Raw genomic sequence first — 66,482 nt, 5'->3', positions numbered from 1 at the left:
CGTCTTCAGGGGAGATCCGATGCTGCTTTTCCCAGAAATGCTCTGCCACGGCAGACCTCGCATAGTTAGCAGTCTTGATAGCGGTCGTGTGTTCCCCCAGACGGTCCTTTAAACATCGCCCCGTTTCCCCCACATAACACTCCTCACAATCTGGGCACTTAATCTCGTAGACCACATTGCTAGAATATAGATATGATTATATGAATTTAAAATATAGATATGACTATATTTTAAATTATATTGTAACTATAATTTAATCAGTGTTTTTATTTTTATTTGCATCACATTTCATGTATAGTAAATTTTTAGTTTAATTTCTTGGCTGGTGTTTATCATTAATTATTATAGTAATGATGATGAAGAAGTTGAAGACAGCAAGGCATGCTTTATCAAACCGACTTTACCGATGAGCTCATTTATTTCTTCAATCCGACGGCCAATATTGCACAAACTATTAACAAAGTCAGAAAAATTTGCAAGCTTTTTCGAAAATTGCCTACCAAAAATGACATATTACAATATTTTGTTAAAGCAAAATTTAATGGGAAAGAATATAAACTTATATTAGATTGAAAGACTAGATGGGATAGAACATTCTATATGATTGAGAGATTTTTGAAATTGAAAAATTGCATTCCAGATGCTCTATGTGCAGTACTGTCAACTGAAGCTGTGTCTGACGATGACTGGAAAACACTTGAATTGCTACGTGAAACTTTGCGACCAGTTGAAATGATTCTGAAGGCTATAACCTCAGAAGATACAGACTTACTTAAAGCAGAGTTTTCAATAGAATTTCTGCTTGCTAAGCTTGATACAGCAGAAAACCCATTTGCTTTAAAGTTTCACAAAAGCCTTTTGCAGCGTTACAATGCAAGACGAAATTGCCAAACTGTGGCTTTGCTGAGCTATCTACAGAACCCCAAAAAGTTTAGGAAAGAAGATTCAAGAACTTTTGATTTTCCAAGTAAGCAAGTTTTGAAAAAGCATGCTGAAGCAATTTATCAGAGATTATTTGCAAAACGTTCAGAAGGAGTCTTAGCATTGAATGAAGAAACTGAAAATAAACGAACTGTTCTTTTAGAAGAAAACAAAGACTTGTCTAGTTCCGATGTTGGAGATACACTCATGCTAGAGTATGATAGTTTAATAAAGAGATTAGCTGAAGAGCCTTCAAAATATCCGAGTGAATTGGAAATCAGCATAGAATTTAAAATTTTGTAGGCAACTAGCAGTAGAAGTGAAAAGCTGGAGAAAGTTTATAGAGCACTGCTGACCATTAAACCAACAAGTGTCCAATCTGAGAGAGTGTTTTCGATCACTGGTCTCTTTAACACAAAAATAAGATCAAGTCTATCAGGAAAAATGCTTAATATACTTTCTTTTTTAAAACAACCATTTTCAGAAAAAATCTGAGCAATAAATAGTAAAGTAATTTCCCCAAGCTGTTTTTTTTCACATTTTTTATTTGTTGTTATTATTATTATAGGGCTTATTTTTTTTTACTATAGAAGAAGATAGTTTTTATTCTAAGGATTTGAATACAATTTGTAATTTTGTATGATCTCAACCTGGTTACTTTTTTTGGAACATTTTAATTTTTTTATTTTTTTTTACTATAAGAGGTGATAGATTTTGTTTAAAAGATTTGATTACAATTTGTACAATCTACCCAAGATAAAATAAATACCCGTGTTATAAGCTTTTAATTATTTTCCCTAAGGCTGAGAAAATCGGTTTTAAAACCGGTTTTAAGAGTAAACTTCGGTTCAACTCGGTTTTGAAATTTCTCGGTTTTATGCAAGCCCTACAAAATACACTTACTTTCTACAGAAAGCTTTATTTTTTGTTCCATATACACAGTTTTAGATAAAGCCACTGATGAATAAAGTCCATAAGACATATGAGATTTTATATAATTTTAGCCATTTTCATTCTCTGGGGAAAAGGTTGCCAGAATTTGGAGAGATTCAACACTATTTGCAGTTTAAAGGTTGAAAAATATTAAAGGAATATTCAATCGGCAGAGTGTTTGCAAAACTGAATGATTTTTGGAATACAAATTGAAGACAACGTGTGGTGTACTAAGGCCCTGAGCTTGTGGATGCACAAAAGAAAAAGAGGGCCAGTAAGCAGTGCATTAGTGACCAAGTCATGATAAGCCTCTGTTTACCTATTAGTTGATATGACTCATAATTTGAGGGTTTAGTGTCAGATAAAGTCGTTTATCGTGTAATTATTTCCTATTCAAACACTCCTTTTCCACAATATTTAAATCAGGTACGTGTCTCCCCACTTGTTTCAAGTTCCTCATTATATGACTGAAAAATTTTAAAAAGTATATTCATTACAAATAAACACTAACAAAGGCAAGCAAAACTAGAAAGTAATTCAGCTGTGGTTCAAATGTGTCATCTTTTCAGCAGTGTAGGAGAGCAGCAAAAGAATCCAAATGTTGGAGTAAAGAAATTTAATAATGTATAAATAAAGACTGTTATACCAGCTGTATTGAAAAAACCTACATTGTTATTGGTACTTATGTCATGAACAAGAACAATATGAACACTAAATTGTTATTTGATGTTCAGTGTTAGAATCCTGTGAGTGAAGTCTTCTTACTAAGCCCAATTTACATCTCATGGTAGAATTGGGAAAAATCCTGATAGTATTGTGCTTGTAAACGATACTGATATTTAATATTGTTTTTTTTTTTTCTAATTCACGTAGTATAAAAGTTCCTAATATACACAAGGTGTGATCATATTCTGGGACTGAGTTCATATTTTGAAACTGCAGTACTTTTGCAACTTGACATGTTCAGTTACCTGCCTATCTAGTATGCACAAATTTCTCATTTATCTGAAGTTAGCCTGACCTAACATATGTTGTAGGTCTCACATTTTAAAAAATGGGTTTTACTGGGCAGGAAATTTTACATAAAATTGTTTCAAATTAGAGAAAAGTGCAACAAATTACCAAAATTATAAAAATAGCAAAGAAGATGCTTTGTCATTTGAAGAATTTAATGGCTTGCAAAGCTTAAAGGACACCTATCCATCAAAAATAATCCTCACTCTGGCCACCTTTCAACTTCAAAAACCAATGATTTAACTGATCAGGAGTGATGGATGATTAACCCAGCAATAGCACTCCAACCCTGTAAAGTTCCCTTCAACACTATCTGTTATGCATTAATCAATGATTAAAATTAATTTTGTACCTTCTTAAATATAGCCAAACTTTTATTCATGTTTTGGTCGTGCTTTAATTCAAGTTAAAGTGAAAAATTGTTTCCATGGAACTAAAAAGCTAAGGAACTGAAGATTACATACATATGACCATTTTTGTAATATTTTGTACTATGTAGTCACACAGCATCTCATAGCTTTCACTCCAACTGCTGTTCTAGTCAAGGTTACCCCTATGTAATGCTGTCTTAATTTTTAAAAGAAAGCATTCTCTTAGTTAACATGCTGTTTCTTCTTTTAGCATCTTATACTTGGTCAACAGTTCAAGATGTTCAGTTAGCTGATGTATGTTGTTGTTGGAGGTTTTATGGCAGCTAAAGGCCATTATGCGCCAAACAATGGTATGGTACTTTCAAATTCAACCCTAATTCACAGCTTTTTTTCAACAGTGACCTGTACTTGTTAAGTAATTCTGCAGGTCTCCTACTCTTAATACACATTGGCACTAATGATATTAAGAGTAGGAGACCGGCAGAATTACTTAAGCACAGGTCACTGTTGAAAAAAAAAGCCATGAATTAGGGTTGAATTGAATTTGAAAGTGTCTGCAATTCTGCCCAGACACGATAAGAGGGAGTATATGATGAGATCCTTGCCAATCAGTTTGGCCCTGGAAAGATTGTGCAAGGCTCAAGGGGTAGAATTTTTTTCTGCTTGGCCTATACTTGTTAACAGGAGAGACTGCTTCTACAGGGATGGGATACACTTAAATAGAAAGGGTGCAAGAATATTTGCTGATGCTATCGAGGCAGTGTTAGGTGGGTCGGAAAACTGATAGCTTGGGGGGATACAAGGACTAATAGATTAACAGTAGCCACTGGCAGAGGTGAAAGTGATTCTTGCACTGCTTCTATTGGAATGAGCAGAAGCCTGGAAAACAAGATGCAGGATGTTTCAGAGACTGCCGGGAAGTCGTTGCGGTAAAAGTAAACACATAGGTTGTGTTAGGGTAGCTAAAAATAGGAACAGGTGCATGTATACTTACGTGTACACCAATGCTAGGAGTTTGGTAAATAAATTTGATGAATTTGAGGTATTGCTCAAAGCATCAAAGGTGGATAGTGTTGGGATATTAGAGACATGGTGTCACACAGATATAAGGAATGCAGAACTGGAATTTGGGGGAGTATGTCTACAGAAAGGATAGGATCGGTTATGCTATTAGTTAAGAAACACAAAATCCAAGGAAGTGAAGCCAGTCAACATCGCTGGACAGTGCAGTGTCGAGTCAGTTTGGTGTAACATAAGCATTGGGAGATCAAAATTGAGAGTAGGAGTGTGCTATAGGTCTAATGAGTATAATAAGAAAATGTACAGGGAAATAGAGTGGGCCAGTAAATCAGAGAGTCTTATAATGGAGGATTTTAATTTTCCAGATATTGACTGGAATTTGTGGGTTGGTCACTCACACACTAGCAAGGCTTTTGTGGATTTATTGGATGATTGTTTTCTACATCAGCATGTTCCGGAGGCAACTAGAGGAAGTAATATATTTGGTTTGATTATCAGTAGTGATTCTTCGTGCATTAAGAATCTGCAGATAGATAAAGGATCCACTAGGTGGCAGTGATCACAGTGTGTTGAAGTGGGATTTACTCAAAGAAGTAACTACCATCAGGGGTAAAGGGAAGGGTTACTGCTTTTGTAAAGGTGACTATGGTGGCCTGAGACAGTATTTAAATTCTATACGGTGGGACTAACTGATGATGTTACCAACAGCAAATTCAAAATGGGAAGCATTCAAAGAATTAATCATGAAAGCTACTAGGCTTTTCATACCAACTAAAAAATATTGTTCAAGGTTTAGGCCTAAATAGATGTCAGATGAACTAATGAGACACATGGCAGAGAAAAAAAAAAAAAAAAAATGCATGGGATACATATAAATTAACACGTAACACAGAAGCCTATGATAGATATAAGCTGGTCTGTAACCAAGTCACAAAGGAGGTTAGGCAGATTATGAGAAATCTTTGGCAAAGGATGCAAAGAAAAACAGCAAAGAGTTCTTTACTTATGTAAACTCTAGAAGGAAGGGGATGAATCGGATTGGTCCACTTGATATCAATGGTTCAACTGTTGTTGATCCTGCTCAGGTCACTAACCAACTAAATGAGGCAAATTTCTGCTATGGATAAAGTGGTGGTTGAGGGAGAGAAGACAGAATGGTAATCAATGGACACTGCTCATCATGGAGTCCCTCAGGGTTCAGTGTTGGGTCCATTATTGTTTTCTGTATTTATAAATAATATTGATGATGGTATATCAAGCTTAATGTCCAAGTTTGCAGACGATACAAAGTTGGCAGGGTTGTTAAGTACACTACTGATGCTATGCTGCTGCAATGGGATCTGGAAAGGTTGAGCAGATGAGCTGACAAATGAAGTTTAACATTGACAAATGTAAAGTACTACATATGGAAAACAGCAACCCCAGAGCAACGTATCAACTCTGTGGTACTATACTGACAGTGGTAGAGAATGAAAAGAACTTGGGGATAATTGTGTAGGCAGATATGAAGTTCTCTGAGCAGTGCAGATGGGCTCCAAGAGTAGCTCCTGGTGTCTTTTCAATGATATACAGGAATTTTTTTAGCAGAGATAAGGAGGTGATTATCCCCTTGTATAGAGTAAACATAAGGCAATGGTCAGGCCACACCTTGAATACTGTATACAGGTCTGGAGGCCTCATTTCAAGAAGGATATAGAGCTGCTGGAACGAGTACAGAGAAAGGCAACAAGATTAGTGAATGGAACAAAGGGTTCCTCTTACAAAGAAAGGCTTAAATTTTGCAAATTACAGTGGCTGGAGACTAGGCACCTGAGAGGTGATCTGATTGAGGTGTATAAAGCCTTGAATGGTTTGAGCATGCTCAATGCTAATGGGATTTTTCCTCTTGCGCAGAATAATCACCTGAGGGCATAAATTCAAATTGAGGAGGAAAGATAGATGTGCCAAAGTTTGCCTTTAGCCAGTGGGTGGTTGATTGCTGGAACAAACTTCCATCTGTCATAGAAGTTGATAGCTTAAACAGATTCAGGGCAGAACTAGACAAACATTTGGAGCAAGTGGATGGGTGAAATGAGAAGGGTGTGTGGTTTTTTTTTTTTTTTGGTTGATTTTGAAGTATTAAAGCATTGTTTCTTTGTGCAGATGAAACAAAAGTAGATTTCTATTTAAGGTAAATTCCCTGTGATATTTATTTTAATTTCAGTGGGAATTACCACTAAATGAAGTAGACTTCTGTGTTATGTATAGTGATAACAGTTGGCTATAAAGTGCCATTGAGCAATGTCACTGCCACAGTTATTGATTCAGCAACAGACATTGACAGTGCTATGGTTGAATAAAAAAAAAAAGTACCTTTTTTGTACTTATTACTAATTTAGTATAATCAGGAAATAGTAGTTAATATTCTTTACGATAAAAATGTATGGATATAAAAAATATAAGGCATGATTGAACTAATATTTTGGAAATGGACTTACTGGCTATTAATTATAGCCCACTTCTCTGGCTATATTTTCCAAACAGTATCATACATTTGTTGTAGAACTGTCTGACAATGCAGGACAAATTCATAATGAATAATGCTCAGAGAGTCAAACTACAAGCATGATCTTCACATTTTGTGAGTGTGTCTTGCTTTTTTTGGGGTGTGGCAAAGTCAGTCTTCTAGTGAGAAGGGTGGGACTTTCTTTCCAGGCCATAGCAGTGCACCCATGATTTGTCATTAGTTCTAATGGAAGAAAAAGTGTGGAGTAGCAGCATGTTGATGAAGGTCTTGTCATACAAGAATTTTCTACTTTGCCATCATCAGGCATGAATGTGGCTGAAACACACTGCATTCCCAAATCTAGTATTAAAAGCGGTTATCATATGCTATAAGATAACAGTTTCGCTAGCAATGTTGAGGATAGTTAATCTATCAGTAATGGCGTCCTTATTTATTACAAACATGATTGTCTTGACCCTTATATGTATCCAACTTTGTTTTTGGCTCCTGGAAAAAGTTTCTGGTTTTTTAAAAATTTGCTTATGTTATACCAATATTGCTGATTTTCTGAATAGATTGCAATACTAAAGTGTTTTCCTTGTTTTTAATAATAAACAAAAAAAAATTAATGCTAAATTTTTGTTAAACTGCTGCCAAAAGTTTTCATAAAAACATGAAACTCATTTCCAGTTAAGATCACAAAATTAAAAATTTAGATTTTAAATTAATGTTTTTTTTTTTTTGAAGGAATAAACAGATTAATAATAGGAGGGAATAATTTTATATCAATAATAATTGACAATTTGTTCAAGGAGTTACTTTGTCACATATAGAATGCCTGTTATCTCATTAGCAGAGGCATATGGTGCAAGAAAGCAAGCTTATACAGCATCAGCCAAAAAAAAAAAAAAACATCCACTTCACCCCTCCGTTCATTCAAAATACCTGTCCAGCTGAGCCTTAAATTTATTTAGGCTATCAACCTCCACAACAAGGGATGGAAGTCTGTTCCACCAACCAACCCACTAGCTAAAGGCAAATTTCTGCACATCTACCTACATCTGTCTTTCCTCAATTTGAATTTATGCCCTCTCAGGTGATTATTCTGAACAAGAGGAAGAATCCCATCAGAATTGAGCATGCTCAAACCATTCAAGGCTTTATAAAACTATCGGGTCACCTTGCCAGTTCCTAGTCTCCAGACACTAATTTGCAAAACTTGCAGGTGTGTGGATTTCCAATAGAAAGGAAATCCACACATCTGCCATGTCTAGTTCTTATTTGGTTTATTTTGGTCCAGATCTTCCAAGGTAGGTTAAAACCATCCAGTCTTTCCAAAATCCATTGAGTATTCAAGTCCTGGAGGAGAAAGTTGGCTCCATTCATGTATCCATTCCTTTAAGAGATTAAAATTAATAATCTTAAGTCTCCTTGCTGTTCTAGTAGGAGGATGTCTAGATCTTAATCTATTTGTACCTATATCTGGTAGGTCATTATGAATGAGTAAATGCAGATTTGCCATAATTTTCTGGTATTCCTTTAGCAGTGCTTTACTCCTTCAAAGGTGTGGTGGAGGGACATGACTCAAGATTGGCAGCCATTGAGTTGATCTGATTGAAGCACCTGATTTCAGGCACATACTATTGAGGTGTGTATCGATTAATTTGGTATAAGGACTATTAATCCAGACAGGAGCACAGTACTCAGCCACGGAATAGACAAGACCCATAGCTGAGCATCGAAGAGTTTCTGCCTAAGACCCCAGCTCATTCCACAGTTTCTGCAAAATATTGTTCCAGGATTTTAACTTTTCTACAGCCTTAGTCAAGTGATATTTATATGATAAAGTTCTGTCAACAGTGACACCTGAATATTTTGGGCATCTACTATAATGTAATAAAATACTATCAAAGTACACTTCTATATCATGATTTGCCATTTTGTTATTAAGGTGGAAACATTACTTCTGTTTTATTCTCATTTAATTGAAGTCTCCATATACAGAAATATTCTCCTAAGATCAAAAGATCACTTGCATCTCTTCAGTCTTTCTTAAAGTTTCATGTTTTGTAGCCAGAACCCAGTCATCAGCATAACCAAATTTCCTTGTTCTTGTTTTATACATATCTGCTATATACAAACTGAACATAAGAGGGGCCCAAACAAAGCTTTGTGGTAGGCCATTATTCAGCTTCTATAAACTGTGTACCCCTAACCTTAAATAAATGTATCAGACATTAATTAGATGTGCTATAGCCCTACATGGTATTACCTAAAGGGGTTTATAAATTAATCCCTCTCTCCAAACTATCATATGCAGATATTATTATTAGCCATATGGCACAAGGAAGCCTGAGGCTTATGCTGCAACAGGCAAAAAAAAATCTGAATCACTCTGAGAGAAAGAAATCACCAAGAAAGAGAAGAATGATGATATCCAGCTCAGGACCCCAGCTGTGCAAAGCCCATACTCACCAGAAAGGCAGCAGAGGTTTTTAAACATCGTGGATCTCCAGCCTCTATATAGGTTGTTAGCAAGGACCCAATCAGTGTAGCTGCACCCTGGTCTGAATCCTGCTTGCTCAACAGGAACATGTTCTATAATTTTCTGACTGATTCTATTCATTAATAGTCATTCCAAAAGCTTATAGCAGAGGCTCAGTAAGGCAATTGGGCAATAGCTTTCTGGTTTATCGCTCAATTTACCAAGCTTTAAAATAGCAAATATTTTTGTCTGCTTAATGAAGGCAACTTACCAGTCCTAAGAATATCTGAGAAAAATCTCGAAAGCCACATCTTAAAATGTTTGCTACAGTTTATCAGAAATGCAGGATGGATTCCATCGAATCCTGGCACCTTGCCCAATTTAACACTGCCTGTGGCTGTTGCGATTTCTTCATTTTTAAGTGGTTGAGAATATTCCAATTCAGCAAGACATGTAGTCTCCAGAGTTAAGTTTTTCTTTATGTGAATAGTATGCTTTTTATCTCTTGGTACTCTGGACAGTAACTGTGTGCTCAGCAATCTTATTTGAAGTAATTAAAGAATTCTCATATTAATGGATTTCCACCACTTAATTTCCTTAATAAGGACCATGCCTGCCTGCTTGAATGTTTAAAATCTACGGTATTAATCCATTTCTCTTGACAACCTGTATCAAGGCTACGTGGTAATTCATCAGCTATTTCCTGCTTATTATTCTTCAGTTATTCATTACATACATTTTTCACTGTTTTCATTCTAGCCAGGAATGTATTGTTCCCTATAACCTCTAGGGATATGTTTTTTGGCTATATATTTATAGGAATTAATAATTCCTATAAATCTATCATAATTTTTATAGGTTGGAGGGATCTATCTGAAACATTTGTCTAGCTCATCAGAAAATTCCTTCCATCTGGCTCTCTTAAAGTTCCATTGTGGTAGAAGCACAGATGTGACTGATGGTATCTGGATACCAATTTGAAGGATCACTGGTTGATGCTGACTACGAGGGAAGTTGTCAAGGACTCTGCATGTTACCATCAAAGGTTGGTCCATCTTATCCTTGGATACAAAACAGATCTGGGTTATCTCTTTCCCAGACTGCTGATTTGAAAGTGCCTTTATCTTTTGCATCATAGACAAAGTAGTTATTGTTGCCTTCCTCCCAATTCAGTAATGTTTCTCCATTTAAATCATTCTTTCTATAATTCCATTCACCGTGATTACTACTAAAGTCACCCGCACATACTGCTGGATGATCATGTAGGTGTAAAACGTGTGCTGGCCATAGAATAGTAGGTTTATATACATTTACCACTGATAGTGTAGATGTCATCTTTTATATCCGTTGATATTAACACCACATTCTCAAGAGAATGTCTTGCATAAGTAACTGTACCATATGCATGATGATAGGTTGCCCCAATAATATTGTATCCTGGTACAATTCCTCTTTTCCAAAGTTGATCTTCATCTATATATAATGGCCAACTTTGTTATCTCTTTTTTTTTTTTTTTTTACAGGTACTGACATTTTGCTCTACTACTTCCTTCAATGTTAAGCTGGCAGATCCAGACATTTGCTCCAATCTTTCTAATCATTGTATCCATACCTGTGTAAAAGCCAGGAGATCCTAAGATAGTTTGGCTGCCAAAAATATGCTAGCTGAACCATCCTTTTATCCATAGCAGCAATTTGCCTCCAATGCCACACTGCTCCAATTTGTGCAGCAGTCTGTATCTAATATTCAATGAATTCCTTAGTTTGTCAAAAGCTATTGCATATTCTAAGAAAGATGGATTAATATAATTACAAGTTTGTTGAATCAGAAATTAAAATAACATCACAACCTTGAGTTAGATGAAGGGAACTGTACAGGAGAGTAGCTCATGCTCTGAATTTATTAATATGAATGGTTTTTTCTAGCAAGAAAACTTAAGACTTATTTGTGACTGAAAATTCAGGGAATTATAGTAACTGTTGGGTAAAGCCTTACATTTAAAATTTTAGAAAACCTCCACATTATACATCCCAAGAATTTTCAGAACACAGTCAAATCCCAGAGTTCTGGTTACCCTAACCTCATGTTTGAAATTCTCATCTAAATCTTTTTGTACTAAGATAATAAATACATGTGTTAACAAGTGGTGTTTGCATTCACTCCTTTCACAGTGAAGAGTCCACCAGAAACTTGGCAGAAAAAAAAAAAAAAGTTTCTGGTTTAAACTCTGGTGTTAAGTCAGATATAAAAAAAAAAATTCCCTTGCAAGAAACAAGCACATATATATACAGTATGCCCTATAACTACATGTATGGGTAATTTCAACAAATTTAGTGTGGAAATTTCAGCTGCACAAAATTACCACAGATACCATAAATTAAAGAATTGGATTATATATTGTGACAAATTTTTTTTGGGAAAGCAGATTTCACTTTGAAATCATTCTTTTACAGTGAAAACTGACTAGTGGATTATTGGTTATCTTCTACTTCTAAATATCAATCAAATTGAAGCTTATTGAACATTACAAAGTTATGTTCAATAAGCTATAGTTTTTGTAGTAGAGCACTGCAAGCTTTCATGTTATAAGCCCTTTACTCTACAGCCAAATTTGTCTCCAAAATTTCAGGATTCCCAACATAAATGAGAGAGAAGAAAAAAAAAACTATGATAGGGAGATGAAAGGCATAACTGCTATAATGAATAGCAAGTTGATAAGTTTGTGTTTAGGAGCAGGATAGAATCCCAGAGTGATACTTTGCAAAGAAATCATACCTAATAACCTTAACAGTTCCTACTCTAGATAAACATCTAGAAATACCTCTATTTTTAAAATTTCCTAAAAATAAATTTTATTTAAAATCAAGAATCCAATTTGAGTTTGCTTTTAAAATTCAAAAAACACTTTAGTCTGCTAAAACAGGTTTTAGTAGACCGATTTTTTTAAAGGAGTGCAACATTCAACTTTGGATGATTCAAGAAGTCAAACTTAACTGTTCTTTATATGAAGTTGGATTACAATGCTTAGATGATAAAATGTTTAATTTTGCAGTTATATTGTCAGCTTAAAGCACTTGACATAAAAGGTTCCAGAAAAGCTAATGCAGACAGGCTGCCAGGGCAGGTCATGGGGTTTTGTCAATGATATATAGGAATTTTGCTAGCAGGGAAAAGGAGGTGATTATCCCTCTGTAAAAGGCAATGGTCAGGCCACAACTTGAGTACTGCGTACAGGTCTGGAGGCCTCATTTTAGGAAGGATGTAGATTTACTTGAGTGTGTACAGAGAAGGGCAACAAGATTGGTGAGGGGAATGAAGGGATCCTCTTATCAAGAGAGGCTTAAGTTCTGCAAATTGCAGTGGCTGGAGACTAGGCACCTGTGTTGTGATCTGATTCAGGTGTATAAGGCCTTGAATGGGTTCAACACGATGAATTCTGATGGGATCCTTCCACTTGTTCAGATTACGAACCTAAGTGGGCATAAATTCAAATTACGAAAGGACAGATGTAGAATAGATGTGCAGAAATTTGCCTTTAGCCAGCGGGTGGTTAATTGCTGGAACAAACTTCCATCTGTCGTTGTGGAAGTTGATAGGTTGAATAAATTTAAGGAGGAACTGGACAGGCATTTGGAGGGAATGGTGCAATTTTTTTTGGCTGATGCTGCATAAGCTCATACATTTGATTTCTTGCATCACATGCCACTACTACTACTGTAATATACATTGGAAAGGGCCAAACAACTATCACAACTGAGAATATGGATGCTTGCCTTATACAAATTGGGTACACAATGAATACTATAAATATTTAGTGTGGAGCAAGTGCTTAAATCATTTTTTTAGTACTGGTGGACTTTGGCTTGAACAAGTAACTAGTAGAATACTAGTTATTTTATTATTAGCCAAACAATACACTATTTAACACAGAAAAATCATTCACAACTAAACATTTTTAAATATTTACATAATGATTGTTGTATATGGTTTAATTTTTGAATAGCAAAATAAAATGTAAGCAACTGCCAAAAATTGGCAGAACACTGCTCACATAAATCAGCTATAAAAAAACACCATCTTAGATGTTTATGAACAATTATGGAATTTCAAGATTAGATTATTCAAGATTTTCTCAAACAAAACTAGAGAAACTTCCAGATGAAAAGAAATTAATGACAGAAACTGTAAATGGCCTGAATAGTAACCACTTGGAGCAAGTACATATTCCTTACATAATATGGATCCCATACAGAATAGATTCATTATAACACTACCTGTCTCAAATATTTCTTTAAAAATAATTACAATTCATAATAGTATAAATATTTTATTGAGTGACCAGTCTTCAAATACAGTACTGTATTGCAAGCAGTCTACTGAGCCATCCAGATGATTAACTTTTATTAGCCATTTGTGTATTCTGGCAAACAGTTGGCTCAATGGCTGACAAAAAAAAAAAAGTATTGTTTAAGTGATGGTAGACTTTCCACAAAAAAAAATTACAAAGGCAAGTATTAAACTATATATTGAAATGCAGGTGTCATGGCTTGAGCTGGGCAAGCAGGCCTAACTAGTGTCTACCTGCACATAAGTGCTTTAAGCCTAACAGCATCAAAACAATTCTAAAGAATTGTACAGATCTCTTAGCTAATACAGCAAATCTAACATGTTTGATGAGAAGTGGGGGTGGAACAACTTACTCACATAGTTGGCAGATCAGAATCAGCAATATACCTGTGAGCCAGTTAAATGAGAAGGCAAAGAAACATCTTTAACCACTTCAAAGCACAGGGAAAAAAGACCAGAAGAAAAGATGGAGCCAGTTGTGATGGGTTCAAATATGGTAGTGACCTGCACATCACAAGGAAGTTGAGGCAGCAAGCTAAGCACAAAGCAGTGTTTTTACTCCTTGACATTCAGTTTCCAAATAACTTCCCCAGTTTTAGTTTGATGTAGATGACACTGGCCTTTATTGGAAGCACAAGCCATCATGTAGTTTCATCTACTGAGGAGAGAAACAGTTTAAAAGTTACCAGTGACTGCTTTACACTCTTGCTTGGCACTGTTTTGGGAGATCTTAAGCTGAACTTCATGCTTATCCATCAGGCAATGAAAGGTTGCCTACAATGAATGATTGCCTACCCATCTGGTAGTCAAGACTACCAGCTAACAAGAAACATCTTGCTATTCCAGTTCATCTCTACTTTTGGTCTAGCAACACAGCATTGGGGAAAATGAACCTGGAATCCATGGCCACTGAGAATTGACAGAATGAAATTTGTACTTTACAGAGTACAAGTGTTCCAAACTTCATTCATGGATTCAGCCAGTGAATCAGAATGTCATGTAGTGTCCACTACCTGTGCCACACCTTAAGGACAGATGGTAAAGATAAGCAGTCAATCAATGACTAAAGTTTTAAATTATGAAGGGCATCAGAAACCTTGCTGCAACCTGAAAGTGGTAATCAACTGTACTAACAGTAGCTGGAGTAAACTAGCCAGAGGCATAACATGCCAGTGTATTTGAAGAGAATAAAGCAGCAGCTGCCAGTGACATTGTTGACCTTGCCAACCAACAAGGAATAAACAAAGATTATTACATGCAGGAACTTTGTTTTTACCAGACAAGCCTCACCAATGAACTACAGCAACAGTATTCTAGTGAAACAACATAGCTGATTAAACCTTCATAATAGGTTTCACAGGGGACTTCAATGAGACTATGGATGCCAAGATAGTCTGTAATCAAGTCAAAAAGGAAGTTAAGCAAGCAAAGGCAGATTATGAGAAACCTTTGGCAAAGGATGTAAAGAGAAACAGCAAATATCTGCTTACTTACATAAACTCTAGAAGGAAATGAATCTGGTTGGTCCACTTGATATTTATTGTTCAAATGTTGATGATCCTGCTCACATAGCTAATGAACTAAACACATCTACATCTGTTAATGTAGATGCAAATCTACATTCACACATGAATTCTGTAGGGAAGTGGAGAACAGAAACCAACAGCAAGCTTTAAATGATTTTATAATAACTGAGAGCAAAGTGGAGGAAAAATTGAAGTTAACATAAAGGGCACCTGGGATCTATCCAGTTATATTAAAGGTGGCAAAAAAAGTAAGCAAACCCTTAGCCAAAATTATTAGGGCATCCTTGGAATCAGGAGAAGTCCCACAGACTGGAGATATGCAAATGTATTCCCAATTCACAAAGGGGATCTGAGTAATTACAGACATTTTAGTTTAGCTTCAGGGAAAATAATGGAGTCACTGGAGTCCAAGAAGCACTGCAGGATCATCTGGACAAGACTGCAGTAATAATTCAGACAGCATGGGTTTGCTAAGGGGAAATCTTGTAAGACCAATTTGATTGGACACTGATGTGGTCACAAATGAATTGGATGCAAAAAAATTTGATATCACACACTTCAATTTCAGGAAAGTTTGATACTGTTGCACATGGAAGACTTGTACAAATTAGAGCAACATGGCATTAAGGGCAAGTTGCTATAATGGATAAAAGGGTTGTTGAGTGGGAAAAGAATGAATGCTGCTCTTTGTGGGCCCACTGTTTTTTTATGTTTATCAATGATACTGATCAAGGTATATCAGGCTTAAATGTCCAAGTTTGCAGATGATACAAAGGTTGGCAGGGTTGTTAATGACAGTATGCTACTGCCACAGGAATGGCAATTGAAGTTTAACATTGACAAATTAAAAGTACTGCATATGAATAGAAGTAACCTGAGAGAAACATACCAACTACAATACTACACTCAGGGTGGTAGAGAATGAAAAAGACCTGGGGTAATTGTGCAATCAAATGAAGTTTTCTGATGAGTGTAGACAGGCTGCCAGAACAGGTCATGGGGTCTTGTCAATGATATAGAGGAATTTTGCTAGTAGGCATAAGGAGGAGACTTTCATATAAGGCCACACATTATTGGGGAATGAAGGGGTCCTCTTACCCAGAAAGAGAAATTGCAGTCTGGAGACTAGGCACCTGCAAGGTGATCTGTTTGAGGTGTTAAGGCCTTAAATGGGTTGAGCAGGCTGAATGCTGATGGGATTCTTCCTTAGATTACAAACCTGAAGGGGTATACATTCAAATTGAGGAAAGAGTTGTAAAATAGATGTGTGGAAATTTACCTTTAACTAGCAGGTAGTTGATTGCTGGAACAAAACTTCCATCTGTTGTTGTGGAAGTTGATAGCTTTTTAAATCAAATCAAGGAACTAGACAAACTTTTAGAGCAAATGTGTGTGAGAAATGAGTTTCTTTCTTGGCTTATGCTGCACAAGCTTGCTTGCTTTCTTGCCTCATATGCCTATGCTAATGCCCTGGATTTCTTCATTGAAGAGAAAAAAAAACATGAATTGACTGTAGCAAAGAGTAGTTAGTGACATAATTGTGTACTGACAACAGCTGCTCCAAGCTCACTGGCCAATCCTTTAAACCCACAAAGCTTCAGTGGCTCATCTAGGCCCATCTTTCTGCCATTAACTCTATCTTCTTTCCCAGTGCTGTTAAGTTTGCCATTACATACTAACTTTATATAAATAATGAAAAATCTAAATGTATTTATTAAATGTTTAACATATTTAAGTAACCCATAAGTCTAATCTATAATGTAATTAGTCAGAATGCATCTCTAATAGGACTATGGTATAGTATGTGCTAATTCAGTTAGCATTCCTGTTTCCAAGAATGCATCCTCAGTGTTAAACAGGATGTGTTTATTTGCAAAAGTGCCAGCTTTATAGCAAAAGCTGCTTGGCAACATCAAAAACACCATTAACTTCATAAATAGTTTATTGCAATTTTACGAACTACATCTCATAGGATTTGTGATGTGACAAAGCTTAAATATACAGCTGCTAACAGTGAGGCAACCACAATTTTATACAATACTAACAAAAATGTTCTCTGCTTCAATGGCAAAGTGAAACTTAATGGGCACGTAAACAATGAATGATGTAGAAGCCACTGACACAGAGAACTCTGGCAAAACAAAAGTTGCTTAAACACTTTGTGCCATCCCTGCCCCACAAAGTCTTTGGAAAACAATTTACATTCAACTTAGCACTAAGTTCTTATAGTTCATCTTTCATGTCATCTTCACTTGGTGGTGGAGGGCCACCAGTACCAGCATAAAGTTTCGATATAATTGGTTGAACAATATCTTCCACTTCTTTCTTTTGTTTCTGGAAGTCTTCAATTTCTGCCTCCTGATTACTATCTAACCATTTAATTTTCTCCTCTATGACTTCTTCAATTTTTTCTTTATCTTCTGGGCTGATTTTAGCCCCAAGTTTCTCTTTGTCATTTATTTGATTCTTTAGGGAATATACATAAGATTCCAATTCGTTCCTAGCTTCTACCTTTTCTTTTACACGCTTGTCTTCTTCTGAAAATTGCTCTGCATCTTTTATCATTCTTTCAATTTCATCTGGTGTTAGTCTATTATGATCATTAGTGATTGTTATTTTTTCTTTGTTACCTGTACCTTTGTCTTCTGCAGTAACTTTTAAAATACCATTGACATCAATTTCAAATGTGACTTCAATTTGAGGTACACCTCGAGGAGCAGGTGGTATTCCAGTAAGGTCAAATTTACCAAGTAAATGATTATCTTTAGTGAGAGGTCTTTCTCCTTCATATACCTGCAAAACAATGCAAAAATTCTAGTATTAACTAAATTGAGTTATGCCATCATACAAACAGAAGACATGCTTCAGTTTGAATGCAAGCTTTAATTTAAAAAAAAAAAAAAAGAAAACCCAACAACAAAGTACATAATTCAGCTAAATCTACCTGAATAAGATCTGGAAAATACATCAGAAGTCTGATATTTAGAAGTTTGGCTTGATATCAAGGTGTAATTAGTTATTTATATAATTATTGCATTTTATCAAATAAGAGCACTAAGAAAATTCAATCTTAGAGCATACATAGCACAATTATGTGTTGTGGAAACAACTTTGAGATTCACATTAAGCAAAATGCAAGAGTCAATTTAAACCGTTTTCCAAGTAGGGTCAAATAAGAATATCTACTACAGGTAGAGTGTCTTACAAAGCTTTGACACTCCCCACCTCAGTTAACTTTTACCCAGATGGCAACTGTGTGAAAATATGCTTTACCTTTTTCACTTCAGTGGAAAACACTTTAATGAAAACTGTTAATTTTTTTACCTCCAAAATTGCAAAAAGGAGTCCAAAATATTCATCCAACTTCATAGGATGAGCATGCATACCCTCCCCCTTTCAGCACAAATTTAGACTGAAGTTATTACAAGCAGATAACTCATTCATTATACCCATGCAGCTCTAGTTTTTAGAGCTAGCATAATAGGAACAAAGTGCCAGATAGCTTTCAAATATATGGAGCCCACTTTTCATAACAGGGGGAGTACTTGTGATTAGGCAGGTTTTATTAGGAAGGTTGCCCACAATGGCATACAGCTTGGCTGACGTTACTTGATTGCTACTTTTGTAAGGAAACTAGAAATTTTTCTAAGTAACTATCTTTGCTTTCCTTCTATCCCAATTCACTAATAGCTTGCCATTCTTGTTCTTTTCCAACTATTTGTTATTTCACTACTGTGACATCTGTAACAAAAATGTAAAGCATAGCTGAAGGCTGCAATAACAAACAAACAAACAAAGTGAATAAACATTCAGCATGCATTACTTTTGCTTCACTTTGTAATGCTACATTTCATTTTTCATGCTTATTTACAAGAACTTAATGTTTTCCAACCCTTAACTGAATTCCTATCTACATGTGTTTGCTTTATCTTTCCAAGTTTTATTTTACAAAATATAGAAAACCCTGCCTCTCTTCTTAAAGACCTGTTATTCTTTGGCTTCTTCACTAAAAGTAGAGTAAACTAAAGTTTAGTTTTGCAGAATAAGAAGTCTCATTTTAAAATGGAGGAGGATCTGATGGAACAGGAAGGAAAGCAAGATTAGTCTGGGACACTAGTCCTAGATAATATGCAACAAGATAAATTTAAATGGGAGGGGGAATGGTTACACAATGTTTTCAAGCAGAGCAATTTATTTCAGGAACCAAACTGGCTTTATTCATAACTTTAATCAATATAACAGAACTGAATAAATTATTAGAAGGGCTATAGACAAGTAAAGTGGTTTTTTTGGCTGATGCTTTAAGCTTACATCATTTTGAACAAATTTTTTCATCTTCTACACTTTGCAAATACCTAGCTGCACAATTAGAGACAAATCAAATTATCTAAAAAATTAAAGCCATAATATAACCACATTTCATGTAGAAAGGAAATGTTTAGGGTTTTATTGGCACATCAGCAAATAAGACTATAGTGTGCCAAAACCAGGTCATAAGGAATTAGGTCACTACCATCAAGATGTATAAAAATCTAAGAAAATTAACAACAGTAACTTTTAAATATGTGCAAAAATATTTAAACATTTTAAATAACTAAAAACAGATAAATTAACACTGCCAGATAAAATCTGACTGAACATACAAGACAGTCAGATGGCTAAAAGCAGTAAAACAAACTGTTTGCCTGTAAAGTGGGCACTCAAAAGAGATGTCTTATGGTTTAAAAAGGTGTGGCATTGCTCATGCATAGTCATCTGCCCTCAGTAGGAATGAATGAGTAAGATTACTATGTCCTACGTGGAGGTGAGCTAGAACAATTTCTCACGGCACAGACTACTGCCATGGTTTAATTATATGGCTTTATCTGATGCTTGTTTGTGACCTGCCCATACCAAGATGGTTGCCACTGGGAGAGTAATCTTGTGTATTAATTGCCTGTAGTATGTATAAGTGACTAACAGGCTACAGTTGCAGTGTTGGCAAGTTCATTACCCCTGATCCCAGTGTGGATCCAGCAGAAACAAATGTCAAAAGAATGTAACATCTGCTGGACCTGGGTCAGGAACAGATGAGGATCATACAATGAGTGATCACTGAATTATAACCACCTACCTAATACTTCATAGGTCCTCCTTTTGCCCTCAGTATAGCAGCCATCCAACATGACATTGATTCAACAAAATGTCAAAGCATTCATATGGCCAACCAAGCTGTATGGAGATGATTGGTGTATCCAGACACCTGATGTGCCTTTCCAGTGTCCCACAAGTGCCTCTATGGGATCAATATGCTGGAAGTCAGAACTGTGTTCCACAAACCATTCCTGTACAAGTGCCTGATGGCTTGGCACACTGTCATCTTGGAAGACACCATTGCCATTCAGGAAATGGTGTAACAAAGCAGGGTGTACATAGTCAGCAAGCACCACTGATATGTTGTTCCATATGCACCAGGGATCCAAGTTCCTGCCAGTGAAACATGCCCCACACCATACAACTGCATCCACTTTTGATACAATGCATGATGGATCAAGAACCTCATATTGTTGATGCCAAAAAATGTACAGTGTCAAGTAAATAACGTGACTCATCCAACCAGCACACCTTCCAGTCTTTTAACATCCAACTTGCATGCTCTTTGCACCAGGCAAGTCTTTTACACCTATGAGTGTGCGACACACTGTCATACCAAATATTGTTCCGAGTTGGCCCATATTGTATTGGGTAAACTCTTCAACAGTACTGTGCCTGTTTGAGTCGTCAGACCTGGCACTCACCTCGATCAACCTTTTGCTGACCTTTGCAATTTTGCCATTTGACCATTTTGATGCATCCAGGTACACTTTAACTATGCAGCACTCTAACACCCCACCAGTTCAGCCGTTTGGGAAATAGAGGAACCAGCTCATCAAGCACCCACAATCTGTCCTTCAAAGTCCAATAAATCCTTCCTTTTACCCATTGCACTTGGAATTTTACTACCTACTGAACCACTGACACTTTATCTATGCTACTAGGTAGACTAACTCTGTACTCTCGTACCTCATGTGGTCAACGGGTTGCATTCAGATTTCACAGGGGTGGTCATATAAAGCCTATAGTACATTTAAAGTGTATACCATATACTTCTGGTTTTAATATGGCCCAAACCTAACTCAATTTGTATACAAATACTGTATTTGCTGCATTCATTGGTATCTTCTCAGATAATGTTATTTGGGAAGATAGCAGCAGACCCAACAGATAACTCTGACCTTGAGCCATCAGTGAAAATGAAGTTTAACCTTGACAAATGCATATGGGAAACAGAGAAACATACCAACTGTGTGGTACTACACTTAAGGTGGTAGAAAATGAAAGGATGCCAGGGCAGGTCATGGTGTTTTGTCAATGATATATAGGAATTTTGCCAGCAGGAAAATGAGGCAATTGTTCCTCTGTATAAGGGAATGGTCAGGCCAAGCCTTGAAGTACTGCAGTACAGGTCTGGAGGCCTCATTTTAGGAAGGATGTAGATTTGCTTGAGCATGTACAGAGAATGGAATGGCAACAAGACTGCCAAGGGGAATGAAGGGATCCTCTTACCAAGAGGCTCAAGTTCTGCAAATTTCATTAGCTGGAGACTAGGCACCTGCAAGGTGATCTGACTGAAGTGTACAAGGCCTTGAATGGGTTGAGCACTCTGAATTCTGATGGGATTCTTCTACTTGTTCAGATTACAAACCTTTAGCCTTGTGGATTAACTCAAGACTTGAAGGAATCTGCAAGGCTTTAAGGGGGTAAATTTCTATCAGCATGGCCCACACTTGTAGGTAGAAGGAATTTGTTTTGTAGACAGGATACACTTAAACAAAGGTGGTGCAAAAGTTTTTGCCAGTATTATTGAAGATACCTTAAAGGTTCAGGGAAACTGCTAGTTAGGAGGGGATGTGGGTAATACTGACACACATTTATCTGATAATATTGGTCAATGTAACTCTTGCACATACCTTAAGAGTTCTTATGTTACCCCAACTGAACGTATTATCTAGATGTTCTGGGGTCAAAGATGTTTCACGTGAGCAGGTAGCTAATATCAGGGAAGAGCCTAAAAAACTTTAAGGGTTGTGTTAGGGTTGTTAAATATACAAGAACAGTAAATCTTAATTGTTTATACAGTAACTTTACAATTGTCATCAATAAAATGAGCAAATTCGAACTGCTGGTTAAAACAAGTAACGCAGACATAATAGGGCTTACAGAGACGTGGTGCCACCCAGAAATTGGGGATGATGAGTTTCAGTACGGCTTGTATAATGTATTTAGGAAGGATAGGGTAGATAGAAGGGGTGGTGGGGTTATGCTTCTTATTAGAAGCAGCCTGAGTGCAACGATAGCTTTCCCGGAATCAGACATTTCACATGCTAGTATAGAGTCTGTATGGTGTGAGATAGTTGGAAACTAAGGTATAATGCGAGTAGGAGTAATCTACAGACCAGGTAATTGTGAAGATTATGACAAAAGCCTCTACATGCAAATGGAATGGGCAAGTAAGCATCAATGCCTTATGGGTGATTTCAATTTGCCTCTAATTGATTGGAGGCAATGGGAAGGAAACTTGACATGGGGAACAATTTTTAAATCAACTAGATGACTGTTATTTGTATCAACATGTGAAGGAAAGTACTAGAGAGAATATCCTAGACCTCATCATCACACATGAATCAGATGACATAACAGGGCTGACAGTAGAGGAACCAGTAGCAGGAAGTGATCACTGAGTTCTACGGTGGATGATGATGAGAGGTAGCAGCAGTAAAAGGCAAAGGAATGGGTTTTAATTTCAGAAAAGGAAATTACGATGCCTTAAGGTACTACATGGCCTCTATTAACTGGGTAGATATCATGCAGAGAACAAATACATTTCAACTGTGGTATGCTTTTAAAACATTAATCACAGATGCCTTGAATGCGTATATACCATTATTAAAAAAAAACTCCACGAGAAGGGTTCCAAGTTGGATGAATAGTGAAGTTGCCACATTACTTGAGCAGAAAAAGGTGGCATGGAAAGGTTACAGAGCAATAAAAAATACTGAAGCCTATAACAGCTACAAGGTTATGTGTAATAGAGCCACAGAAAAGGTTCAACAGGCAAAGGCAGTTTATGAGAAATCACTAGCAAACAGAGAAAAGAGGGGGGATAAAGAATTCTTCACATATATAAATGCCAAGAAGAGCAGGACAAACCAGATCAGACCTTTACATAAGGGAAAGGGGATAGTATTAAATACACTAGCTGCCGTTGCAGATGAACTCAGTTATTTTGCATCAATATTTACAAATGAAAAGCCTTTTGTGGCAATGGGAAATTGTGGGAGCAAAGTTAAAAAATGTAATTAATGATATTGAAATTTTGCAAGATTATTTAATGAAAATAACGTTTGAGCCTACAGACCAGTAAGGCTCCTGGAGTTGATGGAATATACCCTATAATCTTAAGAGAGGTGGCAAGTGAGTGCATTGAACCATTGAAGCTAATTATGCAAGCATCATTGGACTCTGGGGAGATTCCCTTGGATTGGAAAAGGGCAAATGTATCTCCCATACATAAGGGTGGCTCTAAAAGTGAAGTTGGAAATTGACCTGTAGTCTGACTTCAGTAGTAGGGAAAATCATAGAGGAATTCAGGATCATTTAGATCGAACTGAAATTCTCAAGGATACTCAGCATGGTTTTGTAAAGGCAAAAATCATGTTTAACAAATCTGGTTCGCTATTTCGAAAGGGTCACTCACGAGCTGGATTTAGGGAATAATTTCGACATTGTTTATTTAGATTTCAGCAAAGCTTTTGACTCAGTCCCACATGAGTGGTTGCTTTATAAGCTGGAACAGGTTGGAATCACTGGAAAAATCCTTAGATGGATAGAAGGATGGCTTCAGGGCAGGAGGCAGAGGGTTGTGATAAATGGCTATTCCTCAGATTGGGTTGATGTAAGAAGCAGGGTTCCCCAAGGATCAGTATTAAGGCCACTATTGTTTTTAATTTTCATAAACAACATTATTGAGGGATAGAGGGTGTGATGTCTAAATTTGCAGATGTTAAAATTGGTAGAGTAGTTAATGATCACTGTCAAGCTGAGCTTCTTCAGAGAACTAGATAGACTTCAGGAATGGTCAGAAAAATGGCAGCTGTGCTTTAATCCAAGAAAGTGTAAGGTATTACACCTGAGAAACAGTAATCCCAAAAAAAACTTATTCACTTGGTGGAGTTCAACTAAACCCAGTTCTGGAGGAAAGGGACTTGGGTGTTACGATACAGTCAGACATGAAATTCTGAGCATTATAAACAGGTTGCAAGGAAGGCCCATGGTGTCCTATCGAACTTTTGCAAGTAGAGATAGGGATGTGATAATCCCATTATATAAGGCTTATGTTAGACCACTTGGAATACTGCATTCAAGTATGGAGAGCACACCTAAAGAAAGACAGAGCTTCTTGAAAGGGTGCAAAGAAGGGTAACACGCCTGGTGAGATCAGCAAAAGGGCGTCCTTATGAAGAAAGACTTTGAATAAGTGGGTTGCAGAGTTTGGAAACTACACACCTTAGAGGAGATTTGATTGAGGTGTTTAAGGCTCTGAGAGGCATCAGTAAAATGAATGAGGACAAAAATGATGCTAGAACTAGGGGACATAAATTCAAGTTACAGGGGGAAATGTTTAGATTGGACTGCAGGAAGTTTTATTTTAGCCAGCGAGTTAAGTTACTGGAATAAGTTGCCTTCATGGGTGGTAGAGGCCAACAGTTTGGGGAAATTCTGGATAGTACTTTTGGGCAAGGAAAGCACATAGGATGATAGGTTTAATTTCCTTTTTATTTATTAATTATTATTATTTAGTTATTTTTTTTGTTTTATCATTTTTTTGGCTGATGCTGCATAAGCTCTTACACTTGCTTTCTTGCATCACATGCCACTACTATTTGGCTTGGTGGGCAGCAGGAAGTTTTTGAGAGAAAAAGTTCAGAGTGGTAGCCTTTCCCCACTTAGAGAAATTGCATGGTGGCATTCAAGAATGCCTGGGTGGAGAGTTGGTTGCCTTGTGGATATGATAACATTCTCTATGGTTTATGTCAATCTTTGAATGGCTCCTGGACAGCAGAAGGCACAATTTACATGTGGAGGAAGTTGTTCCATGATGGAATCCACTTTGATGGCAAAAAGCATAACACTTAAGACAGATTCTAAGTACTCCCTACTCTTGACTGAGAGAGTATATCCTACATGAACCTGGAAGGAAAGATGGGTTCAAGTTTTTGATAAAAAAAATTAGATGACCTCTATGGCTAATGCTATAAAAAAGGTCTTTTAAAATTCATCCATATCAAATGAATTTGATATGGAAAAAAAAAAAAGGACTCAGACACTAGGTGTTCTTGTTTTAAAAAGGCATCATCTTGAATAGAAGTTGAGCCTGATTAAAATGGTTCAAAGTGGACCTATTCCTTCAGAAGCTGCACTACTCTGGAAAGGAACCATTTAGCTTCAAATACCATATAAAGCAGGCATTTACCATTCTCTCTAGGATTCTGCACAGACAGAGCAATAGGCTAGTAGTTTGAGATTTCTGGATCTTTTCCTAGCTTAAGGAAAGGCAAGGACAACTGCCTTATGCCAGGAATCCAGAAATGGCTCTTCTAGAAAGGTCCTATTGTACAGAAAGAGCAAACCGTCCATGGATTTAGTTTACAGGTGTTTGATCATTTCTTATTGGATGAGATCTGGTCAGCTTGTCTTGGTAAGATTTAGAGCTATTTTTAATTCTATGGTGAAGGGCCCATTATAAGGATGAGAATCCTTACATTTGAAGTTAATAGGCTGCTTTTCATTTTGGCTTTGAGGACAAAGGACTCTTGGAGTAAGATGTTGGCAAAAGTTTCCCCATTATGTCCCAGGACTGATGAAGGGTGAAATGTATATTTCACCTTCATTTTCCACATTTTGTCCCAGACAACTTTAGTTGCTGGTTGACTAAGAAGTGGATGTAAAGTAGATCCATGATGCCTTTTGACTCTGACTCATGCTTCTGCACGTACACATTTTAAGGCTAAGAGAGTGGCTATGCTGGGATATAATCAAAATATTCCCCGAGCTTTGTTTTGGGCCTTTTTTCCTACTGTGCATTCAGCATTCCACCTAGATTTCAGAAACAAGTGGAAACTGGGTAGATGTTTTCAGAATTGTAGTTGCACAGACAATGATTTGTTATGCATGCTACTGCATCATTGATAGCCAGGAGCCTAACTGTACTGATGGAATGCCTTTCACCATCAGTCTACCAGATGCTGAAAGGCATTCCAGTCAGGCTAATCAAGCTTTCACCACGGTAACCCAAAAAGGTAGATATGGTCTCTTGTTAATTAGGCTGATTATCACCAGGATGTAATTGCTTTCTTAGAGGTTTAAGAGAGATTATCAATGGCAGAAAAAGTAGTAGTAGTGGCACATGATGCAAGAAAGCAAGTGTAGGAGCTTATGCAGCATCAGCCAAAAAAAAACACACCATTCCCTCCAAATGCCTGTCCAGTTCCTCCTTAAATTTATTTAACCTATCAACTTCCACAACGACAGATGGAAGTTTGTTCCAGCAATTAACCACCCGCTGGCTAAAGGCAAATTTCTGCACATCTATTCTACATCTGTCTTTTCTTAATTTGAACTTATGTCCCCGTAGGTTGGTAATCTGAACAAGTGGAAGGATCCCATCAGAATTCAGCATGCTCAACCCATTCAAGGCCTTAGACCTCAATCAGATCACCACACAGGTGCCTAGTCTCCAGCCACTGCAATTTGCAGAATTTAAGCCTCTCTTGGTAAGAGAATCCCTAAATTCCCCTCACCAATCGTGTTGCTCTTCTCTGTACACGCTCAAGCAAATCTACATCCTTCCTAAAATGAGGCCTCCAGACCTGTACACAGTACTCAAGGCATGGCCTGACCATTGCCTTATACAGAGGGACAATCACCTCCTTTTCCCTGCTAGCAAAATTCCTATATATCATTGACAAAACCCCATGACCCACCCTAGCAGCCTGTCTGCACTGCTCAGAAAACTTCATATCTGACTGCACAATTACTCCCAGGTCTTTTTCATTTTCTACCAACTTAGTGTAGTACCACACAGTTGGTATGTTTCTCTGGGGTTACTTCTACCCATATGCAGTACTTTGCATTTGTCAAGGTTGAACTTCAGTTGCCACTTCTTAGCCCATCTGCCCAAATTATCTAGATCCTGTTGCAGTAGCACACTGCCATTACTGTCATTAACAACCCTGCCAACCTTTGTGTCATCTGCAAACTTTGACATTAAGCCTGATATACCTTCATCAATATCATTGATAAATACACAAAACAGTGGACCCAACACTGAACCCTGTGGGACTCCACTAATAACATTAGTCCATGAAGAGCAGCACCCATTGATTACCACCCTCTGTCTTCTCCCACTTAACCATCCTTTTATCCATTGTAGCAACTTACCCTTAATACCATTCTGCTCCAATTTGTATAGTAGTCTTCCATGCACAACAGTGTCAAAAGCTTTCCTGAAATCCAAGTATATGATATCCAAATCATTTTTTTGCATCCAGTTCCTTTGTGACCACATCATAATAACCAATCAAATTTGTCAGACAAGACTTTCCCTTAACAAACCCATGCTGTGTTTGAATTATTGCTGCAGTCTTGTCTAGATGATCCTGCAATGCATCTTTAACCAGCGACTCCATTATTTTACCCGGAACAGAAGTTAAACTAACTGGTCTGTAATTACTCGTCACCCTTCGATCCACCTTTGTGAATTGGGGACACATTTGCACATCTCCAGTCCGTGGGAACTTCCCCTGAGTCCAAGGATGCTCTCATAATTATGGCTAAGGGTTTGCTTAGTTGCTTTGCTGTCTCCTTTAAAATAACTGGATAGATCCCATCCACCCCAGGTGCCTTTCTTATGTTTAACTTCAACAATTTCTCCTCCGCTTTGCTCTCAGTTATTACAAAATCATTAAGCACACTGCTACAATTTGATAACCATCCATTTTCAAGTTGTAATAATTCCTCACGTGTGAATGTAGATGCAAAATACTCATTCAGTTTGTTTGCTATCTGAGCAGGATCATCAACAGTCGAACCATCGATGTCAAGTGGACCAATCATATTCATCCCCTTACTTTTAGAGTTTATATAAGTAAAGAAATCCTTGCTGTTTTTCTTAGCATCTTTTGCCAAAGATTTCTCGTAATCCACCTTCGCCTGCCGAACCTCCTTTGTGACCTGATTACAGACTAGCTTATATCTGCCACAGGCTTCTGCGTCACCTGATAATTTATATGCATCTCATGCATTTTTCTTCTCTGTCACGAGTCTCATTAGTTCATTTGATAACCATTTAGGCCTAAACCTTGAACAATATTTCTTAATCTGTATATAAAGTCTAGTAGCTTCCACAATTAATTCTTTGAATGCTTCCCACTTAGAATTTACTGTTTGTAACATAGTCAGTTGATCCCACTGCACAGAATCCAAAAACTGTCTGAGACCACTGTACTCCCCTTTACGGAAGCAAAAACCCTTTCCTTTACCCCTGACGGTAGTTACCTCGTTGAGTAAATCCCACTTCAGCACACTATGATCACTGCCACCTAGTGGTTCCTTTATCTGCAAATTCTTAATACACGAATGATCACTGCTGATAACCAGATCAAGAGTGTTACTTTCTCTGGTTGCCTCTCGAACATGCTGCTGCAGAAAACAATCATCCAATAAATCCACAATAAGTACAGGTTGGTATGTGGAAAAAGGTATTAGTTCCCACATTTAGAAGGGAAAGGTCATTGTCAGTGAACATATACTCTGACACTTCCCCTTCCATTAATGTCAGCACTACCCCACAGGGTAGAATGTCCATTGAGACTGCCCAAAAGTAGGTAGCTGCACAATGAAATCAAGGTCTTTCTGGGAAATGTCAACCCCAGGTGGCAAATAAACCAAACAGACCCAACAAGAACCCTACCACCATTATGGTGGTGGTGGTGAACAGAATAGGTTGAAATGGGACATGGTTGCCCAGAAGAATAGCAACACCACGTACCTTCTATTATGTAAGGAGTTGGAAATATATCCAGAACACAATTCACTAAGAAAGTTTCCCGAACTGTCTCAGTTCACGGCACCCTTAATGCCTCAATTTCTTCATGGTGCTCCTAGGCCAAAAGAAATACCTCACAGTTCCATGTATTAAGTAGTTAAGTTGAAAATGTTGAAACTAAACTACCTCGAGCTAGTAGTTTGCACAGTGTCCAGCAGATGTTGAGTATCACTGTTTCCCTCAAATTTAAAATATCCTACAGCATCCCTGCTAGTTTGCTGTGGCACCCTGTTTGGGTGCTGCTGCACTAAGAAGTTGCTGAATTTCTGTTATCTGCCAGTTGATTATGAAATTAAAGTCAACCACAGCAGACTAAGAAAAGCCAAAATAAAAAGATAGCTATTAAATAACAAGACTGTGCATGCAGCCACTACACACCCAGCACTACCTGTTAAACAAAAAGACAACAGTTGATCTCTAATCTTTCCATAGTTGTCTGCCAGATCATGTTCCAAACTACACTTTCACTTTGCTGGGGGAAATGGCAAAAAAGAATTGATAAATGAATCAACCTCAAATTTTGAATAAACTAAAAAAGGTAAGAGTTGTTACCTCAAGTTTATTGTTAACTGTCAAGAGCTCATGCATTTGAATGAGCATAAAAGATTAAGAATTTGGAAGATTGAATGACTAGGCCATCTGATATCCATGAAAATGAAGACTTGGGCAAGGTCAGTGATTAGAAATGATTGTCTTTAAACATTAGAATGGTTGCATCAGAATGCAAAAAGTTTATGAAGTTTTAAATGTTTCAATGATCCAGGCTTCATGAATATTGGAATTAGTTGTAACAAATCAATGCTCCAGCACACTGTTTGCTGGAGAGAAAGTTTAAAAACCACCATACAAGTCAACATGCACCCTATTTAATAGACCTAGTCCCTTGCAACTTTCTCCTCCCTAAACTGAAGGCACACTGAACTCTTTTTCAGCTCTCATTTTTCAGAGAAAAACTAGGGGAGAAAAAAAAAAAAAAGTGTTAAAAAAGCTTACAAAGATCACTTCCAAAATGGTCTGTGAATACTACACAAGTTTCAACACTTGTTTTCAAAGCAAAACAGCAAACTGAAACATGCATACAAGAAATCAAATGTGCTACATCTTCCTGTGCCACACATGAGCAATTTTACTTGATACAACCTTTGACTACAGCAAGTAGATATGAATCTTAAAAAAAAATAAAAAAAGGATAAAGCAAAATCATATTTTTGAACAGGCAATCAATGTGCTTCATTAAGTCAGACTTTTTACTGGAGTCTAAAATATCATGGTTCTTACCTGAATTGTAACAGTATGCTGGTTATCTGATGCTGTTGAAAAGATCTGAGATTTTTTCGTTGGAATGACTGTGTTCCTTGGAATCAGTTTTGTCATAACTCCACCAACCGTTTCAATTCCCATAGTCAAGGGATTCACATCTAATAATACAAGTTCACCTAACAAAAACAATAAATTTAGGTATTAACAACTTCATGCTAGTTGTAAAACTAGCATGCAAAAAGAGTTCTAGAGATTCCTTATGGAAATAATTTCATTTAGTTTCTAGCTATCTAATATCCAAATTAGAATTTTAGGAAAAGGCATATTGAACAAGTAATACTTCAATAGTGCAGTGAAAATTAGTGTTCAAACCTGAACCAAGGCAAAGAAACATTATCTTATACCAGCAGGTGGTTAATTGTAAATTAAGAAGCATTAATTTTAAATGAAGTATCCAAACTTCCAGAAAAGGATAAAGCTATTTTAGGTGTTTAAATAAAGCATTCTAGACTGATTCAGGCTTGATAAGTTAATATCACAGAGGGCCTACAAAAAAAAAAAAAGCCACCACTAGGCAATTCCCCCCATAACACATCAGAACTTAAAGTTGAATCCAAAAACAGAAATTAAGTTGTATAAAATGAGATGGGTAAGAAGTTCCTGGGAAGATACACTACTTGGAAAGCCCTCACAGTTGAACAGCACTGATTAAAGCAGGCCCGGGAAAACTACGGCCTGCAGGCCACTGCACATTTTTGTGCAGTGGCCTGTACAAAAATACAATTAAAGCCCATGAGCTTTAATTGTATTTTCGAAAAAAAGTTTACTTATTTTATTCCTTTTGAAAAACAAATTTGTATATGTAATATACAAATTTTTGCTAACATAAATAACATAGAATTTGTCAACTTGTAAATTGTTTTATCATTTCTGTATTGTTCAAATTGAGATAGAATCTGAAATTGTGCATGAACAGGAGCAAGCCAACAGAGGCACTTTTATAACGGTAAAATTTGTAATTATAAACTAACCATTCAAAATTACGGTAACAGACAACAGCTTTGCTGCGGTGGAATAATAGATAGGACTGCTGACCGGCCGCAGTTCCAATCTGTTTTCTGAAGTTCATCCCGCAGTTAGTTTTACTAACTTGCATTATCTTCGGTTATCATCTTGGTGCCAGTAGCGATAAAAATAACTTACGCCCTTTAAAAAGGAATAAAAAAATTTAAGAGCATCGTGTCTTCAATGAAAAGTGGAACACTATTTGTTTGCTAACGTAAATAACAAGACTGTCTCATCTGCCAGGAGTGTCTCAGTGTTGAAAGAGTACAATATTAAAAGACATTTTGAATATGGTGCCAATTTAACTCCAGAAGTTAAAAAGAAAACAGCTTTGATTGATTCAAAATTTATCCAGACATCAAAATGTGTCTATGTGGCTAACTAAGGAACAAGAAGCAAGTTTTGTTATTTCTCATAATTGCAAAAAGCAACAAGCTTTTTTTCTGATGGAGACTATATTAAAGAATGTATGACTGAAGCTTGTGGAATTATGCCCTGACATGAAACACAAATTTGAGAATATAAGTTTATCTTGGCAAACCATAGTAAGAAGAATTGAATGGATCGATACAAATTTGAATGAGAATTTATCAGTATTAGAATCCATAACATAGTACTCTATAGCTCTCGACAAAAGTAACAACAAAAAGAATACTGCAAAGTTATTAATTTTCATACATGGATGTACCTCTAATTTTGAAATTATTGCACTTTTAATGGAATCTCTTAAAGACCAAACAATGGGAGCTGATATTTGAAAAATGCTTAACAAGATATAATTTATAATGTAACAAAATGGCAAGCATGACAACTGACAGCAAAGTTTGACAGGTAAAAATGGAGCTTTAAAGAAAAAATCAGGATAAGATTTGAAAATTATCCTGATTATAATTTAATTATAATTCATTGTATTATACATCAACAAGTATTATGTAAATAATGTGTCAAAAGTTGTATGCCACATCTTTTATTATTAATACAAATCGACGAGCCTGAAACAGACAATTTGTTAATTCTTTTTAAGATATTGAATCTGAGTACAGATATTCCTTATCACAGCCAAATTCTATGGCTTAGCTTAGGAAAAGCTCTTCGGCGAGTATGGAATCTTAAAGATGACATTCAATTTTTAAAACTGAAAAATATTAGACTTCACGAATTAACCGATAACTGGATTTTGTGTTTTCCCTAGACATTGTGGCATGCCTAAATACTTTCAAAACCATGTTACAAGGAAAAAATTTACACCCATGATATGGCAAAAAGTTTTAATTGATTTCAATTAAAACTCCAGAAAATAAATTTGAAAAATATTGTGAAATTATCAACAATTTGAATGACTTCAGGAAGATTTGGCGACTTCTGAAAAATTGAGACAAGTTTGGCAATAGTGCATGACCCATTTTCAATAGAAATTGATAGTGCACCTAGTGAACTACAACTTCAGATTATAGATCTGAAGTGTAATACCAATTTAAGGGTATTGCACCATCATGAGGAAATCTAAATTTCACAATACTGCATCACTGATGAACATTTACAAGCAGTTCAAGAATCAACTACAAAATTAACACCCAAAATTTTTTTTAAAAAAATTTAAAAACAGCTCATTCATCTCATTAAATTCTTGGTTGTTAGAGAATAAATTTTTCTTGGTATATATTTCTTCATGATAACAAATATATATATCTAAAAGTAGTATTTTTGGTGTGGCCTGCTTTTTTTTTTTGAATTCCTAATGTGGCCCTTCAGCCAAAACATTTGCCCAGGCCTAGATTAAAGTATACTCTTGCAACTATTTTGAGAAGTTGAAGAAATTTGTCCATAGGAACAGGAAGGGAAAAACCTACTTTAAAATAAAAAAATATTTTAGACTGGATGGATTGAAGCTTCAATTTAAGTTTGCTGATATGGTTTAGAAAAATCATATATCTTCAGGAGTTTCAACTAAAAGCAAAATGATACACAATTTAGAACACTACCAGCAAGAAGCTCATACTATGAATATGGCTCTAGCTACGTAAGTGAGGTGGTGATTTTGATGAATGTTCTTCAGAAGCAAAATAAAAATTTGTATCAAATTGAATTCACTTAAACCATAAAATACAGCAAATGAATGTTGAAAAATCTAGCCTGTTATGATAGTTTAAATGTAACTATTACTAGTTGTCCACTTCCATTACTAGGAAATGGACTTCAGTTTCTAACACAAGTACATAACTTACCAGTATCTTCTTCTCCACTGAGAACACCAGCCTGAACAGCAGCTCCATAAGCTACAGCTTCATCAGGATTAATTCCTCTAGTTGGTTCTTTTCCATTGAAAAACTCTTTCACCAGCTGCTGTATTTTGGGAATACGTGTGGAACCACCTACAAGCACAATTTCATCAATTTCTTTTTTCTGCAAGTCTCCATCCTCCAAGACTTTTTGGACTGGTTTCATTGTTGAACGGAAGAGATCCTAGGATTTTATCAGTGTTAATTCCTCACTTTATCAATCGTTTAGTCCTTGTAAAAACTTAACATTTTTTAAACTAATATATTAAAGACTTGTTTGTTAATAAAAAAAAAACTAAGTCTTAATTTCACAAGATTTAAAAAAAATTTAAGATTATTTATTACTATTTTATCGTAATAAAGTATAAAACTAGAAAGCAATTTGCATTTTATGGTCACAAATTAAAATGATTACAGATCATTCAATATTATTATAATGATATAATTATAACCTTAAATGATGCCAGAGTGAAAGAGAAAAAAAAAAGTGTTGCTTATAGCAAAAATGTTTTTCACATAGCAAAGTTATTACTTTAGTGGAAAAAATGAATATAAAAAAGGTCTGTCTGCAGGAAAGAGTAGTTTTGCATAACAAGAATATTATTAGTAGTAATATCCATTGCAGCATCCAATAAAAGAAGTATCATTTAAGTTACTTGCTTTTATCCAATAGGACTAAAAATAGTATTAAACCAACCACCTGCTAACTAGAATTAAATCTAGTCAAAGTATTTTTAGACACAATATCATTTAATAATATTAAATTTAGAAAAAACTATTACGAGTTTTTAATTAAATAAAAAAACTAAAAATTCTTATCCTTGCTGGAGTTGTCATTATCAGCAGTGAAATTGGAGATATGCCAGTCTATGCTTATACATTACTGTATAAGCACTGAATAGTATATCTGCAGTTTCTATACTGCAAAAAAAACAGCAAGCTCTGATAAATGCTGTCCTTAATCTAAGGATTAATACCAGTTATCAACTGAAGTCTAATTTTCTCCTAACACAGGTGGGTGAATATTTGCATTCAGCAAATATTTAGTTTTATATTTTGTTATGGTATCACTAATAGTTTTACATTCACAGCCATGTTCTTATATCCAAATAAATCCAACTCAAAATAATCTAAAAATCAATAAGAAATACTATTCAGTGTGTGGTTAAATAAGTCAAACCACTCCAATTTTTTTTTTTATGTGAAAAAAAAATTCTGGGTCCATAAGTTATGGGGCTATAGTACTGGGAAGTAAAGGTAATGATATTCAGGTGATAAGGAGTGGCACCTGATGTCTTAATGCAATTTGAAATGAGCACAACCCAGACCTATGGGTTGTAGATAGTCCAGAGAGTCAGTAAATAGTGTCTGCCATTTTCAAGTATGGCAGAAGTGAACTTCCATATGCTATTTAATGAACTCATGTCATTAAAGCTTACCAAGCTGCTTTAAGATGTTTACACCACATAACCACAATAGCAATTCACAAGTTAATATAACTGTCTGCAATGAATTGCAAAAACAATGCACACACTAGCAACATGCCTATACTTCATAATAGCATTTAAAACTGTAGAACATGGCAGAGTAAGGTTTTCACCTATTCTAGCAATTTGTATAAACTATCTGCTGAGATAATTTATACAAATAAATTGCAGAGATAAATTAGAAATAAAAGCAAATTTAGATATTTTTAGAATTATTTGCAATAAATGTAAAGCTTTTAATATTTTCTTCACATAAATTGTGCCACATATGGATTATATAACTGCAATAACTTTAAAAAAAGATTAATTCAAAACCTTTAATATTTGATTCTGCTGTAATTACATATTACACTTTAAAAAAAGTGCAGAATTAGGGAAACAGTGGCAAGACTGCAAGTTGAGCCACCATGCAAATTTGTCAACCCTTGCCATCTGCCAGAGCTAGGTGGTTCTAACTTAAACCCCTTAAAAATAAACATTCTACAGAATGTTTTGATAGACTATTGTGCTCTACAATATAGCCACTGAAACTGTGCCATTAATGACAAGATTAGGTATTTGAAATACATTTAAGTATGCTTGTAAGACTATTTTCTATAAATTTTAGGAAGGAAAAAAAATAAACCTGTTCTATCAATACCAATTTCAACAAGAAAAGTAAATATCTGCATCAGATATCCAAAGTTATTGATAAGAGGAAACTGCTTGAATCCTTCAGTCTTTGTTCCACAAAAATCTAGATTTAAGATGCAAATAATAACTAGTCTATTCAATATTATATTTATTTCACTATATCTACCTGTCAGTTCACTTCAAACATGAAGTCAAAAGATCCCAGTTTTATTTGATTTAAGCACAACTACACATTTCCTATGAGGCACAGAAACTTACTTGAATTTCAGGTTGTGCTTTGCACAACACTTCAACATATGAAAGGGTCTTTCTTTAATTGAAGAGTTAGTTATATTACTTGTTTTATGCAGTTTAATATAATATTACTTTGTTATTCATGCTGGATTTAATGGGGGGGGGGAACATTAACAAGGTACCAACTACATCTTCTGTAAAAGATTAATGTAAGCTAAAGCTGCAGTTAGCTCAATATAGGTATTACTCAGAATTTAAGATTTTGAAGTTTTATTTCACATTATATACCAAAATAATTGCACAAAGAATTCTCATACCCAGCCATTAAATAACATTAACAGCACAATTTAGTGTCATTTAACTTTGCAGGTACTGGTATTTATTCTAGAGGATAGAATAATAAATCAGGAGGAAAAACAGAATTACAAAATAAGCAAATTCCATAATCTGAAAATGCATAAAAATGTTATGTTTAGCTATATAATAGCTGTGTAGATATACACAGTTTACCCATAAATTTGAACTACACATGTGAAAAAGCATTTGAAAAAAGTTCAAGGCCCAAATATGAAAGTCTGGTAACATGTTACTTAGTCCCCTTAGAAGTCTATACACTTTTGCCATTGATGCTGCAATGCACTGATTCCAGCTACACATAGAAAAAAGGCATTGTTTTAACTATATCTCATTGTGGGTGCCTTCACAAGATAGCTATTGCACTACTTCTAATACATAATGCTTCTCTAGTAGAGAAGATTACTGTTATTTATTTTCAGTGAATACCACTACCCAGACGATTGTTTCAAAGCTAGTTGGCTTCAGTGGGTGGGCAGATACCCTGGTAATGCAACATGCCATCACAGTGTATCCACTGAAAATAAATAACAGTAGTCTTCTCTAATAGAGAAGACTTATTTAGTCAGTAGTGTAATACCAGCTATCTTGTTGCAAAAAAGATAGCCACAATATGAGATACAATTAAAACAAGTGCCTTTACACTACATACATAGTTCAAATTTATGGGTAAACTATGGTGTAACTACACAGATATTATATAGTTAATTACTAATCCCATAAGAAATTATGGGTTGTGTATTCAGTCTTCTAATACAGTAATATGACTAAGTTTGTTCACCTAAGATGTTTAATTGGCAAATTAGGATTTGCTTAAATAAGATAAAAGCAAAACCTCTATGTACCAGTTAAAAATGGCAAGTTTCTCCCATTTTACAAGTACTATGTACTTCTAGATTTAAAACCTCATAAGGAATTAAATGGAATATTTACAGTTCAGGAACTGAATTATAAAGTAATACTTCACATTATTGCAAGGTTCCTAGTAGTTACAAGGAGCATTTGAAAAAGGTTCAAGGCCCAAATATGAAAGTCTGGTAACATGTTACTTAGTTCCCTTAGAAGTCTGTACACTTTTGCCATTGATGCTGCAATGCATTGATTCCAGCTGCATAGAAAGCTCATAGGCCTTCAGTGATGTCATTACTACAGTGGATGCATTCCTGAAAGCTCATAGGCCTTCAGGAATGCATCCACTGTAGTAATGACATCACTATTGGTGGGAAAATGGATGGCAGCCAGATATCTTTAAAATTAGAAGACAGATGAAAATCTAATATTTTCAGTGGATGAAATCTGAAATTCTAGATCAATGCTAGATCTGTTGAATATGGGGAATGGTCTCAGATTTCAAAGCCACTCATGCAGTGCAATGATATCAATGGCCAACTTGTAAGAACTCATTTTTCTTGATAGAAAATGACTCTTACCAAGTTTTTACATAAGGTCTGATAATATGCCCCTGTGACTGTCCTTGCTGAAGCTAATCCACTAACAATCCATCAGCATCCCAAAAACCAAATGCCATTACCCCACCAGCAAAAGAAATTCAACTCTGCTTTCTTAGAAGGGGCAGAAGAGCTATGTTTCCACTGCCATTTTGTCTCTGGCTGAAAGTGGTGAACCCATGTCTCATCCATGCTCAAACCTAACAAAAATTCTCTGGACCTGCTTGAACTTAAGCAAAAATACTCACTTGAACAGTCACTTGAAGTTTCTGATCTGCCATCCACAAAGTGGGGTCCCTCTTCATAGCAAAGGACCACCTGTTGCCACACATTCAGATGAGATGTCCAATGGCAAGGCAAGGTTACCATACTCAGAATAACTTTTCAAACATTCCTTGTAATAATGAAGTTGGGCAACCAATTTAGAGATTATTCAAATTGAAGTTTAAAGATAACAAATCTTTAACAGTAAAAAATTTCCTACTTGGGTGGAGATATTTTTTGTCTATACTTTAACCAGCCTAAATACTCAAATGAGAGTATAGTCACTTACCATATTTAATTCTTCAAGTTTGGCTCTTGTCAGGGTTTCACTGAAGTCTTCTCCCTCAAAGAAGGATTCAATTTCTATACGAGCTTGATGAGCTGTAGAAAGAGTTCGCTTGGCCTTTTCTACTTCTCTTCTCAACTTTTGTACTGCTCTATTATCACCTCTAATGTCTTTACCAGTTTTCTTTTTATACAATTTAATAAAATGTTCCATTACTCTTTGGTCAAAATCTTCACCACCTATAATTGTTAAGAAACAATATTAAAATGAAAGCTAGAAGAAGTTAACATTAATAAAGGAATACAAAAATAACTTCATACTTGAGTGCCTGGAGGTTGGGAATATTTTAACCACTTTTGCAGAAGGGTAATGGCACACAATTATAGATTGTATTTGAAAGCATTCAGCTCTGTAAAAGTAAAAGTAAATAAAAAGGCTATTTTGTAAAAGTAAAAAACTATAAACAGTGAGTCATTTTCCAGTTCAGAAACCCATTATACAAAGCAGAGAATTTCATACTTATGTTTGTGCAAACAACCACCTTTACCCTCACATAACAGAAGACCACTTACTATTTTTTTTTTTAGTGGCATGCAAAAAAGGCTGTTTCAGTTTTTGGGTTGGATGTCAATTTTGCAAATACAGGCTAATGAATTTAATGCAAGTTTGTATGGATTACAAGCATAGAGGTCTTAAATTAGTTAAAGAAATTAAGTTTTTATTATTAAAAATGGAGAATAATTAGCATACTAATCAGATGTTAGTTAAAAAGTTAACCATTAACAGCAATGGTAATATTTAATGCTACTGATTTTTCTGTAATAATTCTTGCAAACTGTTAGAGGTTACAATATAAGATGTAATCAAAGCACAAATCATCTATATATCTGCAGTTTAAATTAGAATGCACTGCATAGGTGTTTAATCATTTTAAAGCAACTGAGCAGAAAATTTTGTAATTTTGGAAGAAAATTACAGAAATGTTAAAATTAGCTTTCCAGAAAGGCTCACGCACCTCATATTTTGGCAGAACAAATTGTTTTTATAAAGCTACAAGTAAAATTGATTACTGATTTGTTTTTTAATATGCAAAGGCCAACTCCCATTAGGCTTTCAAACAAACATGCTGGTCCCAAAGAGCACACTACAAGCAGGATTCCTTTTGGGGGGGGGGGATTTTATTTCAAATTTCATAAATAATTTCTTTGGTATTCTTTCAATGCTTATGAAACAGTCTCCAGGCTGATGAATGTACTGTGCTTGTTTTTTCAGCACCCTCAACCTTTTTTGCTAAAAAAAACTAAAATAAGCTTCTTTAGTACCACTGTAACCTAGGGCAACATTGATGTAGTACAGGTGTTGGAGAAGGGGCATCTTCAGTGTTAAACATATTCAGATTATAAAATCTACCTAACATTTTTAGCATGAATAAAAAAAAAATTCCAAAAGATGACCTATTAAGAGAAATTTCATAAACTCAAACACTATTTGACTGCTGGTGGACAAAACATTAAATTCATAAGAGAAATTATATTATTATAATTCTTTAAGAGTGTAGTCCTTTAAAAACAGCAAATGTGTCATACTTAAGAGTTTTATGGAAGTTCCTTATACACAAACTTCCAAAATGCTCATAGAATCCTATAAACATTTGGGAGCATAAACTACTGAGCTACATATTTAATGGCCACTATAGCTCAGTGGTCAAAATGTAAAGACAATTTAATTTAACAAATATTCCTTGAGTTATGTGATTAAAAAAAAGGTATTTCTGGAAATTTATCATTTAGGCTAAAACCAACAAACTCTTTTTCCATTGAAAAAGAGTTGGTGAAGTCAGCATTTGTGAACCGGTTCCCAAGGCAGTAGGATGGACGAGTATTCTAATGTTGAACTGGCCGACATGCACCTCTCGTATGGAGCTGTGGACTGTAATGGGCACACCACTCTGCACTTGTACCAGGAACGTTTCCCGCACAGACATGCTCCTCATCATACGATTTTCACACGTGCACAGAAAGTTGTGAGACTTGTTTCACGAGAGGTAACATGAATCAAGAGCAAACGACGAGGACGCCAGACAATGAGGAGAATGTCCTACATCTTGCAGAAGGCAATCCGAGTAAGAGTACTCTCACAATAGGCCAACGATTGGGTATTTCCCAATCCACTGTATGGAGGATACCGTCAACAAACCAAATGAGTTCATACCATGTGCAACGTGTCCAATCATTGGAGCCTGCGGATTATCCACTCCAGAGGAGTTTTGCTACTTGGTTTCTTCTACAGAAACGTTTGCAAATGCTGACTTCCAGTGGGATTGCTGTTCACGCAACCTCCCGTTCAATGTCCTCTACTGCACGATGAAGGCATTTTGGACCCCTGCAATGCTATGCGATTCATCATTGTGACCCCTACACCTCCTGCAAGTTTGTCGCACTGGTAGTGAATCACCCTGTATACATTAATGGTATTCAAATCAGATTGAAGCACTGCTCATTTACTGAATGATTGTAGTATAATAAGACTTAACCCCCCCCTCCCAACACAAGTGATTTATCGCTAGGCAGAACTGGATGTCTTTTAGCATGGGTCATGGTTGGCATCAGGTGAAGACCAATTTCCATCCATTACTTTGTTACAGCACACTAGTCAATGTACAAAACACTTGTCCATGTGCAACAATATGGCAACTGCACACAGAGCTTGGCATGATACGGAGCACAACCATACCAAGTTCTGCAATGCAAACTGCTAAAATTCTTGCATGTATGTTTCATTGATAGAAAACCTATTCAAGTCAGAACTGAGGTGCTGTACTTTAGTTAGCATTTCATTTGGGAGGAAGTGATCTGACAGATCAAGTCTAATGTTTTGTGCCCAGTTCTGGCTTAGGTATTTGCCACCAACAGAAATCCCATATGGATAGAAATGATTTTTGTCTGTGATCATTTTAACTGTGGTTAAATTGACACCATTTTCAATGATATCACATAGCTGGTACAACCCAATTGAAGTAGTTAAGGTTATTGTTTAGTCCTGTGGTGGGAAACAAGCTTTCCAATTGGACCATTTACAGAGCAAGAAACCTACAGAAAGCAATGGCTTCTTTGCTGTATAGCTGCTGATGATCATACTTTGACAGTATAGAGGAATGGAATAGATTATTGTTCCAACAGTTCCCAATTATTTTAGGACCCTTAAACAGTAAGTGTTACTTAACTGTACATTAGAGACAAGCAGCTGTGGTTGTAAACTTGTCTACTCAAGTAGAGTAAAGGTTTTGGTTCAAATACTATTCAAGTGAGTGGGTTGAAATGGCTGAAATTACCATTCCATCAAGTGTAGGAACTATTACCAATGTGAGAAGAGAATTGTTGTTTGGTTTTTTAGGAGCATTAGCAACTAAGGCCATATTGCTCCAGGGATATGCAGTGGTCACTCCCCAACTTTTCTGCATCCTCTGTATTTGGTGGCTCACAGGCTCTAACCCCCGTCTAATCAAGAAGCATGTGCTACACACTGCTGCTCCTGCCCACAGAGGTGCCATGAGAAGAGAAATCATTGAATAGTTTCTCAAGATTGACAGCCCATACTGTGAGATACAAAACAATGTTGATAAGACATGGCTTCAATGTCAAGAGAAACAGGAGCTGAAATTCTAAATCTGCAATTTATATATACCATATTCAATGATTATCTGGTTAGCATGCACAAGTGAGAGTTGCAAATAACAAGCCAGATAAGACTCCTTTTGGAAAAGGAAAGATCACTTTTTTGTGCAACTGTCCATGGACAACCAGTGTCTTGAAGTTTTAAGAGCTAACTTAATAAGCAATTTGAAATGTCAAGGAGAGGATATTGGCCTGGATTAGATAATGGGATTTAAGGTTCCATTCAAAAGCACACTACAGTATATATAGCTATAAAGAAATTTGTCACTGGACTGGATTTTTCGTGGCTCATCTGAGAAATCATTCAATAATCCTAGTAGCTTCCAGCTACTACTATTCTGAATTCACTGATATCATTTTATCCCACTGAATAGATTTAATTAAGACAAAAAGGTGACTAATACTAAGCACTGTCACTTTTATGACAAAAAACCCTTCCCTTGATAGTAGTTACATCTTTCACTTCCATATCAATACCCTGATCACCGCCAGATATAATGTTAGAGGTAATTCCAAATTAGTGTATTAAGCAAGTGCAACAAGATAAAAATTCTTTCTAGAAAAATTGTGGTGGTGCCAGTGTCTCGAAGTTTAAGAGCTAACTTAATATCTTAATTAAGTATTTGAATTACATAGTATCAGGGAATTATAGGTAAAGAATTAATTTAGCTATAATGAAAAATAGCTTTGAATTCAAGCAGCTTTTAAAACAGGCATTAAGGTGACAACTAGTAACAATTAAGTTTTACAACTATTTTCACCAAAAATTCTAAATATCTATGATAACTAATGCATAAATATTATGTAGTTCATCTAAAAATAAGACATTTTGGTCAACACAATTATTCAAACTACAATTTTCAAATGAGTATGCACAGTCAAACAGAATTCTGTCCTAAGAGGGATATTAGATTAATACACTCATGAAAATAAACTGAATTCCAAACTTGATTATGATGGAAATGTTAGAATGACTCATTCATTAATATAATATTAATTTGATTGCCCTATTATAAAAATCACTTTGAAACTCAATACTTACCAAGATGAGTATCACCATTTGTTGCTACTACTTCAAATACTCCATTATCAATGGTTAAAAGTGAGACATCAAAAGTTCCACCTCCTAAGTCAAACACTAATATATTCTTTTCGCCTTCCTTCTTGTCTAGGCCATATGCAATAGCTGCAGCTGTTGGCTCATTAATAATTCTCATTACATTTAATCCAGCAATTGTACCTGCATCTTTTGTAGCCTGACGCTGTGCATCATTAAAATAAGCTGGAACTGTCACTACTGCATTTGTAATTTTCTTTCCAAGATAAGCTTCAGCAGTTTCCTTCATTTTTGTTAAAACCATAGCTGAAATTTCTTCTGGTGCAAATATTTTTGCTCCTTGAGCTGTCTGTACTTCTATATGGGGTTTATTATTTTTTTCTATTACCTAAAAAAATAAAAACCACACTAAGCTGCATTCACATTACAATTAAAAAACCTAAATAACATAAAAACTAACTTCAAAATTACAACTTGTCAATGTGCAAATTGGCTATGGAAAATTACTTGTGGACTAATAACAATACAGCTATGACAGTCACTTACCAGCTCTTGTTGGTTTCTAACGATCAACATTTAGATTGTTTCACATCATAATCTATCAACAATTCAGCATTCACATAATATCCTTGTACTAAGTAAACTTTTCTGAATATTCAGAAGCTATTACAAGAGACAATCTTAATGTCTTACCTTGATGCTCAGTTCTCATTAATGTTAGTCAGTCAATTAACAGATCAAAAATTCTACATAATATCAGGTGACAATTTGTACATTACATTGTTTTCACATGTTCAGGTGCTCCACAACTTGTTACATAAAGCAAAAGAGGCATTTCAAACTAGCTGAGAAAGTTAATTCAAACTACTGCTTTTGCATGTACAGATCAGAAAAGGTTTCCTAAGTAGGCAAGACTACTTTGCTTTCTTACAAGTAAGAAGAATTTTTCAAAATTAATAGAAACTCATAAAATTAAGTATTAATTTTCAAATAAAATTAAGTTATGACTAACAGGAACAAAGTTTAGTTCCATGTACTCAAGTCTGAATTTAGAGCATTTAAAGAAGGTACCTTCAATATCAGGTTTACAATTATTTCTATTGGGTTTAAAATAAAAAACCCAAGCAACCACTTAAATTTTGAAACAAAGTTAAATATTTGGAGTATTATCATAATACTCCAAATATTTATGCATAAAAGTTAAATTTGACAAAGTAGTCACAAAGCAACATGAATTCTAAGCATCCAGAACATAGCCAAGAAGTCTTAAAATCTTTGTCTTTATATACCTGCTTTTTTTTTCATTTTAGCAAGAAAACCAGAAGTTTAAATTATGATTTAAAAAAAAAAAACACCTTGCGTTGAAAGGAATGCATTTCATTTTTATTTAAACTTTATCAGCTATTCATTTTCCTGAATCTTGTTGCAGAAAGTCTTTCTGCTAATAGAACACTGTTTCCAAACAGTTTTACAAAATTAAGTTTTTCCATGTAAAAAACCACACACACCTTTATATTTAGCTTCTAAATATAGCATATAAATTTCTAAGCATTTATATTTAAATGCTTAGAAATTTGCTCCCATTAAGCATCACTCAAACAATAGTCTAGTAGATATAGCAACTAGTGGAATAGGTAGTTACAAAGCTGATTCTAGATTATAATGAAAGCTAGAATTTAAACATAGCAATAGGATTACCATTGTGTCCTACAAGATCAGCTAAAGAATATCTGGATTTTTATTACAAAAATTTATAAAAAATTCTAAAGTTAATTAAAAAGCATATCTAAATATTTATGAATGTTCTTTAACTTTAGATTAAAGTTAAATGAAGTTCAATATATAATTGAAAATAAATAGTCCACTACAGCCTTTAAACTAAAGAGCTATTATTACAATGGAACCAACATGAAACAGCAAGTTATTACCTGACTGGAAATAAAAATATATACATACAAAAAAATTGGATGCATCTAAAAATAGTTTTCATAATTGTCAATCTGACAAACTAAATATATAAAAAACACTTGAAGCCATGGCAAAATAAAGAGGACCATTTAGTCAGCTTAAATTTTGTACATGCACACCATAAAAAGCAAGTCACATTTGACTTATTGTTTAGCACTTTGCCACTTTCTTTAATCTAACTACACAATATATTACACCTTGACACACGAAAGTACCAAAAATAGTTCTACATCTTCAGAAGTCAAAATGCAACATTAAGTTATTTTTTTTGTTCAGGCCACAAAGAAGATGAAAGAACTGAAAATGGCTAGAACTCAATGGACAGCATTTAGAAAAAAAATGTTACCAAACAAAGCAGTTAGAGACTAGTATTAGTGCCATAGAAGACAGAAAAATTGGCTGAAAAGTCTCAGCAGAAATTGAATTTCTATGGAACAGAGTGGAGAGATTTCTTAAGGTTTGTAAGGGGCAGATAGTTGCTTAGAAGCAAAGTTGGTTAGGTTTTATTGGCACATTAACAACTAAGGCTATAAATGCACCAAAACCTGGTCATAACAAAAAACTTTTCAGTGGCCTAATGAATTAGGTCACTAAGATAAGATATAAAAACAAGTATAAGACAAATTAATAAACAAGTAACAATAACAAGGTAGATTTTTAAATGCAAGTATTAAAAAAAAATACTGATTTTAGAAAATCTAAAAAGAGCAGACATGGTCATTGTCAGACAATATCTGGCTGAGCATATAAGGCTCAGCCAGATGACTAAAAGCAGTAAAATATACATGTTCACATCTAAAACGTGGACACTCAGTTAAAATATGACAAATAGTTAAAAAGGTGTCAATTCTCACACAGGCAAGTCATCTACCCCCAGAAGAAATGCATGTGCAAGATGACTATGTCCTATGTGGAGGCAAGCTAAAAACAACTTCCTCTCTGCAGTTCCTGTGCAGACTAGACTGCACAGTGTTGGATTACAGGCTTTATCTGATACAGCTTGTTTGTGACCTGCTCATGCCAAGATTATTGCAATTGGGAGAGTAATTTAACTTGTATTAGCTGCCTGTAGTCTGTATAGGGAACTAACAGACAGTATTGTGTTGCAGTGACCTGGCTGCAGCATCAGCCAGTTCGTTACCCTTGATCCCAATGTGGCTTTGGATTCAGCAGAAACAATGTCAAATGAACACTCAAAGAGAAAGTAGAATCTGCTGGACCCAGGTCAAAGATGGAACCTAATCCCAGAAAAAGCTTACAGTATACTTAAGGAGTTAGTATACACTATACAGATTTGGCACTTGTGGAATGTGGTCCAAGGCTAATTCTATAGTGTAGAACTCAGCTGTATATATGCTGCATTTGTGGGGAAGTCTCCCAGATATTAGTTTTGTCTTAGAAGATGACTCTCCTTGAGTAATCAGTAAAGACAAGCAAGAAGTCTGAATACTCTGCTTGGTGAGCAGCATAGTTGTTGGTAGACTTCTGCATATAAACTCTGGACATGGGATGTTCTGAAAGCTCCAGTAGCAATGTGGATGGTTTAATGATGGACTGGGTCTAGCCATCATAGTATGCTGTTTCTTGCTGATGCATACACCTGGGACCCATAATTTAATTTAGACTGGACAAGTGCATGATATAGGCAGAGTAGGGAGCAGTCTGCTCCCAATTATTGGATAAAATCCCTCGTAGGAGGTTCAATCCTCTGTGCACCTTGTTCACAGTTGACTGATATGTGGTAGAAATGTCAACTTATTATCGAATATTAGCTCCAAGAATTGTCTCCGGTGCTACTGGAATAATGTTTTGTCTGAGCATGATTTCTGGTTCAGGGCAAAGGTTCTGCTTAGAAGCACAGTAATCCTGTAGCGGTACAAAGTTCAGAGAATGTCCAAGTTATTTATTCTCTATGGCAGCATTTCCACAAATGCTCCGCAAAAAAATGGCAATTAAAAAAAAAGTTTGCATATTTGTAGCATACTATTTTTTGGATCATTAAAATAATTGTTTTTGTTATTAATATACTAGCAGACTAATAATCAAATAGATCGTGGAACACTTTTCGGGCTTTGCATAGAGGTAATGACATCTACGAAAAAGTAGCAATGTGGTGATCTTGCATTCCATTCAGCCTGGAGTACACAGGTTGAAGGAAGCAAACCAATACAACTAAACTCACTTCCTTGTATAAATTTTTTTAATTATTAGTATTTCAAAATGTGACCACAGATTTGTGGTTGAAAAAAAGAAAAACTTGAGTGAGCAGCAAAGTACTTCATAGTGCAACTGCGGTGGATGAAAACTGTACACAATATTGTCACACTTTGAAGTGAGAATGAACAATCGCAGCCTTTTGTCCCCCAAAAATCCACAAAGTAATAAAACAGGAACCAACTAATAAAACATCAACAACGAAAGTAAAATGACAGTTATTTGAATTTTGGCTTGGTGTGTTAGAAATAAAGATGCTCCTGATCCACAGTGCATCATATATAATAAAATATTAATATCAGGTCTTTGACTTCCACTAAGCTTGTTTCGTAATTGTTTGCGAATGTTGAGAGATGAAGTGTTCCATGACTAAAAAAAAAAAATTAGAAAACTGCTTTAAGGGAAAGTGCAGATGAATTGTGGGGGAAATTAAGGCATTTATAATTAGGCTTAAAAAAGTTCACTTTTATGAAAACATAAGAGTGGAAGTGTAAACTTCACTCTTTTACAGAGTAAGGTCTATATAATAAGATGATACAACTGAATAGATCAGTAATCTTTAAAAATAGAAAGTCCTTGGAAAAAAATATATAAATAAAATATTAAGGATAATAGCAAATTATTAGAAAAAGTAAATCAATCCAATAATACCATCAGGGACCTAAGAAAACAAAAAATTAATCTCTTTTTACTGACAATCTAGATGACTTCAACTGGGGCCAACCACCCAGACTGAAGGCAAAAAATGATAAGAGGTTCTGTTTCTGTGATGATCAATATATGCTAAGTAATTTAAATCTAAACCAAATATAAACCAGTATAGGCCAAAAACCAAATGTAAATAAAAAGTTAGAAAATTGAGAATTATTAGAATCAAATGTAAGAAATATAAGTGTAGGCATATATTAATCATTGTTGACCCAACAGAGAATGAAATTTAATGATTAAAATAAGATTAAATATATAATACATATTTACTGTATCTAGGACAATGTAATAGTCATCAAAATAATGTGGTGCCCCTATGTGATGGATATGGTAAAAAAAAAAAATTTAATTTAAGTTAATGCAAAAAGAAACATGCAGATAGTAAGAAAAAATATTTTATAGACATAGGTGTATTGCATGACTGCATTGACCCATAAATATTAGTTACAGTCATTTTAACCACTAATAATTATATATACACATACCAATAAAGAAGGTTATCTTTATTGGGTTCTGGGTAATCTCTTGATTAGAAGAGACAAGAATCTCACTAATCCACTACTGGGAGCTAAGAATTAACATTCATCAGAAGATGAACTTGAGGCATATCCTAAATAGATAAACATAAGGAGAACATCTTGTTAGAATAATCTGCTGAATTACTATGGTAATAGGAGTTGGATGCAAGAAACAATTGAGAAGGATGGTTGCCATCCTTGGGAATAGGCAAGGAAGTGCAAGTGTCTTCTTACAGGCAATTTTAATTTGCCTTTAAATTGATTAGAGCAAATGGGAAGGAAACTCAAAATGGAGGACAAGTTTTTAAATCAACTAGATGGATTATTACTTGTTTCAACATGTCAGGGAAAATACTAGGGAAAAGAATATTCTAGATCAGATCACCTGCAAGCCAAATGAGATAACAGGGCTGACAGTACAGGAACCAGTAGCAGGAAGTGATCACCAAGTTATACAATAGAAGATGGAGGTAGCAGTAGTTAAAAGGCAAAGGAATGGGTTATAATTACATAAAAGAAAATTAAAACTGCTTAAGGCACTACATGGTCTATTAAATGGGTAGATATATCAGAGAGTTAATTGAATTATGGTATACCATAAAATCATAGAAGCCTTGAATGCATATTTATATATGCATTCAAGGCTTCTATGATTTTATAAAAAAAAAAATTCCATTTATAAAAAAATATGGAAAACCTCCATGAGGAGGATTCCAAGTTGGATGAATAATGAAGTTGCCAGATTATTTGAGCAGGAATAAAAAACTGCATGGAAAAGTTAGAGCAATAAAAAAAAAAAAAATTTATTTATATATATATAGTACTGAAACTTATAACACCTACAAAATTGATCTATAATAGTGCCACAAAAGGTTAGGCTGGCAAAGGCAGAAAAGAAATCTCTGGCAAAGTGTGGGGATAAGGAATTTCACATATATAAATGCAAAGAGAAGGGCAAATTAGATTGAATTGTTATGTAATGGATGTGGGATAGTATTAGATATCCCAGCTGATGAACACAGTTACTTTGCATCAATATTTACAGAATAAAACCCCTTCGTCAATGAGAGAGGAAAAAAAAAACTTATGGGAGTGAAGTTGAAAAATATGTAATTAATGATATTGAAATTTCATATGATTAATGAAAATTACTTTCAAGCCTACAGGTGAGCAAGGCTCCCAGGGTTGATGGCATATACCATATAATTTTAAAGGAGATGGCAAGTGAGTGCAGCACTGAACCATTAAGGCTTATGAGAGATTAGAATTGGGAAAGATTCCACTGGATTGCAAAAGTACAGTTCTTGGAGTAGTAGGAAATTACCAATTGGTCAGTAACTTCATTGCAGTAGTAGGGAAAATAAAGGAGGCAATAATCAATGGTGGAATTCAGGATTGTTCCAATAGAAATGGAATTCTAAAGGAGACACACAGCATGGTTTTGTAAAGGGAAAAATGTTTAACAAATCTGGTTGGCTATTTGGACAGGATCACATGAGCTGAATTTAGAGAATAAATTCAACATTTTATTTAGATTTCAAAGCATCTGACTGTCTCAAATGAGTGGTTACTTTATAAGCTGGATCAGGTTGGAATTGCAGGAAAATCCTCAGATGGATAGCAAGATGACTTTGGGGCAGGATGCAAAGATGTTATTTCTCATATTATGTTAAAGCAAGAATTAGTATTGGGACCACTGTTTTTGATTTTCTTAAATGATATTGATGGAAGGATAAAGGGCATGATATAAAGATTGGTAGAGTTGTTAATGATCACTGCCAAGCAGAGTTTCTTTAGAGAAACCTACATAGACTTGTAGGGATGGTGAGAAAAGTGGCAGCTATGTTTTAATTCAGCAAAATGAAAAAGGTGTTACACCTGGGGAACAGCAACCCCAAAATATCTTATATATTTGGTGGAGTTTAACTAAAGTCAGTAGTGGTTATTTCTCTACACAGAAATAACCACTAGAACCAACAAAAGTTGGTGCAGCAGCATCATTACATAACTTTTCATATTGTAAATTTCTTTGGAGTTCCCCACCTCAATAAAGTAAATGCTTTCCTAGTAAAAAAGCCTTTTCTCAATAACAGCACCCAGACAGCCATTCCAGGTCTATGTGGCCCCTCACTGGTGAGGGAGAGAGTGCTACCATGGTTTAACAGCTGACAATCCAGTTGTCAGCTGATTTCACAATGACAGATTGAAGAGAGGGTTGTAATTTACTACACAGGATTAAGGCTAGAAAGCCTCAGATGACTGCAAGAAATTTACTATCATAAGTTCATACAATATCATTATTTCTATACACAGTAAACCAACCAAAGTTTGCAGCAACATCTTTATGTTGCATCTCATTATGAAATTAAATAATTCACAATTGGGTTGGCAGTTGTTATACCATAAGTGCCTACTCACCAATGAGGCCAAATACTTCTCAAATGGCTATTTTGCCAAGTATGTGACAGTCTTCTCTACTGTGGAAGACTTACAAGATAGGCAAGTCTTTGTGAAGGAATTAACAATATGATATGTAATGATGCTACTGCAAAGCTTGAGATGGTTTAACATACATAGAAATGATGCTACTACAAACTTATGACAGTAAATACTTCTCAGTTGAGGCTTTCTAGCCCATGTATCAAACTTAATTTGATACATGGGCTTTAGGAGTTGTTAAGGAAGTCTTGATTTAGTAGAATCAAGTTTTACAGTAAAGTAAGGTTTTCTAAATCAAACTTAATCTAATTCAGAGAATTGTTTGAAGATTAAATTTTTATACAAGTAAATAATAATTAAGCACTTACTGGCTGGCTTTGCAATATCACCATCAATTTTTTTGTTCATGGGTGAAAAATAAACACCATAGTTTAATCTTTCCAGGTGGTTTGGTGGATAATATACATTAGATTAATAAAAAATACACAATAAGACTAAATTAGATATTGTTGGAAAGCTTTAAGTTAAGATTTTCTGTTTCTAAAAAGGTGGTTTTTGTACTCCTTAACTGGCTAGGGAGTTGTTTGTAGTTAAAGTTACAACAAAAAAAAAAAAAAAAACTAATTTGAGTTGGGACTATTCTTAAAGATGTATGCAATGGTTTTCAATCCTAATTCCTTTGTTGAGATGAATATCTATGGCTTCTAGAAAAATTCTTCAGATTAAATTGAAGATCTGATTCAATTCTCCTATAACAAAAAAATAAAATTTAATTCTATAATAACCCTCAGTTACAGTCTTTGAAGTCACTGAAGAAAAAGACATTTGATTCCACTATATACATATTTCCAAGTTTGGAAATAAAGTATAATTAATAACCATTTATACCACGTGAAATGAATAAATGTAGTTCATTAAAACTATGGCCCAAGCCACTATACATTTAAGATGTTTCAGGCATCTTACCAATACCCATCAAACTATGCTGTTAGGGATAGAAAATAGGAAGGGTTACAATTTGATTTATATTCCAATAATTATTAAATTGTGAATTAAGTCTAAAGGATTTTAGGTTACATTAGAAAATGGATTAAGAATAGTAAATACATACTGATAAACATGCATCAAATGCTTACCTGCAGTCAGGACTCGTGCTTGCCAATGCCACCAAAACCTGATATGTATATTGACAAGAGGTGCCCAACAGTTAATTTATGGATAAGGGATTAAATCCATTGACCAATAGTAAGATTGGCAAGTCTTGCTATCCTCATAGTAATTAACTTTTGTGGAAAACAACCATTTAAATGTCCTTTTGATTGTATTACACATAATCAAAAATTATACTGATATAGGTTTGGGTATTTTATCTTCAAAAAACTGCCTATATGGTTACACAATGAAAAGGAGTAGGCTATATGCAGCCTATAGGTTGGCTGCCCTGTATTATACAGTGGCATTCCAAAATTCTGGCCTGTTTTATTTTGCATGTCACTATTACAGCCCAAAAAGTATAGACTGTGCTATGTTACCTATATATATATTTTTTTTTTTGCAGAAAGCATTAAAACATGAGCCTAACCAGGTTCACATGAAATACTAAACAAAGAAAACTAGTTCTATTGCAAATGACAATCACATTGGACAGCCCCCAACCAGTATATAAAAAGTCCATACTGAATGGACTACATAGTTGCCTAGTCTTAGTCATTTCCTGCAAATGAAATGAAGCTAGTCTGCCACAATGCTGTGTTACAAATGCCAAAGCAATACAAGTTTGCCCTATACTAGCATTCAGAACTAGCTAGCAGAGGATACCATTACCTATAGTTGGGTGTAGGTGATGACAAATGACAGCTTGCCATTTCTTGCAACCCAATTATTATATTTAGTGAAATCTAAATGTCACTTGAACACATGATGAAGAGGAATGAACCTTATTGTTCAGAATTTTTGGGTAACCTGAAAACTCAGATCTACAAAAGCAGGAGGGCACACTTTGAATTATTTGGTATTCACTGAACAGGTAATGAATAATAGCTTTACTGTCTATACATTTTGTTTTAGTCCTATATATCAATAGATGGTTTGAAGAAGTCAAAACAGCACTAAAGTTAGTTTGTGGGAATATCTGAAAATTAATCTTTCATATTACAACCTCTTAACCATTGCCAAGAAGATGAAAAACATGTAGCTAGAAAACAACATTAGACAAATCTAAAAAGTTGACAAAAGCATCTTAAAAAAAAAAAAAAGGAACTGAGCCTTTGCTTCTATAAAGCAGTTTTTCTCTAAGCAGGAAGGTTTTAAAAATACCCTATACAAGTTAGACTAATTTTTAGATTAAATTAACCTACTGATTTTTTCTCAAGCTATGGACAAAAAAAAAGTTATAAAATAAACTGCAACTTACCTTAAATGGGAAGAACTTAACATCTCTTTGTACTGATGGCTCAGACCATTCACGTCCAATTAAACGTTTGGCATCAAAGACTGTATTCTCAGGGTTTGTTGTTAACTGGTTTTTTGCTGCATCACCAATCAATCTCTCACCTTCTGCAGTGAAGGCTACATAGGATGGGGTAATTCTGTTTCCTTGATCATTGGCAATAATTTCAACTCTTCCATTTTTAAAGACACCAACACTAGGAGTAGAAAAAGCTATTTCAATTTAAGTAGCAAATAAGCTTCTTTACATACTAAAAACTGACAGTGCAATCCAATTATTTACCAACAATTTTCAGCAATTGGAGTTGCTTGGAGGAATTAAATTCTAGATCTGTAAGAAAGATAGACTATAGATACCTGACCAATTTGATTGGATACTTTGATGCAGTCACAAAAGAAAGGCTTTGATACTGTTGCACATGGAAGACTGCTGCACAAATTGGAGCAGTGAGGCAAATGCTGCTATGGATAAAGGTATGGTTGAGAGGTAGAAGACAGTGGTAATCAATGGACACTATTCACATCATGGACTAATGCTATTAATGGAGTCCCTCAGTGTTCAGTCCATTGTTTTCTGATTTTATAAATGATATTGATCAAGCTTAATGTTCAAGTTTGCAGATGATACAAAGGTTGGCAGGGTTGTTAAGGACACTACTGACACTATGCTGCTGCAACAGGATCTGGAAAGGTTCAGCAGACAGGCTGTTAGAATGGCTCATGGTGTCTTGTCAATAATATATAGAAATTTTTCTAGCAGGGATGAGGTGATTATTCCCTTGTATAAGGCAATGGTCAGACCACACCTAGAGTACTGTATACAGGGCTGGAGGCCTCATTTCAGGAAGGATGTAGTGCTGCTGGAACAAGTACAGAGAAGGGCAACAAGATTAGTGAATGGAACAAAGAGTTGCTCTTACAAAGAAAGGCTCAAGTTTTGCAAATTACAGTGTCTGGAGACTAGGCACTGGCAAGGTTGATCTCATAGGTGTATAAAGCCTTGAATGGATTGAGCATGCTCAATACCAATGGGATTCTTCCTCTTGCTCAGAATAACCACCTGAGAGGACATAAATTCAGATCGAGGAAAGACAGATGTAGGATAGATGTGCAGAATTTTGCCTTTAGCCAGCAGGTAGTCCATTGGTAGAACAGACTTCCATCCTTTGTTGTGGAAGTCTATAGCCTAAATAAATTTGAGACTCAGCTGGACAGGTATTTCGAACAAACAGAGGGGTGAAATGCAAGTGTTTTTTTGGCTGATGCTGCATAAGCTTGCATCATATCTCTACTAATGCTAAAAGACAAAAATGCCAGACTTTGCAAGTGTCCTGCAGACAACTTAGAAATGCAGAGTAAATAAATGGCTAGAGCAACTAATGTCCTCTCCAGGAGGATAACATTTGTCTTATACAGGACAATGGATGTCTTCAGAACTGTATACAACAACATTCAGAATGTTGTACATAGGTCTGAAGACTAGACAAAACACCTAGAAGGGATCAAAGAAGAATGATCAGTGACAAGAGCAAATAGTAGTAGTGGCATGTGATGCAAGAAAGCAAGTGTATTAGCTTATGCAGCATCAGTCAAAAAAAAACCACACCATTCCCTAATAATGCCTGTCCAGTACCTCATTAAGTTTATTTAACCTATCAACTTCCACAAAGACAGATGGAAGTTTGTTCTGGCAATTAACCACCTGCTGGCTAAAGGCAAATTTCTGCACATCTATTCTACCATCTGTCTTTTCTTAATTTGAATTTATGCCCCCTTAGGTTTGTAATCTGAACAAGTGGAAGGATCCCATCAGAATTCAGCATGCTCAACCCATTCAAGGCCTTATACACCTCAAACAGATCACCACACAGGTGCTTAGTCTCCAGCTGCTGCAATTTGCAGAACTTAAGCCTCTTGGTAAGAGGATCCTGTCATTCCCTCAATCTTGTTGCCCTTCTCTGTACACACTCAAGCAAATCTACATCCTTCCTAAAATGTGGCCTCCAGACCTGTATGCAGTACTCAAGGTGTGGCCTGACCATTGCCTTATACAGAGGGACAATCACCTTTTCCCTGCTAGCAAAATTCCTATATATCATTGACAAAACCCCATGACCTGCCCTGGCAGCATTTGCTCAGAAAACTTCATATCTGAGTGCACAATTACTCCCAGGTCTTTTATTTTCTACCACCTTAAGTTTAGTAAGTTTCTCTGGGGTTACTTCTATCCATATACAGTACTTTGCACTTGTCAAGATTAAACTTCAGTTGCCACTTCTTAGCCCATCTGCCCAAATTATCTAGATCCTCTTTCAGTAGCATACTGCCATTACATTACTGCATATAGATGATAGGTGTGTAGTTGTCAGATTGCAGACTAAGCAATCTGAGAACTACACACCTATCAGGAGACCTGGTCGAGATGCATGAAATGGGTTGATTGAAACAAATGAGGAATGTATATTCCTATTTGTAGGAAAGGTAGGGGCACCAAATAAAGAAAAAGTGGGTTTCATGAAGTTTAATTATGTGGAACCAGCTGTTGAATTAAATAGTGGAACAGGGAAGGAATCTAAGTTCAAAGTTCAGTTGGTTGCATGATTATGTTGTAGGAATGGCATGAATATTCATTCTTTGGCTGATGCACAAGTCTACATCATTTGGCTTCACTAGTAACACACTGCCATAAGGAAGCACTACCATAAAACAATTTGCACTTTCCGGTTTATTCGGCTTTTCTGTTAGCACTATCTATTATGAACAGGTAGTAAACTATCTTATTGCAAATGCTGATAACTGGAATTGTGGGTTTTTCATTACAGTATTATGGCAAAATGAGTTCCCCTTCACTGAAATCTTCAATCATAAAAAACAAGTTTTCAGAATCTTCTCTTCATTCTTATTTACTCGTTACAATGGTGAAAGGAAAGGGACCAATGAAAACTGCAAGTACTGACAATGGTGAAAGGAAACAAAACAAAATTGATTTAGAAATTAAGTACGAAGCAGGACAAAGTTCGTCATCTATTGCATAACTGGAATACTAAAAAACAGTGAATACTATTTTAATGGACAGTGAGCATATAAAAGAAAAGGATCAACAGTGATTGCAAAACAGCGTTCAGGTGCTATATTGAAGATGGAAAAGTTATTAATAATATGGATGGAAAAATTGGATTCAGAAGCAAGTGCCCCCAAGTCCAATGGCCATTCAAGCAAAAGTGTATTTATGAAGATATTAAGGATAGGTACAGTGAATCCCTAGCCAAGTTCATGACAAGCAATGGGTGGGTTAATAGATTCAAGCAGCACGCTGGTTTCCAAAACATTAAATTATGTAGTGAAGTCTCCAGCTTCAGAGAAATTGATATGTTGGGGGGGGGGGGGAACTTAAATCTCCGCAGCCCTCAACTTCTGCAGCAGCGTGGTTATCAGCTCGAAAAGTAAAACTTGCTGATATGCCTGTTTCCTCTACTTTTTTTTACAAAAAAGTAAATAAATAATTCTATTTACATGTTTAACCATTTCTTTTTTGCTTCAATCAAATTCAACACATTTGTGAGTGCTACATAAGCATTTAGGGAAACTGAGTTATGTAAAATTGGACTTGCCAAAGTTTTGCAGAACAACCCTTATGCAAGTCAGGGAGTTGCTGTAATTGGTTTTACAGTATGAAAAAAAAAATATTTCAAAAACTAGGATAAGAATATCTATTAAACTGGGAGAGAAGAAAAACAAATAGCCTGTCCTCTTTTACTGCCCATTTTTCTAAAACTGGCTTCTCCCTTTTCATGTTATACTTCCATTTGGAAAGATAGCATTTCAATTGAAATATGATTTTACTACTTTCATTTGAATGTATTTCAGAAGGTAAAAAACCACTCCTATTGCAAGAACAGCACTTCATGAAGATTTAGTTTGTGCCATGACAAGACACTCCCCTGTAATTACAAAGAAAACATTCTCAACTTTTGAATGCCAGCTATTTGTTTGTGATCTACTGAAATCGTCAGACTGAGAAATTTACTAGACAAGTTAGTGCAAAGCATAATAATTTTAGTTTACTAAATCACTGAGGTTTGTGAAATGGCACTGGTCAAGAATTGCTTATTCAAGATAATGCAACTCATTATGAAGGCATTTGCAATACAAGGTAATGAACATCTTGCCATTTCACCAACTTATGTGGTTTACTATGAACTAAAATGATGCTTCGCAACAATATGTATACCTTTGTATCACCACAAACTCAGCCTAATATACCTTCATCTATGTCATTAAGTATTAAAAACAATAGCCCCATCACTGAACCCTGGAAAAATCCACTAATAACATTAGTCCACAAAAAGCAGTGCCCATTGAATTCCACTGTCCTTTTACACTTAACCACCCCTTTATCTACAGCAGTAACTTGCTCTTAATGCCACATTGCTCCAATTTATACAAGTCTCATGTGCAAGAGTATCAAGCCTTCTGAAATCCAAGTATATCAAAATTACTTTCTGCACCCAGTTGCTCCATGAAATTCATTCTTGTTCATGAAGGTCTCACATGACTTTTAATCCATGACTACCTATTTTCCCTTAATAATAAAAAATATAAAAATGTAAGTTAACATGTCTGCTTTTTTTTTTAGGAGCATTAGCAACTAAGGCCATATTGCTCTGGGATATGCGGTGGTCATTCCCTGACCTTTACACATCCTCCATATTTGGTGGTGACTGCAGACAACCCTGGTCTGCACAAGAAGTGTGTGCTATGCACTGCTGCTCCTTCCCACCTGGCTACGGAGGCACCAACATGTCTGCAATTAGACCATCTAACCTTTGATCCCACTTTACAAGTTGGGGATATGTATGTGCATCTGCAGTCCATAGGAACTGCCACTAAATCCAAGAACACTCAAAACTGAGACAAGAGTTTGCTGCCTAATGATTGGATAGATTCCATCTACCCCAAGTACTTTTTTTCTCTATGTACAGCTTCAATTTTTCTTCCACTTTCCTTATCACAAAGTCACTTACCTCTGTTAGTTTGATAAACTTCTGGCTTCCAATCCCCTAAAGGATTCCTCGTGTGTAAATGTAGATGCAAAATACATCAAAATGAATCTGTCAGCAACATTATCAATAGTTAACCCACTGACATCAAGTGGCCCAATCCTTCCTTCTATTGTTAAGGTAAACATAGCAGTCTGTTACTTTTCTTACCCAAGACTTCTCATAAATCTTGCCTTACCTCCTTTGTGACTTGATTAGACTAATTTATATATGCTATACATGTGACCTGATGATTTATATGCACCCATGCACTTTTCTTCTGACAGGTCTCAATAGTTCATCTGAGATCCATTTAGGTCTAAGCCTTGAACATGCTTTAGCCTGAAAAGCCTAGCAGCTTTATGATTAGAATTTGCTGTTGGTCCCCTATATAAAATTACCACACACTTCCCTTAAAATGTTTACAGTAGCTATTTCTTTCATCAAATTCCATATTTGTACACCAATTGTGTCACCCAGTGGGTCTTTTACCTGCAGATTCTTAATGCAGGTAGAATCACTGCTGATAACCAGATCTAGAGTGTTGATTCTTCTCTAACATGCTGCTATACAAAACATGGTCACCCAAGAAATTTACAGAGGTGTTGCTAATGTGCAAGTGACCAACCCACAAATTTAGGTCAACATTTATAAATTTAAAATCCACCATAAGACTGATTCACTGGGCCAATATTTTTCTGTATAGCTCTTTAGTATATTGACAGCCACTAAGAATAACACCAACTCAATTGTTTTCCTAGTGCTTATAGCACACCTAACCAACTCAACACTGGTCACCCATGTCAACTGGATACACTGCTTTAGATCTAATATGCTTAACTAATATTACCCTTCCTGTATAAATTATACTCCATATGTTTGAATGACACCATGTCTCTGCTATCCCTACAATGTCTGCATCTGATGACTTATTCAGTACTTCAAAATTAAGAAGTTTTCTAGCATTAGTGTACATAGCACATGTTCTTGCTTATAGTTACCCTTACATAGCCCATGTATTTACTTATTACATAACCCACAATAGGGCCTGAAATCCCAACACCTTTCTTTCCGGACTGCTGGATTTTCCAATACAAGCAATGGAAGAATTGCCTCCATCCACATGTTGCTTTAGTTAATCTATTAGTCTGTATCCCCTAAGCAAGTTAGTTGACACACATATAGGCAGGCAAAATGGCTGAAGTTAGTGCAAGTGCCATGGCTTCGGAAAGCACTAAGGGGGTAGTTGTCCTCCGAATTATAGCCTTACGAAGTGTACTACTTCGTCTGATGATCTGTTGGGAACATGATATTGCCAAGAGGGATGTCTTTGTGTGTGCTTGCTGTAAACAATACAAAGCATCAGCTCAGCATTGTTATGCACTTTTGAGAGCTTGAAGAACAGGGTACATACTGTCAAATGATTTAGATTTGAGGCCCATCAAGCTCTCATCAACAATAGTTTGCAACTACTGTCAGGGAAACATTGTGCAAAAAGAATAAGTGTAATAGAGCCAGGGTATCTGCCATGGGCAAAAGTTAAATGTTGCAAAACATTTAAGGGCACAAAATGTGATTTCATACACATTGACACTAATCACATTAAGAGTAGGAGATATGCAGATATACTTTACAAGTACAGGTGAATTTTGAAAGACGTCGACACTGTTTTGAAATTGTATACAATTCTATGCAGACAAACACAGGGAGCATGATGAGAGCCTCGATTGTGCAAAGCTCACAGGGTAGAAATTCTCAGTGTGGCCTATGCTTGTTACCAGGAGAGAGTGCTTTTATAGGGATGGGATACACTTAAATAGAAAGGGTGCAAGAATAAATGTGGATGCTATTGAGGCAGATTAGATGGTTTAGGAAAAAAAAAAAAAAAGCTAGCTCGGAAATACAGACTAATAGATTACCAGTAGCTGCAAGCAATTCTTCCACTGGAATGTGCAGCAGCCTGAAAAGCAAGGCACTAGGGATTTCAAGCACTGCTGGATGTCATGGAACAAATAAATACTTACCCTGTGTTAGAGTAAGTAAGAACAGGTGCATGTATCAGATAATTGGTATCATAAGGAATGCAGAATTTGAATTTTGGGGAGTTCGTGTGGGACAGTAACAGGTATAGGCCAACTAAGCAGTCACCAACCTACCTGCCCACACATTTATTGGGAAGCAATGTTGTGCTGCATGGGGGTGCACACCATGTGGGTTGTCGTGAGCCCACACATGAGCATTGTGCTGGTTGAATAAGCCTTCACGAGTGAAATAAGCTACATCCGTGAACAAAACATAAGCTGGAAAATAAGTCTTGAACACTTTCTTGGAGAAACTACTGTGCAAAAGCCACACGTGTAGGATGATCTTGGGGAAGCAGTAACTAAACCCTTTGGAGATGAAAGGGGTAAGGAATCGTTGTGCCAGACACATTGTAACGAGACAATCCTAAGGCAGGGGCACAAGTGCTGGTAGTAGGATTATTCTGGATGGCATTCACACTTTCTTCCATGGCAGGAGTTCACGTCAAATGTGGTCTGCCCACACTACTCCTGTTACCTCTAAATGACCCATAATTGCACATGTGCAAACAAACAGTGGTCCGGTACATGTCTGTCTGGGAAGTGTTCTCCATAAGTTTGTTGAGCAGCTCGTCCATTGCCCTCTAATCCATACACTAGGTGCATGGATGCCAGCTCACAGTTTGTATATCAATGCATCCTCTTTGTGCGGCAACTACTGGTCCAATGAGTAAACCAGAAATTTTCCCTCTTGCGAACTGATGAGCAGCGCTGTCTACTGACTTACAGTGACATTTCCTATGCAATTCACATTCCTTTAGATATTACCTACCTCCCCTAAATGTCTGTACCAATATTTTTGAGACACCCTGTTATGTGTGTGTATGTATATATATAGTAAAACCCCACTAACTTGGATTGAAATATGAAAAATTCTGTTCACAGTTGAGTACTTAGAAAGTACACACTGGATTTGGGAAAGCAGATAGTAACTCTTACTGCACACTGATTGACTGCACAGAGAGTTACAGAACATACACATTACATTTGTTTTGAGTGTTCAGTATTGTTGTTGCTTCAGAGTCAGAAGGACGTTATTGTTTGTTTCATTTGCATACTTTATGTATATACAAAAAGTACCATTTTATATAATTTGGAGTTCTAAAGTGATTATTTTCATCAGCACTACTTATAACAAATTTTCCATTTGTGTTCTAAGTTTTGTCTTTTAGGGCTATCTCTTGCTCACTAATCTAGATTAATTGCTTAAACTGGATGATTCTCCCCAATCACTTTGGATTAAAAAGGGTTTCCTATGTGTGTAAATAAGTGTATTGCACAAATTTAATCTTGTTAACTATAATAAAAAAAAGTTTACTTTTTTATTAGGCATTTAAAGATCTGGTCTTTCCATACAAATTGATCACTCTTGTACTGCAAAACCATATGGCTACAATAAACTTGTCATTCTACATATAATAAGAATGAAGAGTGTCACTGTCCTCCAGCAGTTTCAGCATCTATGGGAGGCTGTGTTATTTGTATATACAGTCTTTTGATTTAATTTTACATGTCAGTTTCTTTTTATATATATTTTGAAACTTCTTAAAAAACAACACCACTTCAAAATTGCTCCATGAGTAGCATTTCCTAATCTCTTAAATAGATGTAGCTTGTTTTAAACTTTTTCAACAGCTTTTCAATAGTTTTCAGATTGCCGTAATAGACAGAGGTTATAGATGTATCAACATAACACTTGCTAAAGTAACTAACATTTTAATAGTAACAGCTGGACCAAGTATTGAAGTAGATACTACTTCAAGCCTGCTGGTTTGTTTTGATATATTATAGGAGTAAATACATTTTCAAAATTTAATCTAATAACTTTGCCTTGCTACATTGTTTTTTAGTGCATTATGATATTTAATTCATTTGTTGCCCTACTCAATTTACATCATTAAGGTAATGATAGTTGCACAGGTTTTCCTTATGAATGTAAACCAGATTAGTCTGTTCTGCTATAACACAGTATTAAAATAAACAGGGATTATGTGAAAAATAAGGATGGGGCAATGTACTTAAGAAAAAAAAATTCAGTTTGGTAAGTAAAACAAAAGTGAGAAACCTAGTACAGTACAATTGCTAACAGGTTTAAACATCTTAAATTTCTAATAAATATTAGAGTAAATATAGCACTTTATCTTGTATTGGTTGGAAACTGTACACATACATAGAAGTTTAACCTTGACAAATGCAAAGTACTGCATATGGGTAGAAGTATGCCCTAGAGAAATGTACCAACTGTGTCGTACTACACTTAAGGTGGTAGAAAATGAAAGACCTGGAAGTAATTGTGCAGTCAGATATGAAGTTCTCCTGAGCACTGCAGACAGGCTGCCAGGGCAGGTCATGGGGTTTTGCTACCAGGGAAAAGGAGATGATTGTCCCTCTGTATAAGGCAATGGTCAGGCCACACCTTCAGTACAAGGTCTGGTGGCTCATTTTAGGAAGGATGTAGATTTGCTTGAGCATGTAGAGATGGGCAACAAGATAAGCAAGGGGAATGAAGGGATCCTCTTACCAAGAGAGGATTAAGTTCTGCAAATTGCAGTGGCTGGAGACTAGGCACCTGCACCATGATCTGATTGAGGTGTATAAGGCCTTGAATGGCTTGAGCACGCTGAATTCTGATGGGATCCTTCCGCTTGTTCAGATTACGAACTTAAGGGGGCATAAATCCAAATTAAGAAAAAAAAAAAGATGTAGAATAGATGTGCGGAAACTTGCCTTTAGCCAGCAGGTGGTTAACTGCTGGAACAAACTTCCATCTGTCATTGTGGAAGTTGATAGGTTAAATAAATTTAAGGAGGAACTGGACAGGCATTTGGAGGGAATGGTGTGATTTTTTTGGCTGACGCTGCATAAGCTCATACACTTGCCACTACTAGCTTAATACTGTAATATATGCATACTAATTGATCTGTTCACTGAGTTTTTGTTTTTTGGACTTAAAATTTAAAACTGAAAAAAAAGCAATCAATAATGACAAACAGCATGCACAAATGAGATAGGGAGTAACAAGTTTAGATAGCTTAAAATAGGAGTGAAGAGAAGATTCTAAAAACCTATGTTTTTTATATGGTTGAAGATTTCACGGAAGGAGAAAATAAGTTTCACTATAATAATGCAAAAACCCACAGAATTCCAGGCTATTGGTATTATTGCAAATGCAATAAGATTGTTTCCTACCCATTTATAATTAGAATGCATTAACAGAAAATGTCCAACAAACTGGGAACTGCAAATTGGTTTTACAGTAGTGACCTATGATATGACATGAAAATAGGAGCTGGCCTACAATATCACCTGTTATCTTGTGAATGACAGTGTATCTGCAGCCAATACAACTACATTAAGTGGAAAATACAGCTGTCACACATTTGATGTTCAACATTGAAGCTTCATAACCTTGAATGTATTGTTGCACAAGTCACTACGTTCAGCTTAGTGCCAGGTTTTGTGTTCACCTGGTGTTACTCAGATGTAATTGCACATGAGCCAACAAATCACATTATACTGTCTGTTCCCTAATAAAAGTTAGGTGGAGCAAATTTGCATTGTTGAAATAAATATTAAAGCAGAACTGACTGTATGTGGGCTTTTACTCTATATGCAAGTTTGCAATCTACTTAAGTTTGTTGTTTGAAAAGAATAGTCAGTCTGAATCTTATAATTCAGATAATGCATACAGGAAGATAAGAATCTAAGTGAATTCCCTCCCCACAACCATGAGAATATTTATACAAGTGGCTGCATACTGTTGCTAGTGAAGCAACAGGTATCCACATTGTGGAAAGAATGTAGTGCAAACTGATTTTCATTTCAAGACTAATCAAGTTTAGTGCTGGTATGAAACTTAAGCAAATTAGATTTCATATAGTCACTTACCAAGAATAAGTTGTTCCCAAATCTATTCCAATCACAGTACCTATACTTTCCCTCTTGGATTCATCGTCTTTCTTGGCTACTATTAATGTAGCCAGGAACAAAATCAATGTTGTTCTGAACTTATTCATTTTCAGATATTACCTAAAATAAAAATAGTAAAATTTGAATTAAATATTAAAATTTAAGTTGACATAATATATGAAAACTGCTGCTATACAAGCAGTTCTGCATAATACATCAGAAATATAAATAAGTGATGCTTGTAAAGCTAGCTTCAATACTAATATTTTGAGGCAGTATATTAACCAAGTCCAAAGTACATAGCTCAAAGCAAGCACTTGTTTTTCATTTAGCTGTAAACCAGAACAAAATTCAAACCTCTAAAATTATATAATATTTTGTATACATAAAGTACCTCAACAAATGTAGAAAATAAATAGAAGTGTGTACAAAGCTATAAACAAAAAAGCACTGCTGTTAATAGCCCACAGTTCAGTAGAGCAATGACAATTAAGCAGTTAATTTCATATACTGTACTTCATACTTTCACTACCTATAATGACTGAAGAATAACCATTTATACATAATGGCATAGCAATTAAATGCTTACATAGCAAACCTGAGGTGCAAGCAGAAGTATAGAAGAACAGCTAGTGAGAGAACTGTATCAGGACTTAAGAGACAGCACTTACTGTTTTTCATTAAGATTCTGTTATTTTCCACAGTTAAGAATCAACCAGCTCTGTTTTAATGTCACTAAAGCTTTGTGACTAGTGCATGTATCACTTACAAGTGAGATTGTTTGGAATAGTTTAGGTTTGTTTATAAAATGGTTAAGTTTCAGAATATTTATAGTTCAAAAAAGCATTAAGACTATTTGTGTGTATGACTATTACCTCACATTACTTTGACTGGTTTATCATACAAATTAATTTTAACGGTTGTGCTTTGAGACTTGTTTGGGGAGCACTAGTGTAGAGTAGAAAGTGCACACAATGAATGCCTATAAGAAGTTTGATTTGAAGGTGTTCTGAAATGAAATAGAGTTCACACTGAATACTGAGACTAGGAAAGGATGTATCAAAACATTATCCAATCAATGGAACCATGGTATTTCCTCATAAAAGAGGAGCTGCTTTTAATTATTTCAAATGTGAAATTACTCATTGCATAAAAAAAAAAAAAGTAATTTGAAGAAAATACATTTAACTGGCCAACCTTAAGTGTATTGACACTTAATGCTGTCAAAAGCATAAGTGTCAAGTGCTCTGTATAATAAAATTTAATTAGGTAAATACTGCTAAGCCACTAATATAAGTAATTTTCTTATAAAGAAAAATTAAACTTACACCAAATTGTAAACTTAAATAAAAAAAATTTACAAAATGAATTGCTGAGTTTATTTTGCAACTTATTTTTCTATTATTGGACAAAAAGGAACCTAAATGGTACAAGCCAGGGACACCAGCACTTCACTATCAAGGATTAGAAAACAGTTGCTTGATCTGAAGAGTTGAAGTTCCTGGTGCATCAGGTTGATGGAAGGCTCAGAATTTGGTGAAAACATAACCATGGACACATCAGGTCTGAGAACTACTGTACAAGGTGGTGGGGAATGTTTTCTTGGCACACGTTGGGTCCATTGATACCTATATATTCACATCTGAATGCCACATTGTACATATGCAATGTGCATCCATTCATACTGACAGTTTATCCTCAGTCAGATGGTTACTTCCAGCAGGATAATGTTGCATTTTCACAAATTCCCAAATCACTATGGAATGGTTCCACGAACATAATGACTTTTCTTTGCTGCAGTGGCCCACTCAACTTCGCCCCCCCCCCCC

The 66,482-nt window shown here is 35.6% G+C and overlaps 1 protein-coding gene across 1 annotated transcript; it reads right to left on the bottom strand.

Annotated features, from left to right (window-relative positions):
- Nucleotides 1-17,027: 17,027 nt before the first annotated feature.
- On the bottom strand, nt 17,028-64,773 carry LOC150087171 (endoplasmic reticulum chaperone BiP-like). The gene is made up of 7 exons (XM_090373002.1): nt 64,633-64,773; nt 53,590-53,821; nt 43,315-43,717; nt 38,602-38,837; nt 33,839-34,076; nt 30,567-30,724; nt 17,028-17,896 (listed from the first exon to the last, which is right to left on the bottom strand). Exons 1-7 carry the CDS (start codon nt 64,758-64,760, stop codon nt 17,327-17,329), a joined length of 1,965 nt encoding a protein of 654 aa, XP_090229128.1. The 5' UTR covers nt 64,761-64,773; the 3' UTR covers nt 17,028-17,326.
- Nucleotides 64,774-66,482: the final 1,709 nt, after the last annotated feature.

This window comes from Mastigoproctus giganteus, chromosome 4 (genome assembly GCF_048544385.1).
Source record: "Mastigoproctus giganteus isolate SK-2022 chromosome 4, ASM4854438v1, whole genome shotgun sequence".
NCBI lineage: Eukaryota > Metazoa > Arthropoda > Arachnida > Uropygi > Thelyphonidae > Mastigoproctus > Mastigoproctus giganteus.
This window is presented reverse-complemented; position numbering and strand designations above follow the sequence as displayed.

Excerpts from the sequence above, each read along its gene's own strand:
- LOC150087171 (XM_090373002.1), bottom strand. The coding sequence starts at position 64,760 with ATGAATAAGTTCAGAACAACATTGATTTTGTTCCTGGCTACATTAATA. Across the intron at positions 53,822-64,632 it reads TTGGGAACAACTTATTCTTG|TGTTGGTGTCTTTAAAAATG; the intron begins GTAAGTGACTAT and ends TTCTACTCCTAG. Across the intron at positions 34,077-38,601 it reads AACTTGAAGAATTAAATATG|GATCTCTTCCGTTCAACAAT; the intron begins GTAAGTGACTAT and ends ATAAAATCCTAG.